The sequence below is a fragment of the Saimiri boliviensis genome, chromosome 13 (assembly GCF_048565385.1).
Source record: "Saimiri boliviensis isolate mSaiBol1 chromosome 13, mSaiBol1.pri, whole genome shotgun sequence".
NCBI classification, from domain to species: domain Eukaryota; kingdom Metazoa; phylum Chordata; class Mammalia; order Primates; family Cebidae; genus Saimiri; species Saimiri boliviensis.
The window spans coordinates 13,290,343-13,362,431 of NC_133461.1; positions in this window are offsets into that span (position 1 = coordinate 13,290,343).

Here is a 72,089-nt window from a genome sequence, read left to right on the forward strand (position 1 = left end):
CTGTGCACTGAATCTTGTCTTTTTTTTTTTTTTTGAGATAGGCTCTCACTCTTTCACCGAGGTTAGAGTACAGTGGATATTGGCAAGCCGCATGTAGAAGAATGAAACTGGATCTCCATCTCTCACCTTATATGAAAGTCAACACAAGATGGATCAAAACTTAAATCTAAGACCTGAAACAATAAAAGTTGTAGAAGATAACATTGGGAAAACACTTCTAGGCATTGGCTTAGGGAAAGAGTTTATGACCAAGGCTCCAAAAGCACATGTACAAATAAATTAATAAATAAATGGGACCTAATTAAATTTAAAAGCTTCCATGTAGCAAAAGAAACAATCAGATAGAATAAACAGATAACCCAAAAAGTGGTAGAAAATATTAATAAACTATGCATCTGACAAAGAATTAATATCCAGAATCTACGAAGAACTAAAACAAAGCAGCAAGAAAACAACATATAATCCCACCAAAAAGTGGGCAAAGGGTATGAATAGACAATTCTCAAAAGAAGATATACAAATGGCCAACAAACAAAAAAATTCTCCACATCACTAATTATTAGAGAAATGAACATTAAAACCACACCACAATGACATATCACCTTAATCCTGTAAACCACAGGTTTTAGATGGATACTGAAAATAGTAACAGATAGTATGTTGTCATTTTATTTAACAATTTATCTGGAATCACTTGGACTATCAAAGCAAAAAAAAAAAAAAAAGTCATAAAAAATTCAATCCAAAGATTGCATTTGCCACATTTTATCTGAAAAGAAAAAAAAAAAACAAATTTTTTGTTTGGAAAGAAATACATGTTAAGAATTTTCAATGGTTGACTTTTTTATTATTTTAACAGAAGTAGGTAAGTCTAAAAGTAATGAAAAGAGTAAAGTATTTTTTCTTTTAAAATCTCCAAAAATTCTAATTATATGTCACAAAAAATATTTAAATGACATAATATACTAGGCTTGGTATGGAGCAATAAAAATTTAAACAACATTTAAAATAACAGATATTTCTGAGTTTCCTGGACTGGACTTGCGTGAATAGAATTTCAGTATTCGACTTTTAATACATGAGTGGATAAACTATGCCTATTTATCTATGTGAAGTGAGTGAATAAGGCCAAGAAGGAAACAGCCTAACTGAGCATCCTCTGTCTACTGTGTCATCACTGAATCAAGTCAGAATATTCTCAAAGCCAAGGTCTTCTATCTCAGGCTTGATGTGCATGGCAATAACTCTTGAGGTAGAAGATCTTTGTTAGAAGGAGACTTGAATGTTTCTATTTTCTGTGAAAATAATTATATGGGTGAAGATATAATTCATCTTCTCAATCAGCAAGAGAAATAATATAACCAACCCACCCTTTGACCAGGAATCAGAGGCCTCACAGAGATTATTCCACATGCACTTTCCTACGGAACATTGACTCTCAAAAGGCAGTTCCTAGACTGGCAGATTAGTATCACCTGGGAGATTTTTAGAACTGCAAATTCTTAGATACTGATGCAGGACATGCAAGCTCCAAAATTGAGACTTAGCCCAGGAGGGTTCTTGGTTCACTCAGGAAAGAATTTGAGAGTGAGCCAGTGATATTAAATAGCAATTTCTTTGAAGCAGCAGTGCACAGTAGCAGCAGAGGCACTGCTCCTTGCAGAACATGCTACCCCATAGCAATGTGCCCCAGAGGTAGTTCTGCACTCATATGTGTACCTAATTTTAATTATATGCAAATTAAGGGACAGTTTATACAGAAATTTCCAGAATGATGGTGGCAACATTCAGGTTGTCAGATCATTGGTATGTAAAGGAGCGGTAAATTCAGGGTGTTGCCATGGCAATAGTAAACTGACATTGCACCCTAATCTCCTGTCTTATGGGGAGGTGTTTCCAAATCAGACCTGTTTTAGCTACTCCTCAATTTGGTCTAGTGTTCAATCCCCATGTCTGGAGTCTAGTCCTACTTCCTACCTCAGTACCCCTGTGACCTACAGCTAAATCAGATACTTTAGGGGGTGGAGCCCAGCCACCTGTGTTTTAATAAGTCCTCCAAGTGATTCTGATATACTTTAAATTTTGAGAATCACTATTACAGAGAAAATCATATTCCCAGTGGTTTAAGTGGTTATTAAATCAAAAAGGAAAACCTATTTTCATTGGCTTATCTTCTTTTCAGACTTAGTCAAAAAAAAAATAGAAGCTTATATGGTACTGACTACACTTCTTTTTCCATTTCTTATAGAGACATATATACAATTTTGATTTTCATTGTTTTAGAGCTTTAGTTTTTGTTTGTCAGTTTGTTTGTTTGTTTGTTTGTTGAGATGGACTCTTGCTCTGCTACCTAGGCTGGACTGCAATGGCATGATCTTGCCTCACTGCGACCTCCGCCTCCCAGGTTCAAACAATTCTCCTGCCTCAGCCTTCCGAGTAGCTGGAATTACAGGTGCATGCCACCACACCCAGCTAATTTTTGTATTCTTAGTAGAAACAGGGTTTTGCCATGTTGGTCAGGCTGGTTTCAAACTCCTGACCTTGTGATCACCTGCCTCAATCTCCCAAACTGCTGGGATTATAGGCATGAGCCACCACACTCGCCCAAGCTTTAGATTTTTTTTATAACAGACATTAGAGCAGTTTCAGAACCTCATCAAAATTGGCTATTTAAATACATTAAATTATACATTTATGTTTATTTTATAGTTTCACTGCTAACATATTCTACACTTTGAGAAAAGATTTCAAGAGTGATTCTAGATGCTGAGAAGGCTATCAAACAACTATAAGTGAAAACAGCCCCTGAGAGTTAACCAAGGAAACAAGTCTGGAAGGAGAAACATTCTAAGGAACTTTAAGGCAACTCTGACGGGAAGGGGTAAGATTTGCTTAAGAAGTAAAAGAAAAAGAAAAAAAAATCACAAAGAGAGAGAGACCAGCATAGCTGGTATAAGAGAAAGGCGAGAGTCCCCTTATACAAAGGCTTATAGAGTATTTGAAGTTTTATCTTATTCCTAAAATAGCGGAAACTGTAAAGAGTTTTAAACAGAGAGAGGGTTGAAAATATTACAGATATCTTTTCTAACGCATTTGGAAATGTCATTCAGACATGTATAATGTAGGTGAAGAATAAACTTCATAACACTAAATTCAATAATATTAAATATAAATGTAATCTTATGCCTTTGAAATATAAAATGAATCTACTTCCCAGTGTCCCTGGAACATGTAGAAAACATTGCTGCACACTATTACACCACAAAGAGCAAACCTTAAATAATCAACAACAAATATGCAAACAATTTGACAGCAGCAAAAATATTCCTATATAAATAACACTTTATTTAAAAGGCAAATCAAAATAGCAATATCAGCCTCTTCTCATTCTACTCCTTTCCATTGCTATAAGGGTCTTCAAAAAGAAGCATCTATTTTTCATCTGAGTTTCCTCATTTCTGACTCAGTGAACTCTGGTTTATTGCTCAAATTATTTAAGTTAATCTCTTTTTTGTTACTAACAGCCTATTGTAGAACAAATTAATTGGTTTCTAAATACTTACAGTCATTGTCCTTCTGCAGTATGAGATACTAATAACCATCCAAAAATCTCCACAATCTCTTTATCTTTAATTTGCAGAGTATTGTTTATCTGAGAATAGTTTCTTTTTTTTTTCTGATTATTTGCTACTTTATTTAATGTATCCTGCTGCTTCTTCAAGCTCAAAATTTTATTTCCCAGGTTTCAGGTCTCTCTTCTTTTAACCTTTTATTTATTAAAATAAATATTATCTGTTTGTCTAGATTCATTTGATTATAACTCTTCTGGCAATTTTATGACTAGGATTTGGAATATAGCTAAATCGTGATAGATTAACAAAGTAAAAAATATACAAATGATAGAGTGAAAAAATATATATTTATATTATATAGATGAAGTTTTATTTCAGAATAGAAAAGCAATTCATAAATCAGTAAGGAAAACATAGACAACTCAATAAAATTGATCAAAGTGTTTGACCAGGAATTTTATCATAACCAAAGAACAAAAACACATATGAAAATATGTTCAATTTTATTAGCCATTTGTGGAAATGCAACTAAAGCCCCACTGAAGAATGGAAAGGACAGATAAAATTAGGTATTGGTGAAGAGATTGAACAACTGAAACTCTAATATACTACTAATGTGAGTGTAAATTTGTACATTCTTTTTGAAACATTGGTAGGCAGTATATTCCAAAGGACAATATATACATAATTTGTGATAAGGAGTTCATTTATATTAAAAATGCATTCAAAATATATTCACGGTGCACAAGTATTTACCAAAGGAAGGTATACAAATGTTTAGCACAACGATATATGCAATCTCTCAAAACACAGGAAAATTAAGGTGTTCAGGAACAGCAGAATGAAAAAGAAGCTTGTGGTTCATTTATACAGTAAAATAAAAAGCCAACAAGAATGATCAACCTAGAATTACTGACAGAAATGTAAGAATTCAAGAACACAATGTCGATATCAAGAGGCCGGAAACATTCACGGCAACCTAGGTGAGACTGGAGACTATTATTCTAAGTACAGTAACTCAGGAATGGAAAACCAAACATCATACGTTCTCCCTCACAAGTGGGAAGTAAGCTATGAGGAGGCAAAATCATAAGAATGACGCAATTGACTTTGGGGATTCAGGGGAAAAGGGTGGGAAGGGGGTGAGGGATAAAAAACTGTAGCTGAGGACAGTGTACACCGCTTGGGTGACGGGTGCACCAAAATCTCACAAATCACTACTGAAGAACTTTCCCATGTAACCAAACACTACCTATTCCTCAATAACCTATGAAAAAAAAAAAAAAAATGAAGAGGCAAGACACGTGAGTTTGTATGATATGATATGATATGATATAATAGGATATATGATGATATTTGTATGATGGCATTCAAAACAAGCATAATTAATCGATTATATTAAAGGACTATTTTACTCCTTTGGGCAGAAGTTTAGATATTAATTAAACCCCAATTCTAACTATTTTTCCAACTCTGTTACCACATTTTGAAATTACAATTCAATAAATACATCCTGTGTTATCAAAAAGTCTTTTCTATTTTGATCTGCCTATTACTGATGACATAAATCCATGCTCATTCCCATTAAAGTAAAAGACAGATAAATTTGCTCATTTTCCTGGCACCTTCATCTGTGTCATTGCCAAATATAATTTGAATATAATATCCCTTTATTTCCTTCAAAAATTAATGTATCCCCTCTGTCTTACTTATTTTATAGACTAATACCAGATAGCACTTCCTATGATACTATCTAGATTACATAAATCCATGCTCACAAAGATGAAATGGATCACAACTTTTTTCAGTATCTAGACTTTAATGTTGTGAACTCATCACAGTAATGTTTCGATTTACCTTACCTGCCTGATTCATGATTCTCACAAATAGAGCCTGTAACTCATGGGAACTGGCCACTGGCACATGAATGTAAGCCAGCCAACTGTGTCATTCATTCTGCGTTATAGATTTCTCAGTTTTACTTCTGCAATCTAAATACTGCTCCTTACAACAAATACTTTCTGATTCTTTCTAATAGAAATATAATTGACATTTTTAATCACAATACTATTATGACTGTGTCTTAGTACCATAGTTTTCTATAATCTTTACTTTTATTTATTCTGTTAGAATAGTATTTCTCAAACTTTAGCATCTATCACAATGACCTGGAGGGTTTGTATTAAAACATATTGCTAGGCTCCACCATAAAGATTCTGATTAAATAGCTCTATGGTGATACTATGAAATTTTTGTCTCTAGCAATTTCATAAATGATGTTTTTGCTGCCGGGCGCCACACTTTGAGAACTACTATACTAGCATCCATCACAAAGACATAGGTCATGTCTTATTAGCATTTGTTTTTCCTAAATTTATAACTAATTTGCTTAAATTTAAATGCAAATTGTAGATAAGCGCATACATACATACCATGCAAAAATAACTTGAAGTATAAAATATTGTCCCTTATAAGTATAATAATTATCAAATTGAAATGAGATTGTAAAAGCTTTGGAATTTGTGAAATAAAATTAAAATAAAAACTTACTAACATAATATATTACTTCCATTAAAATCACATTCAATTCTATTTGTTATAGGATATGAAATAGTACACCCATATTAAGATTACCTAGAATGGAGTAGAGCTATAAGTAGTAACTTGAAAAAAGAAGGATCTTAATGAAAGTAGATGTGTGTTTACAAAAGCAGATTTTTACTCTATTTATTAGGTTCTAAGAAGAATAACTATCCAAATACAAAATATTTCTTATACATAATAAAATATTTTGTGCAAATAACAGAAAAACAAATCAGTATTGAGCATTCAAAAATCAAGATTAATATTGCATCTTAAAATAAATACGTATTTTGAGTGTTTTATTTTCAGTACTATGTTAAGCTATAGTTTGTAGTCTACTTATGTAATGAACATTCATATGTTTACATCATCAGTTTCAAAATAAAAGACAAGAAATTTCAACAGGTTCTAAAAAAAGTTGCCATAACAGAAATAAAATCATATAACAATAATATATGATAAAAAGTGAAGATCGTGGAAGGAGCTTTTTCAAATATAAATATAAAATACTTGATAATTCAGCAGTGAATCTAAACTACTTTTTAAAAATTTGTGCCAAAAGCCTATGAACATCAATTCTAATGGCAATATAAAGACAAAAAAAAAATAAAAATAAAAAAAAATAAAACTTTTAGAACTGTGTGTTTGGAAGGAGAGGCAAAAAGGTGGATTTGAAGACAAACATCACAGATCAACTTGAAAAGCCAACATAGGGTCTCAGGCATGGTGGCTCATGCCTGTAATATTAGTACTTCGGGAAGCTGAGTCAGGAGGATTGCCTGAGGCCAGGTGTTCAAGACCAGCCTGCAAAGCATAGCAAGACCCCATTTCTACAAAAAAATTTAAAAACAGCTGCGCCTAGTGGTCCCTGCTACTGCAGAGACTTGTGCTCAGGAATTCAAGGCTGCAGTAAGGTATGATCATACTACCACCCTCCAACCTGTGTGACAATTGTGACAGTCTCTACAAATTTTGAATACTTTGTTTAAAAAGCTAACATATATTGGAAACTCAATCAAAAACTATACCCAAATTTATCCTTAAATTAAACATATTTTTATTATTTATGAACTTTTTCTTGGGATCCTACTCTGTCAGGTGTCACATCAGACAAGGGAGAGATAATATTGATCAAAATCCACATGATTTTATTTTATACAATAGTGTCCCATTTTAACTGAACGATTTACACTGAGCTCTAAAGAATGGTTACAATCAATGTGCTCATTTCCAATAATTTCTTTGTCGGTAAATTGGAATTTCATTAAGCAGCTAAATAAGCTGGAAACCTTGGTCTTCTTCTATATATCTCAATTACTCCATTATATCAATATTTGATATTTAATCTGTGTGTGTTTTGTGTGTGTATGTGTAAACTGTAATCATTCTATATCTCTTCACCTTCATTTTTACATTTTTATAATTCTGTAACAATTTCTGTAATATTTGCCTGGTCTAATACAGTATCACCAATAAATCTTCATATATTCTGGCTTCCTTCCAATCTTATCTACAAATGTAGCAAGAGTATTATTTTTAAAATGAAAGTCTGACCCTCTCAATGACTCCTGTTGAATGTTTCCAAGTGCAAGTCTTTCTCTTTGCATAGCTTCCTATTGCTTTTAGAAAATGCTCTGTAATGTCATAAGACTTGAATGGTCTTCATTGTGTCCACCACACCAGGCATTTCATGTGCTTCTGTTGCCGGATTCTTTTAGATATAGCCGAAGGAACCTACTTGTTTGATTTCAGAACCCTTTGCTTTCCACGATATCATAAATCTTCTGTTCATATTCTATATGGAAATAAATATTTGAAAGATGCTTTTCCATACTTCTGGGCTTTAAGTTATTTTAAATGGCTGCCTGTAAAAATGAAGCCATTTAATTTTGCTCATATAATTTGTTTTAAAAAGACTTTATTTTTTATTTTGTTAAGTTTTTATTTCTAAGTATTATGAATACATAGTTGTACATATTGACAGAGTACATGTGTTAATCTGATATGAGAATAAATATGTGATGATCAAGCTAACTGGGTTATTCATCACCTGGAGCATTAACCATTTCTTGGTGATAAGAACATTTCAGTTCCACTCTGAGTTATTTTTGAAACGTACAATAAAAAAAGTAAATGATAGTCCCCATTGTGCTGCTGAACACTAGCTTTTATTCCTTCTATCTAACCATATTTTTGCACCCATTAACCTTCCCCTTGTGTCCTCTTCACCCCATTACCTTTCCTAGCCTCTTGTAGCTATCATTCTACACTCCATCTCCATGGGTTCCTTTTTTTTTTTTGCTCCAAAAATATGAACATGCAAAGTGTGTCCTTCTGTGTCTGGTTTCTTTCACTTAATGCAATATCCTCCAGTTCCATTTATATTGTTGCAAATGGCAAGATTTAATTCTTTTTTAATGGTGGAATAATATTTTATTGTGTATAGGTGCCACATTTTCTTTACCCATCTTGGCTATTGTGATTAGTGCTGCAATAAATATGGAAGTGAAGACATCTTTTCAATATACACATCCCCCTCCCTTTCTTTTTTTTTTTTTTTTTTTTTTGGATGTATACACAGCAGCAGGATTGCTGGATCATATGGTAGTTCAATTCTTACTTTTTGGTGGTATCTGCACACTATTCTCCCTAGTGTCTGTACTAATTTACATTCCCACCAATCCACTGAGGGCCTGAATAGAAGAATGCTGCAGAAAACGAGAATTCTCTTACTTTGCCTGCTTCAACTGGGACATCAGTCTTCTGCCCTTGCAATGGCACTATTGATTCTCAGGCCTTCAGACTTACACTAGTATTTATGGTATGAGTTTTCCTAGCTCCAAGGTCTTTAGACGTGAACTGGAACTATAGTATCAGTTTCTTGAGTCTCTAGTTTACAGAGAGCATGTCTTGAAACTTCTCAGCCTGCATAATCCCACAAAATAATTACCTGTTTAAATGGAAAGATAGATAGATAGACAGATAGATGATAGAGACATATAGATTTATCTCCTATTGGTTATGTTTCTCTGAAGAACCCTGATTAATATATACTCGCTTTTCTGATGGGTACAAAAAGAATTGTTGATTTTCAAATTGCTCAGCTTCTTTCTTGCTGTAAGTATGAGATATACTGATTTCCAGACTCTTTACATATCCAAACCGAAAGCAAGTCTTGCTTGCCATATTCAGTACCATAACTTCCTGACCATTATACAAAATTCATAAATATTTATAGAATGAGTCAATAAATAAATTAATGTATTAGAGGAGATAGAATGAAGTCTATGCTAAAAGCTAAATAATGAGATATACAAAATACTTTCAAGGAACTAAAAATATGTATAGTGAAAAAATAGCAGGGAGCAAGAAATAGGAGGATGGGAAAAATCTATTTCAAAATGATGACTATATCATGGAGGCATTGTCAGAGCTATAACTTAAAGTGCTTGGCAAGTTAAGTTAAAGGGCAAATACTTATTTTTTGAGCTGTGGGGACTCTTTAAAAGCCTGAGGTCTCAACATGATCTGAAATGGTATTTATTAAACATAGATTTAGTGGATTTTATTTGGAGAAATGATGATAGGAAACCCACTTGGGTGATTATGAACAATAGAAGATGATGATGGTATGAGGTAGGATATCATGACTTTCAAGGGAAGTACAATAATTCATGTGATACTTAAGAATCAGAATTAATAGAACTAAGGAATAGAAGAAAAGAGGGAAAGAAAAGTAATCTAAAAAATTAATAATGACTTCTCAGTTCATCAGTTGGACATTGGGTTAGAAGCTTAGAGATCATTGAAACTGGAAATATAGAATGTGTTTAAGTTGAGTTTTGGGGTGGTAGATAAAAATTTAGTTTTGTATATCTTACTTTTTTAGTTATTATGTTGGATATAAATGTATGGAGCTCAAAAAAGATACCTGGATGTAAAATTGAGGTTTGAAGTCATCATCAGATATTGACTACTTAGCTTTTCCACTTCAATGTTTTAATAGTCACCTTAATTATACTATAGCAAATACTGTGTAATGTTTTATGCCAAAAAAAGATATCTGGGCATTAGACTGAGGTTTGAAATTATCATTAGATGTTGAAGTAATGGAATAACGTAAGAATGAACCCTGACAAATGCTATATTTAAGACACTGAAAACAATGAAACAATTCATGAAAATAGAGCTCATGAGCTCTTCTACTTAACAAAAAGGGAGTTAAGGGGGAAACCAGGTGAGCACATAAAGAATCAAAATAATACAGAAAACAAGAAAAGGAAATAGGTTAAGAAAAAAATTACCTGTAGAAAATGCTACTTATTAAGAGACCTGTTAAGGTTAATTTGGATTCAACAGTGAGGAAGTAACTTAATAATTTTGCAAGGCTAATTTTAGTGTAAAAGCAAGTGTGCAGTGAATTGTCAATTATTTGTGCAATGATAAATGAAGCTAGTAACTATAAGAAGCAATGTATTAAGGAGGGAGCCTTATAAAGCAGAAAAGTAGACTTGGGTATGCTTAATGTGGATAAGAATGCCAATTAGAGATTGAAATACAGTTAAAGCTCTTATATAACTTCTAATTAATATATTCTTTAATGACTTCTGATTAGATATATACTGTAATCATACTTCAGCAGTAGTTGATTCATTTAGTCACTTTGTCCTCTTTAAAATGCTATTTTCAGTTGATAGTTGCAAGAAGGCATACATTGTTTTTTCCTCTTCTTTTGCCTCTTAGTCATTGCTGCTAATTTTCCCTAAGATTTCTGAATTTTTAATGTTAAGGTACATGAGGGACCAATCCTTCAATTTCCTTTTTCCTACTCATTCTCCTTGCTGTGTGCATTTTATCCAATGTTGTGTCTTTAGCTTCTATTCATATATTAATATTTCTTAAAATTTTCATTTAGACATTCTCTCTAAAATCTAAAATCACATGTAAAACTAAGTACTTAGCATCTCCACTTCAACGTTTTAATAGTCTCCTTAATTATACTATAGCAAATACTTTGTGATGCTTTATGCCAAATCTCTGCTTATGTCCTCAATAAATGACAACTACATCCTTTCAGTTTTTCATCCAAGACCTTTCAGTTATGACTGCCCTTTTCTTTTTCTCCCCATACAATAAATAGTATATACATCCAGAGAATCTTGCTGGCTCTCAGTCCAGAAGACTATGTGTTCAGAATCTGACTACTCGTAATCACCAACATTATCATCCTCTCCATTGTACAAGTCAACGTCAGACCACTTCCGGATTACTGAAGTAGATCGAAAAATGTAATCCAAGATATTCATGGAAGAATTCTTGTAATAGCAATGTCCATCACAGTTGAAGAAATAGTTAACTTGTGGAATATTCATAAATCGAAGTGGTCATGGTAATGAAAATTCTACCAGATGCTATCTGGACGAAGGTCATAAAATGGTGAGTAAAATAGAATAAAATAAAATAAACAAAAGATGCAATATAATTTTATTTTAAATTTCAAAATGTATAAAATTTAAAATAAATATTGCCCAGGAAGGCATAATGATGCAGTGAAAACATCCAGTTAGGACTTCTACTTCCTGTCATAATGTAGTGACTGCTACTGCACTCACCTTTCTACTGCAAAGAATTGTGTATAAAATTGGACAGATGAAGAGAACGCTTTCAGGAAATTCTTGAGAGACAGAAAACTCCTAAAAGAAGAGAAGGCACTGTATCATTTCAGTATTTTTCCTGGGAACAAATTTATGACTGTAGTATGGACAGCTGGAGCTAAAGCAGATATATAGATTTTAGGATCTGAGAATAAAGCTACTGAAGTGGCTTGAATCCTAGGGTCAAGGCACCACAGAAGAGACAGTTGTACATTGTGGGGATCCAGAAGTCTATGTCCAAGTTTCCCTATGTGTCTTTGTACCCAGACTTGACTGTATATATGTAGGGATGATCAGTGAGCATCTGTTATGATGATAAAAGGAAAACAGTAATAGTAGGGATATACCAATGCTCAGAGACATTGAAGTGCCAGCTCAACCAGGTTGGAGATATATCATTAATACCCAACACACAAAGCTGATTGGCAAAGAAAATGTATATCTTGAGTGTAAGGAGCAAACCTTAGAGGAAGGACTGGTCAATATTCGTATAAACTAAGGAGTGTAGTTTGGATATGTGTCCCCACCTAAATCTCATGTTGAATTGTAATCCCCAATGTTGAAGGTGGGGCCTTAATGAAGGCTGGTTGGATCACGTGAGTGGATTTCTCATGAATGGCTTGAACAACATCACATTGGTGCTATTCTCATAATAGTTCTCATTACATCTGGCTGTTTAAAAGTGAGTGGCACCTTCCCCCAACCTTGTTCCTCCTTTCACCGTGTTATATGTTTGCTCCCCCTTTGCCGTCCACATGATTGAAAGCTTCCTGAGGCCTCTTCAAATGCAGATACTTCCTGCTTCTTCTACAGCCTGCAGAACCCTGAGTCAATTACACCTCTTTTCTTTATAAATCACCCAGTCTCAGCTATTTCTTTATAGTGATGCAAGAATGGCCTAATACACTAGGCAACCAAAACCTAAATTTATAAAGGTTTAAACTTTGGAAGTTTAATAATATAGAGTTAAAAGAATTCTGGGCTTTCCGCAAATCAAACCTAATAAACCGTCAAACGAGGGCTAATCAAAATCAAGGTTCATGGCCAGTAATCAAACCACCCATGAAATAAATAAATAAATAAATAAAAACTCTTTGGAATAAATAAGGGAACCAAGAGCCCCTATATCGTCTAAAACATCTTAAATACAATTCAAAAATCACTAGCCATTTAAAAAATAGGAATGTACAAACAAAAAGAAAAATGGCAGTCAATATTATCTAATTGCAACATGGCACAGATATTAAACTTCGTATAAAAAGATGTTTAAAAATGAATATAAATATATTCAAGGACCTATAGGAAAATATGGTTTTTATGAGTGAAGAGAGAAATAACTAGAGGACCTAAAATCAAAACTAAAATATAATCAAATAAATATTCTAGAACTAAAACTAGAACAACACAAATAAAAATATTCCTAAAAGTGTTTATTTAACAAGATAAAACTTGCTAAATACAATACAGTATAAGTGAGTTTAAGATAAAACAACAGAAATAATTCAACCTAAAGGACAGAAAATAAATGTATTATATTAGTTGGGGTTCTCTAAAGGGACACAACTAAGAGGATATCTATATATCTATATTTATATATTTACAGCTATGATTTAATATATATTATATATTATATAAATAGGTAATATAATATATATTATTTGTATTATGTAAATAAATTATAATATAAATAAATTAGTGTTAACTCACACAATCACAAGGTTTCACAATAGGCCATCTGCAAACTGAGGAGCATGGAAGCCAGTCTGAGTCCCAAAGCTGAAGAACTTGGGAGTCCAATGTTTGGGGGCAGGAAGCTTCCAGCACAGGAGGAAACGTAGGCTGGGACGCTAAGCCAATTTAACTTTTTCAGGTTTTCTTGCCTGCTTTATATTCTAGCTCCTCTGGCAGCTGATTAGATAGTGTCCACCCAGATTAAGGGTGAGTCTGCTTCTCCCGGCCCACTGACTCAAATGTTAATCTCCTTTGGCAACACCCTCACAGACATGCCCAGGATCAATACTTTGCATCTTTCAACTCAATCATGTTGACAGTTTTAACCATCACATGTATTGACAAAAAGTTAACAGGTACTCAAGGTCATGTGGAATGATACAATGGTTTAAAAATTGCATATAACTGGATTTTCAAAATGAAAAGGGAGAATGAGACAGGAAACACTTTAATAAATGGTTGATTCCCAATTTTGATTATCACCACAGTATTTTTAGAAGGTAGGCAAGTTAATGCTGGTTTCAACATAAGAAGTGTAATTCTGAGGGCTCAACTCGGGATTCTAACCATTGTAAACTATTAGGAGAAGATTCTTCTGTCCATTCTACATGATATGTCATGAATTACGAATATTAGTGAGAACAGCCACTGTCAGCCTGAAGTGAATGCTGGGTTCTTGTCTCTATTCTTTTTAGGTGGTTGTTTCTCTGGCTTTGGATTGTTTGCTCATAAATATGCACTCATAATTACTCTGCTGAATAGACCAGGAGGACCTTCTGGAGAAGTCCAGAATACCCACTTTGTGCAGCTCCCTCCTGTCTGTACTCTGTCCTATGAACCCTCATTGCTTGGTCTTTATAAATTTCTTTCACCTTTTTAAGTCAGCAGTCTTTCATCCTTTGCTTTTGTTCCCTCTTTCTGCACTGCATCCCAGAAACTCTATCAAGGCTGTAAAATAATGCAATTATAGAACTTAGGTCATTTTGAGTTTTTCCTCCCATCATAAGGAATCAATATCACATGTTGCTTGATGCTCAGTATCTTGAAAAACGTTACTTCAAATATTTCACCCAGTTCTTTTGGTCGTGTTAGGGAGACTGAGAAATTCAGTCTTTGTTACTCCATATTGATCAAGAGCAGGAATCTAGGAAACTTTTATAATTTAAAAATGAATATTGCTGGGTACAGATAAACCATTAGAAAATTAAAGCCCATTAAACCACTGATAAATATGGAATATTAAAAATAAATATTCATTTAATCCTAAGTAGGAAAAAATAGAAGAGGCAAAGTAAAAAAAAAAATCACAGATAATAAATCAAAAATTATCTATAATTGCATTGAATGTAAATTGACTAAAGGATCCAATTAAATGTCACAAATTATTAAATTAGATTTAAAAAGTATAGTTATATGTAATGTTTGTATTTAACGATCTACTTTGAATAGAATATTGTGAGCATGCTGAAAATAAAAGAATAGGAAAAATTTTTAAGTAACAGAAGTACTTTTTTAGAAAGTTAAAACAATATTAAACACTGATCAAAATGACATTAACAAATATTATATTTAATAATTAAAGAAAATATGAATTAAAGTATACAGAAAACTTTCATATAGATAATCTATGAGCTGGACCACAAAACGATATTCAATGAATGTCAAAATACTGAAATTTGACAGAATATGTTTAAAAAATGGAAAAGTTAGTTGAAAAAAGATACATTACAAATACTGATTCAAGAATAAATACAAAATTTGAATAGTCTTATTTTTAAAGATACTTATTTCATCATAAAAAACATGTACCCAAAGAAATCTGCAGGGCTATATTGTTGAATTGATGGAGTCTATTAAACTATAAGATTTTAAAATACTGCTTGTCACGTATAAACTCAGAAAACCTAGAAGGATCATATAGCTATATTAGAAACTTAATTTATTTTTATATTTAATAACAGAAATAATTATGTACATACTTAAGGAATGAAACTTAGCAATGTGTACTTCCCTCTGTCTCTCTCTCTGACTCACTCTCTGTGTCTGTCACATAAACACACACAGACATGCACACACAATTGTGAATAAATTGTGACTTTGACTTATCAATTGGTCACTAGTTCTGTTGGCCTATTCCCATGCTTTTGAGTTTGTAGAGTCATCAAATAGGTCATTGTGTTGTGATAAAACACCAATTGTTCTTTATACTTTGAAATGATTATTTTGAGTGCCTGCAGAGTTTCACTTTTACTCCACAATACTGAATATGCAAGCAGAGAAAAAAAAATACACTAGATTATGCACATGCCATGATAAAAGATACATTCTATATTCACTATGGTTTTGAAATTACAATTAGTTTTCAATAGGCATTAAATAATAATGTGATGCAATAAAACCCTAATTATATACACAGCAGAATAATGAGGACTACTATCTGGGGAAAATAATCCATTCATTGATATTGTGCATTATTTGCTGATTCAGAAAAATAATGCTGCTTTATAAACATCTACTGAAAATGTTTGCCTTTTCTTTCATTACTAAATGCAACTGTATTTCACAAACTGAAGAATTAGTTGATAAAATAAAACATAATTAAATTAATTGGTATCTCAGAATAACATTAGAGAATGTAGATACAACTTAAAGTTGATATATGAGTATTTCTGTTCACGTATTTATTCATTATTTGAATTTTATTGAGCAAATATTTAAAACCTACTAAATTTTCTGTACTAAGCTAGGATAAAGTATGCAACATAAGTTATGGTTTATGATCTATGAATATTAAGTATAAAACATCACTTGTTTCAATAAGAAGACTTTTCCATTTAAACTTGTGTGTGCATTGGCAAAATGTAATTTATGATAATATATATGTTGAATCCCACAGGGTGTAAGTTCTTGTTTGGTTTTATTAATTATTGTGTATTTTTCTATACAAAGAATCAGCTATTAATACATTCCTTACAAAATTTACCTTTGTGACCAAGGCATTTTGCTGCCTTTTCTAAGGTTATACCTTCCTTTTTTAACATTCTAAAGCAGAATTTTTCTTCCTTTTTTAACATAAATGTTAAAATTTAACATTTTTAACACAGGCACAATAATCTAAGCAATTATGTGAATCTCTAAAGATGGAGCCCTCATGAACCACGTATCCTGGCATCCATGTTCATTCATCACACCTCTTATATTTATGCCTGTTCTTTAACTATTTCAACCAATATGACACCAAGAAGGTGATACTAAGTTTCTTCCAAGACTAGGAAACAACACACCTTGCAGCTTCCATCAGGATCTCTTAAAACATCTGCTCTGAAGAATATCAGCTATAATGTTAGAAATCTGACTACCCTGAGACTATCCCATTAGGCACAAATAGAACCAGAGAAAGAGAAAGAGATGCTTAGCAAGCTCTAAGCTTCTTTAACCATCCACTCGTGTTATAAGGTGTGTTAGTGAAGTAGCTATGCTGGACTTCTATCACAATTCAGCCTTCACATGCCTCCAGTTTCAGCTGCCACCTGATGGCAACAACATCAGAAATACAAGTAAGAATTGTTCTGCTGAAACCAATTAAACTTCAGAATCTTTACAGCACATCATTGTTGAAATAATACTTTTTAGACTACTTTTATGTAGCAATATATTAACAACATGTTAATATAGTTTGGCTCTGTGTCCCCACACAAATATCACCTCACCTTGTAGTGTAACAATCCCTACATGGCAAGGACAGAAACAGGTGGAGATAATAAAATCATGGGGGCAGTTTCCACCATGATTAGTGGTGGTTCTCATGAGATCTGATGGTTTCATAAGGGGTTGCCCCTTCACTCTGCACTCATTCTCTCCCCTGCCATCCTGTGAAGAGGTATCTTCTGCCATGATTGTAGTTTCCCGAGGCCTCCCCAGCCATGTGGAAATGTGAGCCATTTAAACCACTTCTTTTTGTAAACTAACCAGTTTCAGGCAGTTCTTTATAAGATCATGAGAATAGATTAATAAAGTAAATTTGTAACACAGAGAGTGGGGTGCTGTTATAAAGATACCCAAAAATGTGAAAGTGACTTTGGAACTGGGTAACAGGCAGAGAATGGAACAGTTTGGAGGGCTCAGAATAAAGTAGGAACATGTGGGAAAGTTTGAAACTTCCTAGAGACTTGTTGGATGGCTTTAATCAAAATGCTGCTGATGATATAAACAGTAATGTCCAGGCTGAAGTGGTCTCAGATGGTGATGAGTAACTTGTTGGGAAGTAAAGCAAAGGTGACTCTTGTTTTGCTTTAGCAAAGAGACTGGCAGCGTTTTGCCTCTGCCCTAGATATCTGTGGAATGTTGAACTTGAGAGAGGTAATTTAGGGTATCCGGCAGAAGAAATTTCTAAGCAGCAAAGCATTCAAGAGGAAGCAGAGCACAAAAGTTTGGAAAATTTGCAGCCTGAGGATGCAATAGAAAAGAAAACCCCATTTTCTCGGTTGAAATTCAAGCCTGTTGCAGAAATTTGCATAAGTAACCAGGAGCCAAATGTTAGTCACCAAGACAGTGGGGAAAATGTCTTCAGTTCATGTCAGAGAATTTTATAGCAGCCCTTCCTATCACAGGCCCAGAAGCTTAGGAGAAAAATGGTTTTGTGGGCGGGGCCCAGGGCCCTCCTTTTGTGTGCTGCGTAGGAATTTGGTGCCCTCTGTCCCAGATACTCCAACCACAGTTAAGGGGGCCCAGATACAGCTCAGGCTGTGGCTTCTGAGGATGTAAGCCCCAAGCCTTGGCAGCTTCCACATGGTGTTGAGCCTGCAGGTGCACAGAAGTCAAGAATTTAGGTTTGGGAACCTGCAGGTTGGAGCCCACACACTGAGTCCCCATTGAAGCACTGCCCACTGGAGCTGAGAGAAGGGGACCACTCTCTTCCAGACCTCAGAATGGTGGATCTACTGACAGATTGCACTAAGTGCCTGGAAAAGTCACAGACACCCAACGCAGTCCATGAAAGTAGCTGGCAGTGGGGCTGTACCCTGCAAAGCCATGGGGCGGGGCTGCCACTGTGGGAGCCCACCTGTTGTATCAGTGTGATTAGGATGTGAGACATGGAGTCAAAGGAGATTATTTGGGTCTTTAAGGTTTAATGGCTGCCTCACTGCATTTTGGACTTTAATGGCTGCCTCACTGCATGGGGCCTGTAGTCTTTTTGTTTTAGCCAATTTCTCCCATTTGGAATGGGTGCATTTACCTAATGCCTGTACCCCCATTGTATTTAGACTATAACTTGCTGCTGATTTTACAGGTTCATAGGCAGAAGAGACATTCCTAGTCTCATGTGAGACGTTGAATTTGGATTTTTGGATTATTGCTGGAATTAGTTAAGAATTTGGAGGATTGTTGGAAGCATATGGTTGTTTTGAAATATGAGGATATGAGATTTGGAAGGGGCCAAGGATGAAATGGTGTGGTTTGCCTCTGTGTCTCCACCCAAATCTCAACTTGAATTTTAATAATCCCCATGTGTCAAGGGCAGGACCAGGTGGAGAAAACTGAATCATGAGGGTGGTTTCCACCAAGCTGTTCTCGTGATAGTGAGTGAGGTTATCATGGGATCTGATGGTTTTATAAGGGGCTTCCTGGCCAGGTATGGTGGCTCACACCATAATCCCAGCACTTTGGGAGGCCAAGGTGGGCAGATCATGAGGTCAGGAGATTGAGACCATCCAGGCTAACACAGTGAAACCCCATCTCTACTAAAAATACAAAAAAGTAGCCAGACACAGTGGTGTGTGCCTATAATCCTAGCTAGTCAGGAGGCTGAGGTGGGAAAATCACTTGTACCTGGGAGGTAGAGGTTGCAGTGAGCCAAGATCGTGCCACTGCACTCCAGTCTGGGCAACAGAACAAGACTCTGTCTCAAAAAAATAATAATAATAATAAAAATAAAGGGCTTCCCCCTTCACTGGACACTCATTATCTCTCCTGTCACCCTGTAAAGAGGTACATTTCACCATGATTGTAAGTTTCCTGGGCCTCCCTACTCATACAGAACTGTGAGTCAATTAAATGTATTTTCTTCATAAACTATCCAGTCTCAGGCAGTTCTTTATAGAAACATGAGAACAGACTAATAAATTAGTTAACAATGATAAAGATTCAAAGTACATTTCAAATAATATCAAATGATAAAACCACATGTAATTAATAGAAACATAAACACTTTGGACTTCATTATAATTTTCAGTTCCTCTTTGTACAATTTCTTTTCCATTGTCAGAATATTAAAATAATACATAATTAAAAATAATTTCAACGTTTTATTACTTTCTTTTCAGACTTTAGAATTAACAAGCAAAAGATCAAAATATGATTTATACCATCCTAGTTTTACAACAAGAGGCAGTAAGTTTTTTATTATTTGTTTTTTAATTTTTATTTTTGGTAGGTATACACTATTGTGTAAACTCTGATCAACTAGAATCCCTGATTTTTCTACTACAATAGTTACAGAAGCTGTCTCTAGATTCAGATTGTAAAGAGTGCCATGAAAAATGATCATTTGCTATCATTGGGGACAGGCTGTAATATCACATGGACCATTTGTTTTTCTATCCAAAAACTCTGAAATAGCTTTTTTAAAAAAATAAATTACCCAGCAATCCCATTATTGGATATATATCCAAAAGATTATAAGTCGTTCTATTATAAAGACACAAACACATGTATGTTCATTGTGGCACTGTTTACAATAGCAAAGACCAGGAACCAACACAAATGCCCATCCATGATAGACTGGACAAGGAAAATGTGGCACACATACAGCATGGAATATTATGCAGCCATAAAAAATGATGAGTTTGTGTCCTTTGTAGGGACATGGATGAATCTGGAAACTATCATTCTTAGCAAACTGACACAAGAACAGAAAATCAAACAATGCATGTTCTCAATCATAGGTGGTTGTTGCACAGTGAGAACACATGGACACAGGGAGGGAAGCATCACACACTGAGGTCTGTTGGAGGGGGCTAGGGGAGGGACAGCGAGGGGTGGGGAGTTTGGGGAGGGATAACATCGGGAGAAAAGCCAGATATAGGTGATGGGGGGATGGAGGCAGCAAACCACCTTGCCATGTATGTACCTATGCAACAATCCCACACGATCTGCACATGTACCCCAGAACCTAAAGTACAATTAAAAAAAAAATTCTATCATTATTCACTTTTCCAAGCATGTAAGTAGATGTTACCATTGCAGGAATGAGTTAGGACCATCTTCGGTCTTTCTACACACAGCAAACTTTAAGAAGAATAGTTATAACTGGCCCATCAGATAGGATGCCTTCTCCTACTAGCAACCATAAATATATAGTTGAGAGGAAATAAATTGATCCCTCCACTTAAGGCATTTCAAGGAAAGTGTAAGAGAATGCCAAGATACATAAATACCCGTTGAAGAGTTTTACTGGAGTACAAAGGAAAAATATGGCCCAAGTTGAAGCAACATTCCCTTTGTAGTCATTACTACAACTTTCCTTCCCTATTTTTTATTTGGCTCTCAAAGTGGTTGTCTTCATACTATATGTTTTCTCCTTCTTATCTTTTATTTCTTTTTACTGTTTAAATAAAGTTGCTCCTCCTCATTCCATATGGCCTAAATAAGGCTATTTAACGATGTCCACTTGGAAATCAACCAAGGAGGATACAAAAGTGCAGGAATAAAATAACTAGGCACTTAGTTATTTCACAGATGTCACTTAGAAGTCTAGGGGACTAGGTTTATAACAGGCTTAAGATATATAAGAGAGTGATAAAAGGCTGGCTAGAATATCATATTGCTATCAGGACAAATATGCTTCAAAAATATGTGTTATGAAATATAACACCATCCAATGAGATCAAGTAAAATGTTAGCTCACACTAGATGAGTCATTGGTAATATATTTTGTGTTCTTCTTTTCTTTTGATTAATAATATCACAGTAAATAAAAATTTTGATAGCCAACTTGTTCTGAATATGACAAAAATGGGATGTTACATAATATTTTTATTTATGACAGTAAGAACATAATTACCGTCAAATTCGAAAAATGCCGATTCAATGTAATCTTTGTAGTATTCTGCTCTAATTCTAAAAATTATAAAAGACTGAATTATTTGCTATTGAAAAGGCAATCAATCGTTCATTAGATTATTTTAAGTAACCCTCATTTGAATGATTTAATGTTACCCTTTTCTGCCAATTTACTCATGTTAGAAGGTAGCAGTCAGCCAGATCATGAGCTTTTACTCTAACTCCATAGGGTCAAAATTATAATTTCAATCTTCCAACTTTAAAACAGTAGGTTAAAATATTACATTAAATGGAATGTTTAAAATGTTTAAATGCAAAAATTGAGGTCAAAGACCTCCATTTTTTCTTATTAAAAGAATTCCTCTATCTTCTCCGGTTGAACCAGAATGACCCTTCATTACAGAGATTAACCTATTAGCATAGAAACAGACTCAATTCAGCTGATTAAATTTTCCCCAGATTAAACCTGGAAAAGGGAGAAAGCCATAATAAATATGTATAGTCACCAGTTTAAGTGTTAATCTTCCTTCATATGAAAAGAAACATAAAACATGTATGGTTTGCTACTAAGAATTATTTTTTATTCAGACGAACTTATTACATATTGTGTAATTAAGGCACATATCAGCAAGCAGTGGACACTTCAACTTTGGGACTGGTAACTACACTACACCTCCTATGAACAGTTCTTACGGCACCTTCGTTTCAGTTCTATTCATCTTTTGGCCTTGGATACTTCTGCAGATTTCAGTTGTTCTCTTGCCATTTGAGTTAATTTTATTTTTCTCTTGAGAAAATAATTTGACAATATTTAATATGTTTAAATATACATTTACTATATGATACTGCAATTATATTTCTAGCTATTCACCCAAGAAAAGTGAATATTTACAAATATCTGTTTGCATATTTTACAGCACCTTTGTACACAATTACCCAAAACTGGAAAGAGATCAAGTGTCCTTCACCTAGTGGATAGAAAAGCAAACTGTAGTACAACCACATAATACTATTTAGATATATAACTGAACTGTTGGTTTCTACAAAACATCAGTATATTTCAGCCATATTTTGCCAGGTTCTTTCAAGTCACATTCAAATGCTACATACTGTATGACTCCATTTATGTAGCTTTCTGGGAAAAGCAAGTGTATAGGCATAGAGAACAGGTCGCCGTTGGTTTGTCAGCAGTGAGGCTGACTCTTAAAGGGACAATGTAAGTACAGTTTTTATGGTGAGGTAAGTGTTCCATGTCTTGACTATGATGGTAGATACATGACTTTATGCATTGTTAAACTTCATAGAAATGTACAACAAAAAATTTTATCACATGTAAATTTAAAAATTAATATTAAGCATACTTAAAAATAAAATGTATACATCTCAATAAGTTTTTTTTTTTCAAGTAGAGGTCATATGGATTTATAAACTGTAATGTATATTCACCATAAAGTAAATAGATAAAGAGCCCAATTTATTAGTAATGAGTTTTATCCTATATACATAATCTATTTCAAGGTAGACTATTTCTTTCGAAATGGGCCAAGTGCTGATGTCCCAGAAGTCAGACTAGGATGAGATGCTGTTTAATTTTTACTATTTATCTTTATTAATTTCATCCTGAATGTGAACACAAGGTGTTTCAATTCAGACAGATTATCATTATTCACAAAAAGCAAATAATGATGGTTTAGTTTCCCATATATTTCTTAGTTTACTGCTCTTCCTGGAGTGATGTGATGAAAGCCAGGTCATGTCTCATAAAATCATAGTCTGTATCTTAGGTAAGGAAATAGATTTATCTGCTTATGCATGTGAAAGAGACTGAGTTGCTTTTCCTTCCCCCCATCCCCTTAAAGGAGGAATACAAACCTTTGTTCCTTGGATAGAAAGGCACTTGGGTTCTCACCCTAGTCTTTGGAATGTAAATGCATGTCTCCAGGGACCAGACAAGCCCCTATGTCAGTGTCTTTGGCTGTTATGACCTAGACATGTATCCAAAGTTGCAAGCTTCATTTTCCCTTGAAATGGAAACACATACTTACAGAGTCAGGTAAATCTCTTAGAAATTCTTATAAAGTTTTTTCACTGACTATAAAGCTGTAAATTAACTTCCCTAAGGCTTTGATGCTAGCCCAAGATTCCAAGTTTTCAGCAAAATTTATTCAGAAAGCTGCAACTTGAAGAAACACAAAAATAGTTTATTTATATCCCACAGGTAATCTACCTAAGGTGACAAGTAGAGAAATGAATAGGAAAGAAATTTAGAGGAAAGTTTAAAAAATGCTCTGTATCAGGTATGGTGACACCTCATTTTGGTATCATTGTGTATTTTTTTTAATGGCTTATGGCATTAAGATTTTTGTGGGCTTGTTTTACCTTTTCTTTGGTAAACTATTTATTCAAAATGGTCACCTATTTTTGCTGGGTTGCTTGTTTTTTTTTTTTCTTTTTTTAACTTTAGGTTCTGGGGTACATGTGCAGGTCATGCAGGGTTGTTGCATAGGTGCATATGTAACAAGGTGGTTTGCTGCTTCCATTCCCCTTTGACTATATCCAGCATTTCTCCCCATGGTATCCCTCCACACCCCATGCTTGTTTTCTTATTGATTAAAAAATTTATGTACTCGAGAATCAAGTTTTTTATTAGACTTGTAAGTTGCAAATATCTTCTACAAGTCATTTGCTTATCTTTTAATTTTATTAACAATTTATTTTTGAAAGAAGGTGTCTAAATATTTATTGATATGTGTCTGGAATCTCTGTTCTGTTTCATTGACCTATATATCTAATCTTTCGTCAATATCACAGTGACTTGATAACTCTAGCTGTATAGTGAACCTTGAAATTGGTGTTGCCTGTCCTCCAGCTTATTTTGCAATTTATTTTAGCTTTTCTACTTCCTTATCTTTTCCATTTAAATTTGTGCAACTTGTTTGTTTTTTAAAAATTATAAATCCAGGAGATATTTGGACTGAAATTTAAAACTAACCATGATTGAGATTTCTATCCATGGACATAAATTATCATTCCGATTATTTAAACCTTTAATTTATTTTATCGTTCTTTTATAGTTTTAGGTATGTAATTTGTGCATTTATGTTGCAGAAGGACACTTATTAGATGGTACTTTTTAAACTTCAAATTCTGATTATTAATTGCTGGAAACAGTAATACAACTATTTTTGTATATGGATCAGTGTTTGGAGAACTATCAAAGCCAACTCATTTCTGGAGCATTACTTAGATTCTTTGTATTTTCTAATTAGACAATGATATCATCTGTGAAAAAAGACTTTTTTTTTTTCTTTCCAAACTGTTATATTTCTTTCTCTTTAGTTTTATACTGGATATACATTTCAATATAATGTTGAACAGGAATGGGAAGAGAAGCATCCTTGCCTTGTTCTGAATTTAAGGAAGACAGCATTCAGTCTTTAATATTAAGTAAGACACCATCTGCAGAGTTTTATCTAATCTGTAGAATTTATCTGTAGGTGCCTTTTATCTAATAGAAGATGTTTCCTTTACTTCTTCGTTGTGGATAATTTCTAATCGGTCATAAATATTAGATTTTGTCAATATCTTTTCTGTATAAATTTAGATGATTGTATAATTTTTTATTCTATTAATATATTGAATTACAATGACTGATTTTGAAACATCAAAATAGACTTGCATTCCTAGGATAATCATCACTAAATACAATCTACTACAATTGATGGATCTACATTAGCATATTATTATCACTGAAAGACCATAGTGTACATTAGAATTCACTCTTAGTGCTATAGACTGAATGTTTGTATACTGGTATCCCCAAGGAATTTCTATCTTAGTACGGTCTAACACCAATAAGAATGATATGTGGAGATGGAACATTTGAGAGATAATTATATCACAAGAGTAGAACCCTTATAATGGGATTAGTGTCCTTATTAACAGAGACAAAAGACAGTCTGCTTCTACTCTCTCTCTCACCACCATGTGAGGACATAGCAAAAAAGCCATTTACAAACTAAAAAGAGAGCCCTCAGTAAGGACCCAACCATGCTGGCACAACAATCACATTCTTCTAGACTGAAGAACTGTAAGAAATACATTTCTGCTGTTTAAGCCACCCAGTCTATGGTAGTTTTGTTGTGGCAGTTTGAAATGACTGAGTCAGTTATTGTAGGTTCTATGGACTGAACTCATATATAATGACATGTATCAATCATTATAGTGTCATGCCAACTAGGTTCATTGCCCTCAAGATCCTCTGGGCTCTGGTTATTCATGTCTCCCTCCTCACAAACCTCTGATTTTTTAAAATATCTCCCATAATTTTATATTTTCCCAAATGTAATGTAGTGGGACTTAGACAGTATTTGGGTTTTCAGATTGGCTTCTTTCTTAGTAACACACATTTAAGTTTCCTTCATGACTTTTGCCACTTGATAGCTTATTTCTTTTTAGGCCTGAAAAATATTCCATTGTCTGAATAAACCACAGTTTATTTATTCATTCACCCATGGAACAACATTTTGATTGCTTCCAAGTTTAGGCAATTATGAATAAAGCTGCTATAAACATCCAAGTATAGGTTTTTGTGTAAATATAAATTTTCAACTCCTGGGCAAATACCAAGGAGCATGATTGCAGAATTGTATAGTAAGAGTACGTTTAGTTTTGTAAGAAACTGTCCAAATGACTGTACAGTTTTGCATTTTGACCAGCAATGCATGAGAGTTTCTGTTTCTCTGTATCCTTGTCAACATCTGATATCGTCAGTGTTCTAAGTTTTGGCCATGCTAATAGGTGTGGAGCAATATCTGCTGTTTTAATTTTTAATTTATTGTTACTATTATTTACTATTATTATTATTTAATACCAAGTCTCACTCTGTTGCCCAGGCTGGAGTGCAGTGGTGTAATCTCAGCTTACTGCAGCCTCTGCCTTTCAGGTTCTAAGGGATTCTCCTGCCTCAGCCTCCAGAGTAGCTGGGATTATAGGGGCACAACACAACATCCAGATATATTTGTATTTTTAGCAGAGATGGGGTTCACCGTGTTGGCCAGGCTGGTCTCAAACTCCTGACTTCAGGCAATCCATCTTCCTCAACCTCCCAAATTGCTGGGATCACAGGAGTGATCTGCTGTTTTAATTTTCATTTTCCTTGATAACAAATGATATGCATCATCTTTCATATATCTACTTGCCATCTGTAGATCTTGGTGAGTTACCTTTTTAGGTATTTTTTCTAATTTTTAACTAGGCTGTTTTTCTTCTGATTGTGAAATTTTGTGTTATTTATATATTTTTGAAAAGTCTTTTATTAGATATGTCTTTTGCAAATATTTCCTCCATCTCTAACTTGTGTTGCATTCTCCTGACATTATCTTTTGAACAGCATATACATGTATATGTAATTTTAATGAAGTCTAGTTTATCAATTCTTTCTTTTTTGGATCATGCCTTTGTTGCCACATGTAAAAAGTCATTGCCAAACCAAAGAAGGTCTACGTGTTCTCTTATGTGTTCTCTTATGTTATCTTTTAACTGTTTTATAGTTTTATGTTTTACATTTAGGTCTGTGATCCATTTTGGATTAATTTTCATGAAGGGTGTAAGACTCTGTTTAGATTTTTTTTATGAGGATGTATAATTGTTCCAGAATCATTTGATGAAAAGGCTCTTTAAAAAAAAAAAAAAAAAAAGTATATTGCTTTTGCTCTTTGTCAAAGAGCAGTTGATTATATTTATGTTGGCCTGTTTCTAGGCTCTATATTCTGTTCCATTTATCTATTTATCTTTTCTTTTTTCTCTTAACACACAGTCTTGATTACTATAGACTTAACAGAGAAAAAATACAAAACTTTAATGAAAGAATCAATACCAAACTAGATAAATAGTTATTCTATATTCATAAATGGGAAGATGTAATATTGTCATGATCTCTGTTCTTTCTGCTGGATTCATAAATTCAATGCAGGCCCAATAAAAATCCCAGTAAGCTATTTTGTAAATATTGACAAACTAACTCACCAGCAGATATATGGTGACGCCAAAAGTCCAAAACAGCCAAGACAATATCCAAGAAAAAGAACAAAGTTGAGGGACTGACATTACCCAATTTTAAGAATTATGATAAAACTCTTACATTGGAGTTTTGTACCTCAGATAATTTCTTATTGCTCATTAACATCCGTTTCTTTCAGACTGAAGAATTTCCTTTAGCAGTTCTTGTAGGACACCTCTGGTATTGATGAAATTCTTCAGCTTTTGTTTATTTGGAAGGGTCTTTATTTCTCCTTTATTCTTTAAGGATATACTAACAGGATATAATATTCTGGGATAAAAGTTTTTCCCCCCTTCAGCATTTTAAATATGGCATGCAACTCTCTTATAGCCTATAATGTTTCAAGTGAAAAGTCTTCTGCCAGCTGTACTGGAGCTTCATTTTATGTTATTTGATTCTTTTTCTCTTTCTGCTTTTAGAATTCTTTCTCTATCTTTGACCTTTGGGAGGGTTATTATTAAATACCTTAACGTAGTCTTCTCTGGGTTAAATCTGCTTTATGCTCTATAACCTTCTTCTAGGTAAATGTGGACATGTTTCTTTAGGTTTGGGAGTTCTCCAATATTATTCCTTTTCATAAACTTTCTATCTCTATATCTTTCTCTACCTCCGCGTTAGGGTCAATAACTCTTAGGTTTCCGTTTTGAGACTTTTCTGATCTTGAATGCATGCTTTATTCTTTTTTGTTATTTTCTCCTCTGTATATTTTCAAATATCCTGTCTTCAAGCTCACTAATTAATCTGCTTAATCAATTCTGCTATTAAGAAACTAACTCTGATTCATTCTTCAGTATATCAATTGCATTTTTCAACTTCAGAATTTCTGTTTGATTCTTCTTAGTTATTTCAATTTCTTATGTGATAGAATTCTGAATTCATACTCTTGTGTTATCTTAAATTTCTTTGATTTTCCTCAAAACAGCTACTTAGAATACTCTATCTGAAAGGTCTTGTATTACTATTTCTCCAGGATTCGTTTCTAGTTCCTTATTTTGTTCATTTGGTGAGATTATCTTTTGCGGATGGTCTGGGTTCTTGTAGATGCTCATCATTGTTTGCGCATTGAAGAGTCAGGTATTTCTTGCAGTCTTTGAATTCTGGTCTTCTTGTGTCCATTCTACTAGGGGAGACTTCCCAGGCATCAAAGAAACTTGGTTCCCAAGCCCAATAACTCTGTGGTTTTGGTAGAGTTTTAGAGGTACCACCTTGGTGATCTTGGATAAGATCTGAAGAATTCCCTGGATTACCAAGCAGAGATGCTAGTTATTTTCCCAAACAAAAAAGAGAGAGAATCTAAAATAGAATTTTGCATTATTATTGATGTCTGGAAAGCTAAGCACACACAGAGGGACAGACTCCATCTTGGAGTAGTTCGTTTTCTGGACCTGAAGGTTTGATGATTCATGTACCCACTAGAGCCGCACCACCAGGATCTGTGCTGGGTCAGACCTGAAGACAGTAAAGCACTGGTTCTCATCCAAGGCCCACTATAACTACTATCCGATTACCACCTCTGTTCACTCAAAGCCCTAGTGCTCTACAATCAGCATGTCACAAAGATAGCTACATGTGTGTTCTTCCCTTTAGGGCGGCAAGTTCTCCCAGGCCACAAGAGCCAGCAAATGATGTCAAAAACCTCAGAAATTTACCTGATATTCTATTCTACAGTGGCTAAACTGGCACTTAATCCACAGTACAAAGGTCTTCCTGCTCTCGTCTCCTCTTTCTACAAGCAGAAGAGCCTCTCTGTGTGACTACCACCACTTCCTTGGAGCTTCTGCAAGGCCAACACCAATGTTTATTTAAAGCCCAAGAGATGTTCAGTAGGCTTGTAGTGAATGCTGCCAGGTCTGCAACTTACCTTTCAGGGCAGTGGGCTCCCCACTGGCCCAGGGCAGATCCAGAAATGCTGGTTAGGAGCCTAGACCTCAACGTGGGGACCATAGAGCTGCTTGTCAAGCTACCTCACTGGCTGAGCTGGTACCTAAGGTGCAAGACAGTGTCCCCTTTACTCTTCCTTCTGGTTTTATCAAACAGGAGTCTTTCACCATGGCCACCACAGCTCAGAATGTGCGGCATCACACCTGAAGCCAGCAAATCTTAGAGTCCAAAGTCCATGTCATATACTCCCTGGTATCACTGCTGGTTATTCAGGACCTAATGGTTCTTTAGTCAGCAGGAGGTGAATCCTGCCAGGACTGGGTTCTTCCCTGTAAGGCATCAGGTTTCCTTTTGGCACAGCATGTGTCTAGAAATGTCATCCAGGAGGTAGGACCTAGAATGAGGACCTCATGACTCTGCCTGGTCCCCTGTTCTACTGCGGCTGAGCTGGTATCTAAGATGCAAGACAAAGTCGCCTTTACTCTTTGCTCTCCTCAAGCAGAAGAATCGGGCTACTTTTGTTACTGTGAGTTGCACTTCCTGGGGTTGTTGAAGAGACGGTGCAAGCACGCCCTTAGCCACCCCAGCTGGTGTCCCTGCAGCTCATGTGCCACCCTATGTGTTCTGCCTCTGAGCCAAGCCTAACACTAGAATTTCCCTAGCAATTATAGTCATTGTGTTCAAGACTTCCTTTCAAGTTTACCTAGGAGCCCAAAGCACTTTGGCCTGTGGTGGTGAGACTTGCTGAGAAACTCAAGTTCCAGCAACTGGGATATACAGTTCTGTCCTGGCTGGGTCTGGTCCAAATGCTCCCTCCATGAGTGGGTGTTGGCTGAGCCCAGCATGGCTTTGTCCTCTTTCATATCAGGGAAGAACTGAGTAAAGTGCTCTTTTGCTGGGGACAGGTAACACTGGCCATTCAAGATAATATTTCCTACCCTCTTCAGTGATATAAAATTAAAACCAGGCACTATGATAGCTCACCTGATTCGGGTTCTTGTGATGATGCTTTTCTGTGTACAGATAGTTGTTTTAAAATTTGATGCTTCAGCAGGAGGGATGAACAGTGTAGGCTTCTATTGCACCATCTTCCTCTACCTCCTGGAAAAATTGGTTGCTATTTTTAAATATTTTTCCCATTTTCTCACTTAGAATTTAATTTTGTAAGACTACTTGATTTTGTCCTAAATGTATTAAAGACTGTTTCCTTGTTTTTTTCTCATTATTTTTATTCTTTTTATTTTACCTTGAGTAAACTGAAAACATTTTTTATTGCTCTATTGTCAAATTTAGTTACGTTTCACCAGTTCAGTGATTATGTTGTTAAACACAAATCTAATTTAATTTCAAGAATTTCCATTTCATTCTTTTTTGTAATTTTTATATCTCTTCTAGAATTATTCATCATACCTTGCATACTGTTTGGTTTTTCTACAAGATCCTCTAACATATTAATCATAGTTATATAGTTATATATATATATATATATATATATATATATTCCTTATCTGATTTTTTTCTAACAAGTTGCTTATATCTGAACCTGGTTCTTTTGATTGCCTTGTCTCTTAACCACATGCTACTGAGGTTTTCTCTCAATTTTCTATTATAATTTTTTTTATGAAAACAGAACATCTTGGTAGGACAGTACAGATTGAAGTTAATAGATTCTATGCCAGGAAAGCGGCATGCCTTTTCATCTACCAGAACTTTGGAGTGAGTCATTAGGTTAAATAGTTACATCTTTCCCTGTGCTTGAGAGTTGATTTCACTGTGGTTACCTTTAGTGCTACACAGGTATATTAGTTCCTTCTCACGGTGCTGATAAAGACAGAGCCGAGACTGGATAATTATAAAGGAAAAGAGTTTTTATGAACGCATGGTTCCACATGGCTGGGGAGGCCTAACAATCATGGCAAAAGGCAAAAGGTAAAACTTATACAGTGGGAGACAAGAGAGAATGAGAGAGCCAAGCAAAAGAAGTAACCCCTTATAAGACCATCAGATCTCCTGAGACTTCTTCACTACCTCGAGAACAGTATGTGGGAAACTGAACCCGCGATTCAATTATTTCCCACCAGGTCCCTCTGACAACAAGTGGGAATTATGGGAACTACAATTAAAGATGAGATATGGGTGGGAACACAGTCCAATTATATCAACAGGCTTCATACTGCATTTAATGTTACTTTGTGTTTAATTTAAGGACTATTAAGCCAGAGAGTTTTTCTCAATGTATACTCTACCCTCAGCTTTATATTTTCCCTTTTTCCCAGGCCTCAGAGCAGTCTGTCTTCATGCTCTCCACCCTTCCTATAACTTGCTCCTTGATACATTCCAGCCTGGAGGTGAGGAACAGGTTCTAGGTTGTTGTAATTAAGTCTCATTCATAGATAGTCATTGTGATCCTGGATCTTTAGGGTGAGGTCTTCTCTGTGCTTGCACTGAGTCCTGGCTGTATGATTTGCCCAGCTTGTATTCTTGCCCTCCCCCATATGCAGAGGGTTTTAATTTACTGTTCCTCTTCCAGAAATGAAAGGTGTTTTTACTGGTTTGTGAAGGGTGACAGTGTTTGCTGCCTGTTCTGCATGTTCTGCAGTAATGTCAGGTTTTTTTCTCCACAGGACAGCTGGGGTGAAGGGGGAGAATCGGGTGGAGGGGATTACACATGGAGCAGCTTTTCCATTTCTCACCGTGGCTTCTGTTCTTCTAGCACAGCCGTGTACTATTAAAAAAAAAAAAAAAAAAATTTCTCAGAGTTCTTGTCAATGACTTTTGTGAGCATCTGGTGATAATTTGTGGAGAAAAGCCTGAAGGAGTATTCATTTCCCTAACGCCTTCTATCCCTAGAGTTTCTCTATTCTCTGACTAGTAAACACGTATCCTTTTAAAAATCCATTTTAAAATGTCGAATAATTTTTTGACACCCATTTGGCCCCGTCTGACCCTCCTAAGGAAGCAAGGCTTCATGCCCAGTCTCTCTGTGGAGGCAGTTGTCTTTCCTTAAATTTTAAAAGCAAGAGTTAAAAATATTCACTAAATGAGAATGCAATGTTATTATAAAGCTGCCATTCATTGTACAGTTACATAGCTAAGCTAAGCAAATATGATAAGGAATATGTCACTGTCCCCAGTTTCAAAGACTTGCAGTGTCTGCATGGAGACAATCAGAGAAACAGAGACATTAAATACAAGGTATTACTTACCATAATCACATGCAAATAGCTATCCAGGGATATGTGGAAAAAGGGAATATCCTATTATTAGATGTTTAATTCCATTGCATTGAACTCTAGCCTAATATTGGAGTCGAGTCTAATATTAGTTATCAGTTTAATCTATGACAAGGGTTATGCTCAAAAAGATTATTTTAAAAATCCATGTTAATTTTTTTATAAGGTGACTTGAGATGACTCCTTTTCCCCTCCTCTTCCTGTACAGCCATAGGCTCTTTTCCAAAGACGAGTGTACAGACTACCAGAGACATAAGTGAAAAACACAGAGAAAATAGCATTTCAGAAGCTGAGTAAGAATATTTTGAGGAAAATAATGTCCACTGTTATAATAACTGTTTGGACAGCTTGGTTCTATGGCCATATTTTATGTCTGTGGTTTAAAGATAGAAAGTTCTCCCTATTTTCCACCCTTCTATAAATTCAGAATTCCAAACTATCATTCTGAAGTTTTCCAGAGTAAGCTATTTTTTGACATAAAATGCAGCATGCTCACAAGTTGATTAGTTTAATTATGAACGTATAATGCTGCTCAGTGATTTCTACATGCTGATTATCTGTATTTGCTAACCAACATATTCTCTATCATTCACAAAAGTTCTGAATGACAGATTTTTTAAATGGTAGTTGTCTGCAAAACCTTTACAGATCAAGATATTTACATTAGACAAATACATATATAACATAAATATTCAATCTTCATGAATCTTCTTGTAGGATAAAAGCTAAAACAAAACAAAACAAAACTATAACCCTTAAAAGATAGTGAGACAGAGCAGTCTTTGAAGACCTCATAAGTACAAATCACATGCCTATTGCTCATCATTTTCTCCTCCCAAAGAAATACAATGTGGATAATGTTTTTCTTTTTAAAATTTATTTCTGAATTTATTGTGAAAGAAGAGAAAAAAATCTCAGAAAATACACAATTATTTAAAATGTATCTATGTATTGAAAGAATATAAGCAAGGAGTTGCTTACAAAAAGGAGAAAGAAAACTTAAAAAAAAAAAAAAAAAGAAGCAAAACCCTGGAAATAAAAATAAAATAATCATTCAGCAGCTAATTGTGAAATTTGGAAAATATCAATAAGACAACTTTAAAAATAATATCCTATAATTTTCATAATTTTGTAAAAACAATTTTTAATTTATGTAATTTTTTGTCTTAGAAAATTCAGGCTATCATGGAGTAGAAACATTACCTGTAACATCCGTGCAGAGAAAATGACAATTAATATTTGACATATGTCTTCTGTCTTCTTTTCAGGTATGTTTCTATATATGTAAGTATGTTATATACACTCATGTATAACATACATTTATTTCTAATCATTTTACTCTTGCATGTAGTACTTTATAATATTTTATTAGTATTATGCTGTTTTTATATGTGTATATGTGCATACTGTTTGTATCTAATTAACATGTTACTTATTATTGCATCTACCATTTTGCATCCACTTTTACTTAGCTTTATGCCAGTAGCATTTTCCAACTCTTCATAGAATCCTAAATGTTACTTTTCTTTTCTTTTTTTTTTTTTTTTTTTTTTTTTTTTTTTGTGACAGAGTTTCGCTCCTGTTACCCAGGCTGGAGTGCAATGGCGCGATCTCGGCTCACCGCAACCTCCGCCTCCTGGGTTCAGACAATTCTCCTGCCTCAGCCTCCTGAGTAGCTGGGATTACAGGCACGTGCCACCATGCCCAGCTAATTTTTTGTATTTTTAGTAGAGACGGGGTTTCACCATGTTGACTAGGATGGTCTCGAACTCTCGACCTCATGATCCACCCACCTCGGCCTCCCAAAGTGCTGGGATTACAGGCTTGAGCCACCGCGCCCAGCCCTTAAATGTTACTTTTTGAATGAATGTTTAACATTGCCTTGTATGGATATACTAATTCTATATAAGCATTTTCAACTGATGTACATTTACTTCATTTCCAAGTTGCATAATATTTAAGGTGTTGTCATAAGAAAAGAAGTACTTAATTTTCTGTGGGTGTATCTAGTTAGTTCACAGAATGATTATTATAAATTACTATATAAAAGTTAATATGTTGCCAGATACAGTGGCTCACTCCTGTAATCCCAGCACTTTGGGAAGCCAAGGCAGGTGGATCAGTTGAGGTCGGGAGTTCAAGACCAGCCTGACCAACAGGAAGAAACCCTGTCTATACTAAAAATACCAAATTAGCTGGATGTGGTGGCACATGCCTGTATCCCAGCTACTCAGGAGGTCAAGGCAGGAGAATCACTGAACCCTGGAGGCAGAGGTTACGGTGAGCCAAAATCATCACACCGTTGCACTCCAGCCTGGGTGACAAGAGCAAAATTTTGTCAAAAAAATAAGAAGAAGAAGAAAGAAAGAAAGAAAAAAAATGAATATGTATCAGGTTCTTGATACATATTTTTCCCAAAACATAATAGCAATTTTTACTCTCATTTCTAAAAATTTGAAAATTAGCATCTAAATTTTATTTAGTGAAACTTTGCCAGTTTACTTGGCAATCAGACAATACTTTGCACAAAAAATGTATTTCAATTATCTCAACCTAATTGTCTGTCTCTACCTCTCCTATCAGTCAGTGACCACAAAGTTCATGTAGACATGTGGCAAGGAGATAAATTATAATGGTATTGTAACACATCAAAACAATCGATACCAAGTATCTAAGTTATCCTATAGTTATAGGTTAAGATTAAAAAAATTAAGAATCAATTTATTTTATATGGTTTAATTATAGAAAAATATTGTAACGAGCTCTGGTGAACAAATATTAGGCAGTAAAACCTTAAAGATAGAAATTCTGTTTTGAATTGGTTAAATGAGGTAACTAAAAAATTCTATTAAAATATAATATTTAAGCAGCCAAAAGAAAGAAAAAAGTTAAAAATGAACAGTGACAAAGATAGTTTGGCTGCTCTAATATAAAATAAAAATTAGGCTGATACATTCAGGCATTCTGTACACCAATACTTGCTGAGGATCAGACCATCTAATAGAACAACTAGGTACCAGGGTCTGTGTAAGACTTAGGGTAATGGTAAATGTACATATAAGCTTCATAGTCCCATGTCACAACCTAATGGGGGACAGAGATAACAGACCAAAAATATGTAACAATTATATAATAACAATGGTGATATCTAGTATAAAGAACAAGTAAAAATAAGTGCAGTGTGTTTATAAATGCATAACAGAAAAATTTGATCTTGGCATGAGATGTTAGGAAAGTAAAATTTATGCTGAACTCTGAAAGATGCTTAAGAGTTAGGGACAAAGGAAGGCAGGAACTTCTCAAGGACCAGAGACAGTCTATTTAAGAATTTGAAGCAGAAAGGCCCTTGGTGTGTTTGGAAAACTAAAGTGCAGTACTCAATGTAGTGACTTAGAATACAAGAGATAAAATTGTAGCTTAAGAGCAAAAATTTCAATCATAGAAGTCCTTAAAGGCCATGTTGAGAAATTAAGAGTTGATCTTTAATAAAAAGGGAGGCTGTTCAACAATGTACTTAAAAATATTAAGAAAAAAATCTATGGAATCTGATGGAAATATCACAAGAAGAATGCAGAACTGTAAACAATATATTTTAAAAGTCTGAACTCCATATAGTGTATATGAGTTTTAAATTTACTTCACTCAGTAACAATCCTAAGTACATTACTCGAAATAAAGAGTGTTTGTATCATTTAAAAGAAATACTATATATTTAAAAATGGCTAGGGAAAGGCAGACTCTCCTTTAGATACAGGCACCAATAATCTACATCACTCAGACACATTTTTAAAATTAAATTTATGCATCAGTGACATTCCAAATTTTTTTACATTATTTTCAAGACTCTAATTATTAACCTAAACATTAAACCTTAACAAATATCTACATGACTCTTACAAATTTCTGATGTATTTCATGTATACATGTATTATGATATATTTCATCTATACAAAAGGGTATAACTACTGCATGACAAGTAGGACTTCTGCCTCCAGTTAGATTGTAGACGCTGACGACAAAACGCTCTAACAATTAACAAAATCAGATAAATGAAAATGTTCATTTTTTTTTTTTTTTTTTTTTTAGGTGTCAGACAGTTTGGGTTACAATGGAACTTGAAAGATCTGCAGCATAAAGGACAAGACTAGGTGACAATAAGATGGGGTGGGGGATCTACTTTTCTCCCTGAGGATCCCTAAAGGAGACTTAGCAGTGCCAGAATTGGAGCACCTGTCATGGGCAGAGGACCCAGATGAGTAATTAAAACCAGGAAGGCATGGAGATCAGTTATCATGTTTCCATTTATTCACTCTGCTCCCCCAATCTTAGACTTTATAATATTCCTTATTTCAGAGAAAATCTCAACTATTATCTATTCACATGTTGGCTTTCCTTCTAATTTTCCATGTTATCTTCTGATTCTCCAATTAGATCATTAGCTATTTTTTTCTTTTAACACATTTTCACTAAAACTCTTCCATATTTTCTTTTTCTTATTTTCCTAGTGGCAAGCTAAATGTCTGTTGATTGACTTCTTAGTCCATGTCCATGTGATCCAAAACTCTAGGTCATACAAAAAACAGTGTCTTCACTGAATAAGCATTAGTGGAATTATATGGAATTTAAAGAAGTTTTAATGAAACTGTTAGAAAAAGAGAGTGTTTTCGACAATCCAGAAGCAAGCAACTTTTTCCACAATTACTGGGCACTGTTTGATTGGAAAACTGTTAATCACTTTAGGAAATTTATACAGTTACCCCTTATAAATGTCATCACAAATGGTTTAAAGACTACGTTCTTAAAGAAAACAAAGACACTCCAAAATTGCTAAGAAATAGGTTGGTCTGCATTTAGGTACTTATGTCAATATCAACTTTTCATCTAGTGTACTATACCAAACTCTTAGTTATTTGACGAAGAATTTTTTTGACAAATGATGATCAAGTGATATTACATGGTTCTTTTTGTTAATATTACCCGGGAGTTTTACTAATTCAGAAACTTTTCACACAATTCAATTATATAAAATATCAGATAGAAATTTGGATAAAATTTACATTAATAAACAACAAAACAAAACAATGTTACATATTGCGTATTCACTTTCAAAATGATAATTAGAACATCACTATTTGTGTAGATCACAGACTTCTTAAATTTCACAAGGGTTAATTTTATGCTTGTAAGACTTTATTTAAATGCTTTTCCACATGCAGTAGCTCATACTGGCAATCCCAGCACTTTGGGAAGTGGAGGTGGGAGGATTGCTTGAGCCCAAGAGGTTGAGGCTGCCGTGAGCCATAGTCACACTACTGCACTCCAGCCTGGGCAACAGAGCAAGACCCTGACTCAAACCAAAAAATAATGTTTGATATAATAGTACTAATTATTCACAATATAGAACAGATTAAAATCAAAATATAAAAATGTATTATCAATTGAGCATCAATCCCAGTAAAAATGAAAGACCTTAAAATTTTCCTGCAAATTAATCTGAATTTGTTATTTTGTTTATAAACACTAAGGAACCTAAAACATACTAATATTATATACATATATATATATATATATATATATGTCAATGATAAATAAGAACTAAAATAGCTATTCAAAATATTAAAAGACCCAAGATAGAATAAATTAATTTTTATAAGATACTGTTGAGAATTTTCCAGTCATTTATTCAAGAATTCTTTAATCACTTTGGTTAATTCAGATGCCAACAGCAATATAATACATTTTTGTTTTAGGGTCAGAGAAGCATGGATTAAAATATATTTTTAAAAAATTTACCTTATTTTTTACCCCATAATGTAATTTAATTTCTCTGAGTCTCAGTTTCTTATTTATTCATAAGAATGAATAAATGAAAGGAAAGGGCCAAATGTGAATCTTCTGTGCATATGTAGATATCAAGTACATTCATTTTTATGGAGTACCTAATACTGGATTCAACCTGTAGTGAACACTAAGAAATATTTTCATTTGAATCAATAAATATTTTATCATGGTTCACAAAGTTATTCACATATTTTTAAAAAATCTCAGAAGTTCTAAACGTACCAAGAATTAAACCTAAGTCAGTTGGCAGAACCTGTCTCAAAACACAGGTGGCAGAGGAGTAATTAACATCAACAACTTGTGTTTCTCCAGATTGTAAAGCTGAAGGATTACTTCCATGTACATTGGTATGAAAAGAACTTGGTTTACAATGGTGAAATAAAGGAAAGCAAACTATGGCTCAGAAGATAAGGATAGTCTCTTTAATAAATGGTGTTGAGAAAATTGGATATCCACATGCAAAATAATTAAATGAGACTCTTATCTATCTTACACTATATACAAAAATCAACTTTTTATGGATTAAGAACCTAAATGTAAACCTGAAACCACAAAACTCTTAGAAGAAAACATGAATGAGAAGCTCCTTGATGTCAGCCTTGGCAATGACTTTTTTTGTATGACACACCATACCTAAAGCTTAGGCAACAAAAGCAAAAATAAGCAAGTAGGATAAAGTTAAACTAAATATCTCTGCACAACAAAGAAAACAATTCAAAAAAGGCAGCCTAAGGATTGACGGAAAACATTTCTGAATCAAATACTTCATTAACCAAGGGACTAAATAAAAAAAATACATAAGGAACTCACACAACTCAATAACAAAATACAAAACAAACAACCTAACATTTAAAAATGGGCAAAGATCTGAATAGAAATATTTCCAAAGCAGTTAACAGTTATGTTTTTAAATTGCTCAACTTTATCAATCATCAGAAAAATGCAAATTGAAACCACCATGAAATATCACGTCACATCTATTAGAATGGCTGTTGTCAAAAAGGCAAGAGATAACATGTATTCAGTGAGGGTGCTGAGAAAAGGGACCCCTTGTATGCTGTGGATAGAAATGTAAATTACATCATTGTAAAAAACTGTATGGAATATCCTCACACAATCAAAAATAGAACCACCATATGACCCAGCAACCCCTCTGCTGGATATACACCCAAAGGAAAAGAAATCAGCACTCTTGCAGAGATCTCTGTAATCCCATGCTCATTCTAACATTATTCACAATAGCCAAGATACAGAACTAACCTACATGTTCACTGATGAATGATGGAATAAAGAAATTGTGATACATATATACAATGAAACATAATTCAACTTTATGAAAGAAAAAATACTGCCATTTGTGACAACATAGATGAAACTGATAGACATTATGCCAAGTGAAACAGGCCAGATATAGAATGAAAAATACTGCATGATCTCACTTGTATTTGGAATCTAAAAATAAGCTGAATACATAGAGAATAAAATAGATAGAGCTGTGGAATAACCAGAAGCAGGTTGGAAAAGGAAATGAGAAGCAGTTCAACATGTGTAAGTTTGCAGTTAGATGGAATGAATAAGTTGAGCGACCCAACATACTGCATGAGGACAACAAGTTAACAAAATTTTAAAGCATAATGAAAATTTGCTGAGAGGAGACCTTGGGTCCCATTGCCACAAAAGAGAACGTAATGTTAACTATGGAAGGTGAGGAATTTGCTGACTAATTTACTTGACTAATTATTTCACTCTGTATATGAATACCAAAACATTATTCTATGTACCTCAAACATATATAATAAAAGTAAATAAATAATAAAAATGTAGTAAATCCAAATTTAAATGTACCATGCATATGAAATACACAATGCACCTTGAAGATTTAGCACAAAAAAGAATACAAAGTAACTCACTGCATTTTTAATACAAATTTGATGTAAATACAATAATATTTCAAATATATTCAGTTAAATACAATGTCTCTCTCTCTCTAATTTTTCCATTTCAAGGAAGTTACATAAATGGAACCATACAGTATATGATGTTTTGGGGATTGAAGTTTTTTCACTCAGCATAATATCATTGAGATACATCCAAGATTCGCTATCATCAGTTTATTCCTTTTTATTGCTGAGTCTATTACATCTACTGTAAGATATTTGGGATGTTTCAAGTTTCAGCACTTATAAATAAAGCTGCATATGAACTATCAAAGAAAGAATAATAAAATGCAAAAACCATCCAGTTTAAAATTTAAATGATAAAACGTCTAGGCCAACAACAGTGCTCAGTACTTAGGTTAATAAATGTGGTAATCTTGGTCTAGAGTTCTTTCTAATTCTGGCTCAGTCCTACTCTCTGTAAGTTCCATGGCAGACTTTGTGAGAAAGGGGCCAGTCTATGGTACACTGTATTTTTCTCTCTCTTTTTTTTTTTTTTTGACCTTTTTGTTATTCAAACGGCACAACCCTATACTTTCTACTTAATTTTGTTTCATGAATCTTCAACGTCTCATGCTTTGCCCCAAATTTAAATCTCTCTAGTGGCTTTTAGGAAACTCTTATTTTCCGTTTCCTTTTACTTCAAATTGGAATAGAATGGTTCCTGGAGGAATAGGTGAATTAATCAGCAAATGGTCAGCAGGTGAATGTTAAACAGACTCAGAAATAATAAAAGGTATAAACTAGTGATAAGCGCTACATAGTCCCTAGGGGACACTCTGGACCAATGTCTTATCTTCAGTTTAGTGTTTGAAGAATAAATGTTTTAACTTTCTATTCTAGGTTATATATTTTGTCTACTTTTTTTAAAAAGTGACTAAATTTTATAAAATTCTATCAATATTATGTAACAATTTTATTTTTAAAAGTCTAATAACTAGATAAAATACAATATTTGAAAAAATGTATGTACTATGAAGACTGTTATAGAAAGTCACAAATATTTAGTGAATTGAATATTGAAAATCCTGCATGAAACACATAATGATGCAAAAGAATAGATTATTACTTGATTTCTACTGGAACTGTATTTAGACTCAACATGATTAATAAAAATGCTAAATGTATGTCAACAGAATTTCATAAACATATAATAAATGTCATAAAGAGCATTTCTAAAAGTATTTTTTAAAGTAGCTAGATTATTACTTGAGTCTGTATATTTAAAACACATAATGTTAAATAGAAACTTCTCCTATCAAAAAAACATAAGAGGCCAATTCATTTTTATCAATGGCTTTCCCTGAAGATGATCTGGCTTTCCTATAAGGAAAGCATGAGACAGGGATGCAGATGAATGTGATTTATTGAACTGTGGAAAGTTGCGTTTAAAAAATATCCCCAATGGTGTGTCCAGTCTCATACGTTCTTCTCACATCTCCTCTCAAGAGTTAAAGTCAGCTTTTCTTTCCCTTGAGCCTGGGTGGGCTTGTTACTGCCCCAAACAAGAGAATGTAGCAGTGGTGATGCTATGTGATTTCTGAGGCTGTAACACGAGAACAATAGAACTTCTGCTGAAACACTTCTGCTTAAGCACATTTCTCAGGCTGTTTTGGAAATCAGTAAGAAGTCTTTCTACCCTGAAGTTACCGTTCTGGAGGAATCATGTGGAGGGATTATGGAAAGTGACAGAGCCCAAGGAACATGTCAGTTCCAGTTTGTAGTGTCAGTATGAACTGGTCGTCAAATGATTTCAGCCAAACAAATCTCAAATGCATAAAGCAGATAAAAGCTGTGCCTACCAACCTCTGCCCAGATTTCAATGTGTGAGAAAAATCAGTGTCACTCTTTTAAAGCCACTCAGTTTGAGGGCTGTTTTAATGCAATATGGAAACAAGAAGCCGAAAGGAAGTAAGAGAACTGGAAATGGTTGAACAAGAATGTACTCTCAGGATTTTGCCAGTCTCCAAGCTGATCCAATGGAGTGATGACTAAAGCATAAATTGCACTGCAAAGTTTTCACAAATTGAGGTAAAGAAGCTAGCCTTTGTATTCCCATAAGAGTTAGTCATTAGCTGCAGGGTACCAGATATGAGAGATCTCTCCAATGAGGCAGCTTCAGTTGGTAAAGGGAAATACTTTGTATAGAGTTTTTGTGAGTTGTTAGTAACCCATATCCATAGTGGCTAGGGGACCTGGGTGAGTCATCAAAAGCATCCATTACCCTCAAGAGAACAAAATTGAGATAATGAAAATGAATCTAAGTAATCGCTGTTTGAGAGCTACCTCTGAAATGAAATATCAACATGTGGCATCATGCCATAGCTAAGAGAGTATAGGGTTACAAGACCAACAGTTGAAATTTGGCTCTACAATGGAACTTGAGTAATTCACAGAAGCTTTTCTTTCTTCATTCATTAAATATCTATTAAGCATCAAAATCTACTCAAGAATTTCTGTCTGAGATCCAACTGATATATTCACATACTTTTTTGGCATAGCTACTTGAGAAGATTTATTTTCAAACTGAACATGCCCAAAAACACAGAATTTAAGATCTTCAACAAAAGCCCAATCCTTCCCGATTGTTCTTTATTCCCAATTATACAAGTCCAATGTAAGAGATACTCTTGATTTCCTTTATCCCTTTGCCCTCTGTTTCACCAAGTCTTGCCTTAGCTATCTCTCAAAATCATTCTCCTCTTTATTCCTTTACCACTAACAACCTAAATCCCAACTGTGATCTCTCATCTGAAATACTGCAATAGCTTCTTAAATTGTTTCCTAGTTTTCCACATAAGATGCCTTCACATCTGATCATATCTCCTTTCTTTTTCTTTTTTACTTTTGAGACAGTGTTTCACCCTGTCAGGCTGTAGTGCAATGGTGCAATCATAGTTCACTGAAGCCTCAATCCCTGGGCTCAAGTGATACTCCTGCTTTATCCTTCTGAGTAGTTGGAACTGCAGGTGCATGCCATCAGGTCTAGCTAATTTTAAAAAATATTTTTGGTAGGGATAAGATATCTCTACACTGCCCACACTAGTGATCATATTTCTTCTCCCCCTCCCCTGCCTCTCCCCCTCCCCCTTTCCCCCTCCCCCACCTTCTCCTCCTCCCTCTCCTTCTCCTTCTCCTTCTCCTCCTTCTCCTTCTCCTTCCGCTTCCTCTTCTTCTTTTTCAACAGATTTTGCTCTGTTGCCCAGGCTGGAGTGCAGTGGCATGATCTCGGCTCACTGTAATTTCCAGCCCCCAGGTTCAAGCAACTCTCCTCCTTAAGCTTCCTGAGTAGCTGGAACTACAGGTGCATGTCACCATACCTGGCTTATTTTTGTATTTTTAGTAGAGATGGGGTTTCCCTCATTGGCCAAGCTAGTCTTGAACTATTGACCTCAAGTGGTCTGCTCACTGCAGCCTCCCAAAGTGCTGGGATTACAGGCATGAGCCATTGCATCTCCAATTGGTGATCATATTTCCAGCATGCTCAAAACCATAAAAATATGCCCTCAAAATCTTCTTTGCATGAACATAATCTTTGGTACGGTCCAAAATGGACACATGTGTCTCACATCTGTGTCAGATCCTGCCTTCCTTCTGTGAGCCTGCCATACATATTTCTTGCATTTTCTCCAAAATTGAAGTTTTTGTCTGGAATTTTATTTGCAAATTTATGTCCTATTAATCCTTCAGATATTGAATTGGTAGCTAATATTCTGTCTTTTCCCTCAACATAGACTAGGTTAAATTTCAATATTCTATTTTGGCACTATATATCACTCATTTGTATTTCTTAACAAAGTTGCAACTTTAATCATCGATTTATGTGTTTGACCAATCTTTTTGCCAACAGGCTGACAAAAAATAAAAAAGAACAGAAACCAAGTTTGCTTTTGTTCCCTAATGTATCATCAGAATTTAGCACTATTTTTGGGAGATGGTAAACATCCAATAAATATTTTTCAAATGAATCAATCAATGAAAATAAGATAACATTTTATGATTTCAAAAAGTTGAATCTACAGTTAATATTAGTCTTCTTTTGTAAAATCAGGACCACTTACTTTCTGTAAATAATCATTTTATGTTCGGTAAATCCTATTAGCTATACATGCACTTATTCCTTTTTCATGTGCAAATTAAGAAAATGAGATACAAATGCTTTCCAATGTGGGTTTATTCTCTTTCACATATATACTTAGTTTATCACCCTGAATTCTAGCAACATTACACATTGATATTTGAAAGTGCTTAGTGATGTCAGAAATAATTATCAAGTAATCTGTAAAAGCATGTAATTACTTTGTGCTGACATGGCACTTATAATGTAATTGCTTGTGGGGGATGAATACTTGAGCACACATAAAAAATGAAATTACATCATGCTGGCCAAAAAAAAAAAAAAAGACACAAAGGCTATTTATTCCATAACAAAACCGATAACGTTATAAGAGGAAAAAAAGAAGAGTGATATACATAAGACGATGAAAAGAAATGAAAGAACAGCCTGTGTGTGTGATTTTAAAACTTATCAAAATGGGACTACTATATTCGACTAGTGGTATCTCTCCCTATCTTTCTCTCTAATAAAATAGGGGTATTCAAGATGAAAGTGGAAACATAATCTTCCTAATTTCTATTAAAATATGTATAAATATAACATACACCCTTTTTTCACACAACATATTTTGAAATACCAAAATGTTGTAAAATTAAAAAGTCAAACAGATAACTGCATAATCTGGTAACCTTTTAAATAGCCTAAAAGAATTTGGCCTGTTTTAAGTCTCAGTTCAAGTAAGCAACTATAAATGGCTCATTAACATGAGTAATCCAGGAATGACACTGCCCATTCATCAGAGAATGTTTGATTAGGCAGCAGGGTGTTAGTGTAAAAACTCATCTTTTCTAATTTTGAAAGGCAGTGGGTGTATCTCATTTCTTCATATTAAATGTCTATGATGCTTGTTTAGGTTAGGAAGCATTAATGTTTCCTCAACAAATGAAAATAGATGGCAAGCCAGCGTCTTTTAAAAAATAAATCTATTTGAATTTTAAGGAAGCATATTGCCCCCCTTGCTTAAATACATTTCTCTGTCTAATTTGTCAATGCTTAAATCTTAAATCAGTCATTAATCCAATATGATTTTGACCTAAAGGTAATAAACACAATTGAATTTCATTTTGCTAAACTAGATGATAGAAGGTAAAGAACTTTCTCTTCTTTGATGTTAATCTGGATTTCAGTAATGATTATAATTGTTCCCATATATCACACACTTCCTGTAAATTGGCACTTTGCAGCCCAAGAGAGAACATATTTTAGAGGCTCAATCCTGGCTATAGAGCTACATTCAAAATAATGTGGCAGAAAAAATCTTGTGACAGCAAGTTATGCCCATATCCCAGTGCATTAAATATTATAAAATATAAAACTTAAACATTAAATGAAACCATCTATTAGTTGAAGTTCTTCAGAGAAATAGGATGAATTCTGTGTATGTGTGTGGGGTGTGTGGGTGTGTATGTATGTGAATGTATGCTGGAAAGTTAAAAATCTTTAAGATGGGCCAGCAGGCTGGAGTTCCAGGGAAGAGTTAATGCTTCAGGTTGCATTTGAAGGCAATGCTGGAGATAGAATCTCTTTTTCAAAGAATCTCATTCTGTTTTCTCTTAAGGCTTTCAACCAATTGGATGAAGTCCATGAACCTCATGTAGAGTAAACTGCTTTACTCAGATGTTTGCTTTAAATGTTAATTACTCCCAGCACTTTGGGAGGCCGAGGTGGGTGGATCACGAGGTCAAGAGATCGAGACCATCCTGGTCAACATGGTGAAACCCTGTCTCTACTAAAAATCTAAAAAATCAGCTGAGCATGGTGGCGCGTGCCTGTAATCCCAGCTACTCAGGAGGCTGAGGCAGGAGAATTGCCTGAACCCAGGAGGCGGAGGTTGCGGTGAGCCGGGATAGCGCCATTGCACTCCAGCCTGGGTAACAAGAGCGAAACTCTGTCTCAAAAAAAAAAAAAAAAAAAAAAGAAAGAAAAAGAAAAAAAAATGTTAATTTGCAATCTTTAATGAAATACTAGCAAACAGATTGCAACAGCACATCAAAACCATCAAATAGGCTTCATCCCAGGGATGTAAGGCTGGTTCAACATACCTAAGTCTATAAATGTAATCCACCACATAAACAGAACCAAAGACAAAAACCACATGATTATCTCAATAGATGCAGAGGAGGCCTTTGACAAAATTCAACAGCTTTTATGCTAAAAACCTCAATAAACTAGGTATTAATAGAATGTATCTCAAAATAACAAAAGCTATTTAAGACAAACCCACGGCCAATATCATACTGAATGGGCAAAAACTCAAAGCATTCCCTTTGAAATCTGGCACTGGACAAAGACGTCCTCTCTCACTTCTCCTATTCAATATAGAACTGGAAGTTCTAGCCAGAGCAATCAGTCGAGAAAAAGAAATAAAGGGTATTCAATTAGGAAAGGAGGAAGTCAAATTTTCTCTACTTGCCAATGACACGATTGTATATTTAGAAGATCTTATTGTCTCAGCCCAAAATCTCCTTAAACTAATAAGCAACTGCAGCAAAGTCTCAGGTTACGAAATCAATGTGCAGAAATCACAAGCATTCCTATACACCAATAACAGACATAAAGAGAGCCAAATCAAGAACAAACCGTCATTCTCAATTGCTACAAAGAGAATAAAATACCTAGGAATACAGCTAACAAGTAAAAGACCTCTTCAAAGAAAACTACAAATCACTGCTCAAGGAAACAAGAGAGGACACAAACAGATGGAAAAGCATTCCATTCTCCTAGTTAGAAAGAATCAGTATTGTGAAAATGGTCATACTGCCAAAAGTAATTTATAGATTCAATGCTGTCCCCGTCAAGCTACCTATGACACTCTTTACAAAACTGGAAAAAACATCTTAAACTGTATATGGAAACAAAAGAGAGCCCACATAGCCAAGACAATTCTAAACAGAAAGATGCTCGCAGCATTGTGTTACCTGACTTCAAACTATACTACAAGGCTACAGTAATCAAAACAGCATGGTACTGGTACCAAAACAGAGATATAGATCATTGGAACAGAACAGAAGCCTCAGAGGCAATGCCACACATCTACAACCATCTGATCATTGACAAATATGACAAAAACAAGCAAGAGTGAAAGGATTCCCTGTTTAACAAATGGTGTTGGGAAAACTGGCTAGCCATGTGCAAAAAGCAGAAACTGGACCACTTCCTGACACCTTACATTAAAATTAACTCCAGATGGATTAAAGACTTAAATATATGACCTAACACCATAAAAACCCTAGGAGAAAACCTAGGCAAAACCATTCAGGACAAAGGCATAGGCAAGGATTTCATGACTAAAACACCAAAGCATTGGCTACAAAAGCCAAAATAGACAAATGGGATCTAATATAACTCCAGAGCTTCTGTACAGCAAGAGAAACAATCATTAGAGTGAACCAGCAACCAAAACAATGGGAAAAATTTTTTGCTATCTACCCATCTGACAAAGGGCTAAAATCAAGAATCAAAAAGAACTAAAACAGATTTACAAGGAAAAAAACAAACAAACCCATTCAAAGGTGGACAAAAAATATGAACAGACACTTTTAAAAGGAAGACATTTATAAGGCCAACAAACATGAAAAAAAATGCTCATCAGCACTGGTCATTAGAGAAATGCAATTCAAAACCACATTGAGATACCACTTCATGCCAGTTAGAACAGCAATCATTAAAAAATCTGGATACAGCAGATGCTGGAGAGGATGTGGAGAAATAGGAACACTTTTACCTTGTTGTTGGGAGTGTAAATTAGTTCAACCATTGTGGAAGACAGTGTGGCCATTCCTCAAGGACCTAGAAATAGAAATTCCATTTGACCTAGCAATCTCATTACTGGGTATATATCCAAAAGATTACAAATCGTTCTACTATAAGGACACATGCACATGAATGTTTATTGCAGCACTGTTCACAATAGAGAAGACCTGGAACCAACCCAAATGTCCATCAATGATAGACTGGACAGGGAAAATGTGGCACATATACACCATGGAATATTATGCAGCCATCAAAAATGATGAGTTCCTGTCCTTTGTAGGGACATGGATGAACCTGGAAACTATTATTCTCAGCAAAATGACACAAGAACAGAAAACCAACCACTGCATGTTCTCACTCATAGGTGGATGTCGAACAATGAGAACACATGGACACAGGGAGGGGAGCATCATACACTGGGGTCTGTCAGAGGGAAATAGGGGAGGGACAGTAGGGGGTGGGGAGTTGGGGAGAGATAGTATGGGGAGAAATGCCAGCTATAAGTCACTGGGGAATGGAGGCAGCAAACCACATTGCCATGTATCTACCTATGCAAAAATCCTGCATGATCTGCACATGTACCCCAGAACCTAAAGTGCAATTTATATATATATATATATATATATATATATATATATATATATATTTATATATATATTTATATATATATATATATATTTATATATATATTTATATATATTTTATATATATTTTATATATATTAATAATAATAATAAAAGGTTAATTTACAGGGGAAAAAATTAACAGAAATAGCTTGAGTGGTGTTTGACTTTATGTGTGGGTAACATGACCTAGCCAACTTGACACATAAACCATCACAAGCTGTTTTCTTTAATTTTTCAGAAAAAGAAAAACAATATGTAAATTACATGGGCATTCACCACAGCCTAGAGAGAGAGGTGTGGCCCTAAACCAATAGGTCATCTATCAATGAAATGAATCCATTGCTAGTCAATATCCCTATTACAAATCCTTGACAAGTAAATATATGGAATACAAAATTAGACAAATATAAGACAATTTCTTAGTCAAATAACTTTCATGCTAGAGATGTCCACCACGGATTAAAAAATTTTGTTTATAAAGTTTTTTAATGAGTCATGGGTAGGGGGTAAACTATAAAAAAGTGAGTAATAATAATAATATTAAAAATACCTATGTATGCAAACATTTAGCACCTGTTACTTATACCTTATGCTTTAAGATTTTAAAATTCTAAATATATGTAGAATGGCTGAAATCATTTTTGAACTCACTCTTTTCTAGAATTCCTATGCCAGAATGATCACCATCATCTTGGCCTGAATTACTTGAAGTTCTTTTATAATCAGTTATATTTATTCTTAAATAATATCTTGTTTTGATTTATGCAGGTTACATTCTCTCATTAGAACTTTATCCATACTTATATAACTGAAGAGGCTTGGAATCATATAAAATGATGTATAAGAAAGATACATATTAGTCTCACAATCTAAAAACATAGGCTAGTTTTCATAATTACTGTTAAATAATTTTTTTACCTTACGTTGAGTTCATAGACTACATTGTTACCACCTGTGCAGAAATACTACACTGAGTCATTGATAAGTATTGTAAATAGAAAATAAATGTAAATATTTCATGGTTCCTGAATAAAAATGGGAATAGTCATTGATCATCATGATAAAATTATGAAACAAATAAATTATAGACAGAAAGTAGACTCAGACCCCAACAAAAATTAATATAATTTTTTGAATTTTATTTTCAATCACAGGCATTCAAGCTAGAAACTAGGAGAAAATAAAAGGACTGGCCTGACCTGGTGGCTCATGCCTGTAATCCCAACACTTTTGGAGGCGGAGGCAGGTGGATCACTTGAGGTTAGGAATTCAAGACAAGCCTGGCCAACATAGAGAAACCTCGTCTCTATTAAACATAAAGAAACTAACTGGGTGTGGTGATGTACACCTGTAATCCCAGCTACTCAGGTGAGTGAGGAAAGAGAGTTGCTTGAATCTGGGAGGCACAGGTTGCAGCAAACCAAGATTATGCCACTGCACTCCAGCCTGGGTGACAGAGTGAGATTCCATCTCAATGATAAATAAATAAATAGGGAAATAATAATGGCTAGTATAAAATTGAGAAATTTAAATCAAAATAGGACAGGTAAAAACAAAATAAAATAAAATAATTGTAAAATAATTGTAATTGTGTTCACATATTAAAAAATGTTTAAAGCACTAACATTGATTTCAGTGTAATTATTGAATAAAAGCTAGGCCTAAAAAAATAGGAATTTTCTCTTTTTTTCTCATAGTATTATTACAATAACTCTGTCTTACCAGATCAATTGATTTTTATATAAAAATTATAATCCTCAAACTCACATAAAACCTAGATATTTTTTCAACTAACATAATTGCGTATACTTATCATACAATTTCCAATAATAAAGCATCTTCTGAAGATGATGTGGGCTCATCTGCTGAAGAGGAGTATATGGTGTAATAGCATAGTTCATGGTGTGTGATGCTATGGTATCGTATGGAGGGAGACAACATACATTATATCAGACATGGTTTAAACTTCCATGTTGCTATTTCCTTATTGTTATATATTTGGGCAAATTTCCTAGTCTCTCTGTGCCTTAATTTCCTCATCTGTAATATGGGAGTAAAAATAATACCTGGTAAATGTGAGAATAAAAGTAGTTAATACATATGGAAACCTTAGAGTAGTGCCTGACAAAAAGTAGATTCTATAAAGTATAAGCTATGAATATTTTAAGAAGTAGTGTTACTAATATTTTTGGTATGTTTTCCACAATTAAGCACACATTTTTCATCGCAGCACTGAAGTACTTCCCCAATGTAGTCCAGTCTAATCTTTTAGAAATATTATATATATATATGTGTATATATATATATATATATATATTTAACTGTAAGCCATTGTTTGTGGCTTTTTATATTAATACACTTTTATATTACTGCCAAATTTTTAAATTGGAGTTTAGAATTTGAAATCTCTACAGGAATTTGCTACCTAGGCTTAAAATATTTCTAAATTGTCACATTGTTATCAGAATCACCTTGAGATTTTGAAAACATGGTTAGTAACACTGACTGATTTCGTGAAGTCACTAGATTATTTTGGGGAAAATCTTGAATATGACAGGGACACATGTGCTTTGCTGCTGGGCTGAACTCACACAATGGACAGGCTTAGCTCCCACACCTCCCACCTCATGAAACATAAATGACAGACACAAGCATGTAGGAAAAACCCAACCCTTCCATTTACCCTGACACCTCCATTTACAGAGACAAGTTTTGCTCATTCAGGCTGGACCCCATTCTGCCTGGTAGAGCAGGTCTGTAAAAATAACTGTGCAAGCTTAAAGTGTGCAAAATTATCTTAGAAATCAAAGGAAAACATACAGCTGATTGTTCAGGGACCATTAACCATTTTGACAAAACATTAAAATTATTCATATTGTCAGTTACGAATGCATGGGAAAATTAAAAAAAAATGTTTAAAGTTTATTTCAAAAACTAAAATTTAATATATTAGAAACATTGACAACTAGAATATTGTATTATTTGTAAACTCTTCTATCAAGACTAAGTGAAAAGTTCTTGCTTCCTTCTTAACATATCAGTTATATTAAGGAGAGAATTATCTCTAAAACATTCAAATAGTTGTACTGTTCTATTTTGTCTCTATTTTAGCTTGTTACTCTTTAAAGGGTTACACTACAGATTGTGACATATCCCCTTGTTTATTAAAGTTTAATATACTGTCGTTTTATTAGCATTTTTTCAGAAAAATACAAGATTTTAGAGCACTTTAACTCTATTTATATCCCTCTTTGGAATAAAAACAAGTCAGACAACTTTTCATATTTAACGTCCAGCATTCGAATATTACCCAGCTTACCAGGAAATAAGACTGCATTACTGAAAACAGAGCCAAAAACAGGCCATGTAACATAGCCATAGTAGGTTCAAATATCAGAATTATCAGGCATAGATCTTAAAGTGTATATGACTTATATACCTGAAATCAGATGATATGATAAAGAAATACACTAGACTCTATGGTATGAAGATATCAAATGGAAATTCTAAACCTGAATAATGCAATAAATTAGACTTGGAGCTCAAAAGATGGATCTAAGCTTTTTTAAATAGAAGAACAAATGCATAAATCGGAAGATCAGTGTCATACTAGGTTTATTAAAGCAATACAAGTTTACATTACCATTTAAAAATCAATTACTATAATTTGCCATATTAACAGAATAAAGGAAAAACTATGCATTTCAATAAATTAAAAAATTCAATATCCAGCTATTTATTTTTAAATTAAAACATAGTAAATTAAGATAGAAAAAAGCATGTTCAATCTGATGAAAAATGTATGTGAGAAGCAAAATTACAACATGGTAATTTAGTTGTGCTTTGCTTCCAACTCTATCTGGCAAAGCTGTATGGGTTAGCACCCAAATCTGCTCTTTTTTTTTTTCCCTGAATTTATAATAAAAGCTTAATTAATATCGATAGCATTTGCTGCAATCCCGAATGCTCCATCTGGTGGCTACTTGATAGAAAATTGTGAGAATAAAAGCACACAATTTAGCTTATCTATGAAGTCCTATGTTGATCCTCAGTTTGCAAAACCTCCTGTCTTTCTTATAAATTTGTTCTGAACTAAGGGGTAGGTGTAAAATATTTGAATTCAATCATCAACCTAAATGAAAACAAAGTATCTATGAAGTTGAGAACGATCTTTTTTTGGAGATTTTCCTATGGATTTATTGCTTGTACAATAGCCCACCTTATCTGTGGGGAATAGGTTTTAAGACCCCCAGTCAATGCCTAAAACTGCAGATAGTACTAATCTTATATATGCTGTGATATTTTCCTGTACATATACACCTATGATAAAGTTTAATTTGTAAATTAGGCATGGGAAGAGATTAAAAACTACTAATAAAATATAACAATATAACTATATACTGTAATAAAAGTTATGTGAATGTTATCTTTTACTCTCTCAAAATGTCTTTACTGTTCTATTGTGCCATCCATGTTGTCACAAATGAGACAATTTTTCTCTTTTTAAGGCTGCATAGTATTCCACTGTGGATTTATGCCATATTTTCTTTATCTATTCATCTATTGATGGATACTTAGGTTGCTTCCATATCTTGGATATTGTGAATAACGGTAAAATAAACATGAGAGTCCAGCTCTCTCTTTAAAAACTAAAAATGGAATTACCATATGATCCAGCAATGCCACCTAGGGTATATATCCGAAGGAACTAAAATTGGTATGATAAAGAAATGTCTGCACTTCCATGTTCATTTCATCATTATTCGCTATAGCCAACATATGAAAAGATGATTTTCTTAAGGAAGACATAAATATGAAATTTAAAATGTGAAACAATGCTTTATTTGAGTATATGCAAATGTAAAAACTGTGTAAACTAAGAAATAAAAACAAAATTATAAATACAATCTATTTATTGGACAAAGCATCAATAGTGATGAATATTTAAAGAATGCCTACAAATCAATGAGAAAAATGCAAACAACTAAATAAGAAACGGCAAAAACAATGTAAACAATTCACAGACACACACAAAGTGAATGGGATAATAGTTCCCCATTAATCAGAATAAATCAAATGGACACAATACAATCTCATTTCTTTCCCATCACCCTGGTTAAAATTCCAAAGTCTGACAATAATATATAATGAAGATATGGAGAAATGGGCACTCTCAAACACCAAAGGTGAACGAGTAGAATGGAATAGCCACCTTGGAAAGCAATTGTTGCTATAAAGCATAATTGAAAATACATATATACTGGTAACTGAAAAATTATGTTTCTCTTTGGAAAAATTGCATAATCTTCTTCCTTAGTTTTCTAATTTCAAAACAAATAATACTGGCATCTATTATAGGGGCAAAATGAGTAAATGCAAAGCATTCAAAGTGTGGTACTATTATTTTTATTATTATCATTTGTATAAACTAGGAGACACTTTACCACACAGGCTTATGGAGACATTTGCAAGTAATATTGCAGCACTGTTTGCAAAACAAGTGAGTGTAATCTAATTACTCATCAATAGCATGATGAAACAAAATGTGTTACAGTCTCATGCTTAAACATTCTTAGAATTTTTAATAATTTATTTTAAAATTAAGTAATATTTACCTGATAATGTCACTGAGGCTTAAACAGTATGAATTTTTTTGTGATATTTATTGTCTTTACTCATAATAGGAAGAGAAATCCATGCTCAATATGATACTGTGAACCATAATACCCTGAGAAGTAAGGAGATTGATTTTATTCAGGCTACTACAATGGAGAGAGCACCCTTGGTCCTCAGATCAGAGCATCTCAGTTGAGTGGTTCCATGTTAGATATTTGTAGAGACAGAGGATAAGCTACAGACTGGATGAATTACAGTTAGGATTGTTCTGCAAGTATGGCAAGTCTCCATTTAGCTGGACAGGAAATATTTTATTTGCGTTTCACTAGTTTTAGGAGACCAACAATCCTAGACTTAGCTAATAATCAATCATTGGACACACAAAAAAAATGTTGGCTAGAGGCAAAGTGAGTTCAGATAAAGGGGAAAGGTCTATGTCAGCCCTTGTTAACTATACACTGAAAATCTTTTAAAGTAGGCAAATAATACCACAAAGTGTATACAAACACATACAATCACATGTGAATAAATTCACTTATTTATGTGAACTTACAAATGCAAGGCTGAATATCTGACATGAAATTTATGATAGACAATGCCTCTAGGGAAAGAGAAAATGGAAAGTGTCTTGCATTAGATATCAAAGTAAACTTCAGCTTTAACTCTAATATATATTTAAAAATAAAACAGGAAGTAGTTATGAGAAAATCATAACACTTTTTCCTGATCAGTGAGACAATATATGTCCCAAGAGAATTATCATTTCCTTTAATGTTTTTTATGATTTTATGAAATTATAAAAATGATAAAGCAAAATAAGTGAAAAAGAAAGAAAGAAAAATAGAAGTAAAGGGAAAAAAAGAACAGAAGAGATGAGAAAGGGAAAGGAAAAGGGTTAGCTCCAGAGTGTGGAAATTGGGGACGTGTTACACAGAAAAACTGGAGTAGTTCTGCTTTGATGTCATGGAGGACATTTAAGTCTTTTGTGGAAGTAAAAGTGACAGAAAACAGGTTGGAGTGCATCAAGGGATGAGTAGAGTGTGAGAAAATGGAGAAAAGCAAGAAATATTTGAGGAAAGAAAAGGCAGAAAGAGAAAGGGAATTAAAAATGTGTAAGGATGCAAGGAATAGCATCTTGTTTTGTTTGGCTTTTGTATTATTTTCATGATGAGGAACAATAACGCAGCCTTTCTCAATCTTGGCTGCATATTAGAACCACCTGCTGATTAAAAAAATTGCTAGTGCTCTGTCTTAGTCTGTTCAGGCTACTATAAGAAAATATCACAGACTGGGAAGCTTAAACCACAGATATTTGTTTCTCACAGCTTTGGAGCTGGGAAGTTCAAGATCAAGGTGTCGGCCAATTCAGGTTCCTGGTGAGAGCTTGCTTCCTGGCTGCAGATGGCTGTTAAAGAAGATTGTAAAAACCTGCAGAGTGGAGACTTACAGGCAAGGGGTAGGGTGGGGTCAGTGGATGGAAACTTATTAAGAGGAAGCATCAGGGATGCTGTTATTATTTTTTAGAGAAAGAGTTATTAAGAATAAAAGAAAGGCAAGGTACAGTGGCTCACACCAGTAATCAGTGCTTTGGGAGATTAAGGAGGAACAATTACTAGAAGCCAGGAGTTTGAGACCAAACCCAGGCAACATAGCTAGCCACAGTCTTAAAAAAAAAAAGAGAAAAAAAAATCAAAACAATTAGCTTAGTGTGGTGGTGTGTGCCTATAGTCCAACTTACTAGGAAGATGTGATGGTTAATGCTGAATATCAACTTGATTGGATTGAAGGATAAATACACTGATCCTGGGTGTGTCTCTGAGGGTATTGCCAAAAGATTAACATTAGAGTCATTGGGCTGGGGAAGACAGATCCACCCTCAATGTAGTGCCCACAATGTAATCAGCTGCCAGAAAATTTAAAGCAGGAAGAAAAATGTGAAAGAGAGAAATATATATATATATATTCTCCTATTAGTTCTGTCCCTCCAAGAGAACCCTGACTAATACAGGAGGCTGAGGTGGGAGGATCACTTGAGCCCAGGAGTTTGAGGAGAAAAACAGAAAAAGAACAAAAAGATTTTTTTAACTCTATTTTCTGTTAATATCACTTTTACTTTCTTCATGGAGATCCAAGTTTCTGATCCATATAGCATTTTTCTTCTGTCTCAATTGTTTTTTTTTTCAGCTTTATTGAATAACTGACAAATAAGAATCTTCTTTTGACATTTCTTGCAGATCAGGTCTGCTGGTAATGAAATCACCCAGTCTTTGTTTTTGAGAATGTTTCATTGCTCTTTAACTTTTCAAAGAGTATTTTTCTGAATACAGAATTCCAGGTTGATTTTTTTTCTTTCAATACTTTATGAATATTTTGTTCTCTTCTTGCTTGAAGAATTCCTGACCAGAAATCTCTTGTGATTCTGATCATTGTTTCAGTATAGATAAGGTGGTGTCCCACATCACCTCCCCCACCCTCCAGCTTCTTTCAAGATTTTCTCTTAGGCTTTATGCAGTTTGAATCTGATATTTCTATGTAGAGACTTTTTTTGTGTTTATCTTGCTTCATGCTCTCTAAACTTCCTGATCTATGATTTGGTGTCTGTCATTAATTTCGGCATACTTTCAATCACAGTGACTTCAAATGCGTTCTTCTGCTCCATCCTTTCTTCTCTTTCCAGTATTACAACTGTAAGTATGTTACGCTTTTGAAATTGTCTCACAGTTCCTGAATATTCTGTTCCTTTTTTGTTATTTTCATTCTTTTTTTTTTTCCTCTTTGCATTTCTGTTTTGGAAGTTTCTATAAACATTTCTTAAGGCTCACTGATTATTTAGTTGACTGTGTGGCTTTTTCTGATAAACCAATCAAAGGCATTTTTTTATTTTGGTTACACTGTGTTTGATTTCTAGCATTTCCCTTAGATTCTTTCTTAGAGTTTCCTTCTCTGTGCTTTTATTGCTTATCTGTTCTTATGTGTTTTCTGCTTTTTCTGTTAGAGTCCTTAATATATTAATCACAGTTATTTTATATTCCATGTCTGGTAATTCCAAAATCTGTGCTTGCTTTGTCTCTTAAAACTATTAACTTTTGTATTATTGCATACCTTTTATGTTAAAAGGCAGACATGATGCATCCATCAGATGATAGTAACTGGGATAAATTTGGTTTCAGAGTTTTACATTAATCTCGTTAGTTTGGCTATGTTTAACATGTGCTGTAGCTCTGGGTGTTGGATGGCTCAATTTTTTAGTGTGTTGTTTTAGCCTCCCTTATTGCCTTTGGCTTTTACTAAAAACTTCTTATGTACAATTTACAACTTTTTCAGCTATCATCCACTGTTATACTGGAGTCCTGTTTGTATAAGACCTGATTGTGGAGTCCCGTTTGTAAGGTGCAGGATTGGTGAAGAGTCCTATAAAATTATGACTGAACCTCAGTCGTTAAGTTGGTCAGAATTCTTCGGTTGTGACCTTCACAAACGTGAAGGTGTTAATCAGAGGAAATGCCCTCTCCTACATGTAATAAGTATTTCATGCAAAGTGTTTTATCTTGGAGAGCATGCCTTTGTAGTGGAGAAGGGAGGGAATATTTTACAATGGTTACACTTTTTCCTCTTCACCATGAGAAGCTGGTGGGTGTCCTTGAGGTAAAACCTAAAAAAAGAAAAGTGGAGGTCTCCTTGAGACTTAAAGACTGTGGGCCCTAGGAATTTCTCATTCTCATGCTAGTCCACACTCAGCCTCCAGCAAGTTTTCAAAATGGCCATTTAAGTGTTCCCAGCATTTTATGACTCATTGGATTCTGCTTCAGGTAAATTGATCTTGGCTGTGATTCTCTAGATTTGCCTTCTTTCCAGATTTAGAGTAGATGGCGGTTATTATCCTATGTCTTCAGTTTTCAGATATATCAAAGATAAATCATTGAACCTTAGCATTTTTTTTTTCTTCTGTCGTTTTCTTGTTTGAAGGACATGAGTGAAGACTTTAGCTCTTACAGGTTGGATCTGTTGATAAATTCTTGATATCTCAATGAGATAGACAAATCTAGTTTTATTGGAAGTAAAAACCACCCCCTACTTGTGAGAATTGAGGGAAATGATCAAGATGATTTATTTTAATTTGGCAAGACATCTGAAACTCCAACTGTCACATGAAATGTTCTTGACAAAAAATTGCCTCCAAGGTAGTCCGTGTTAAAAGTCTCAGTGATTACAGAACTCATACATCAGTTCTCTATGAAAACTAGAAAGTCATAGGTTCAGTACCTGGATCTGGATAAATTGTCTGTTCCTCCATTCTTTAAAATTTGTAAAAGTCCAGTTTTTAATGCTGATTATTTAATAGACAATGCTAAACATAGCCAATGCAAAGTGTTCTCAAGTTAATGTATAAATGTTTATTGGATTCTTATTTCTTGTCAGGTTCATGTTTCACTTATGTATCTATCCTCTCTTAGGGACACATTTCCTAAAGGAACTTATATTGTTTTTACTGATTTAGAAAATTAAAGTTATATTCAGCAAGAATAAAATATATCATTCTTGAATTGCTAAATGGTTTGTGCTATTGATACACATGAGAAACTGTTATTAGAAAATTAGATCACATGTTAGCATATCTGAAAAAAGTATTTATATGAAGATGTCGGGGAAATGGGCAAGGAAATAAAAACAATTATATATTAGTCAAGTCAACAAGCTAAATGCTGATTATTATATATAGCCAATGTTAAGCAAAGCCACCAGGCATGGTGCCAGGTATTTATCACAAAAATTCGAGTGTCATTTTATATCAAAACCCATCATTGCTATGACAGATGGTAGAATTAGTGAACTACAGGACTAATAATATTTGATTGAAGGAAGATGAAGGAAAGGGAAGAAATACACAGAGGCGGACATGGATTATGTGTCCTGTTCTCAGTGGGGTCAGAGTGGCCTGGGGTCAGAGGCTGGCAATAGAAGAGGTGTCACTGAAAGTGGAGGAAGTGTATTACAAAGAGAAAAAATAATAAACTTGGAGTTTTGCTAAGATTTGAGTCTGACACAGTTATCTTATTCTGATTCTAGTGCAATACCTTAGAATCATCTCAGCACTTTTATACATTAAATTTTTCTCGCTTGCTGCCTGAGACAGTTGCCTTCCTATTTAGTCTGAAAGTTCTTTAGCTTGTTTACTTGACTAATATATAATTTTTATTATTCCCTCGCCCACTTGCCCAACATCTTCATATAAATACTTCTTTCAGATACACTAAATGTGACCTCATTTTCTGATAACTATTTCTCATGTGTATCAATAGCCCAAACTGTTTAGCAATTCGAGAATGATATATTTTATTCTTGCTGAATATAACTTTAATTTTCTATGGTGATCAATAAAAACAGTATAGATTCCTTTAGGAAATGTGTCCCTGAGAGAGGATAGATACATAAGTGAAACATGAACCTGACAAGAAATGAGAATCCAATAAACATTTACACATTAACTTGAGAGCACTTTGCAGCTTGCCACATTTCTCTAAATTAGGATTTGATATAGTGAGGCTTTATGAGAGATTTCTCCTGTAAGAGCGTTATTAAAGTTATTCACACTACATCTGAAGTCTCAGATTATTGAGAATCATCATCTCTCTGTCAAAGCGAGTATTAACTAATTGGTAACAGGGGAATAGAAGGTGTGAAAAAAATACACACGTTCTTAGAGGTAATTTATTTTTGAAAGCAGTTGTTGACAGTTTGACATTACATTTAGTTAACATTTCTAGGGGCTTTTAAAATTATTCTCTCCGTCAGGCAGAACACAGTTTCTATGATTTTACAAGACTTATGAACAGACATTCCTTTTTTGGTTTTCTTTCCATGCATTTGAATTAAAATGCAAACCTCTGTGGCTGTCTTTGCCAGATGCTATACCAACATTTTTAACAGCTGCAAAGTCCTCTACATTCAGATTTAACATTTTCACCTTTCAAAATGACAATTATTTTCAATATTTCAAATTTCTCTTTGGCGAGTAAGGAAGATCCCAGAGTAGAGCTAAAAATCTGTTCTAAATAAATTCTGGAAAGAAAAGAAGCTTAAGCAGTTGGCAGTAAACACCATCAATAAAGACTGTATTTCTTGCTATAGAAAACAGTCTGCCTTCTCCAAACATCTCACATTTTATTATAATTTCAATCATTTCTCTGCTGGATGATTGTGACCTTTTCAGATAATACAAACTTTGCAACTGAATTCTGAATTTTAGATTTACAATCCACTGGAATTAGGCTTCACTGGGATACTTTAGATGTTGTTTAAAAGTGTGTAATACTTTTACCTAGGCTGGGCATGTGGCTCAGCCTATAATCCCAACACTTTTGGTTGGATTGCTTGCACTCAGGAGATCAGGGCCAGCTTGAGCAACATAGGAAAACCCCATCTCTACCAAAAATACAAAAAAAATGGCCAGGTGTGCTGGTGCACACTTGTGGTCCCAGCTACTCAGGGACTGAGGTTGGAGGATCACTTGAGCCTGGGAAGTGGAGGTTGTAGTGAGCCAATGTTGTGCCACTGTACTCCAGCCTGGGTTACAGATTGAAACCCAATGTCAAAAAACAAAACAACAAAAACAACCAAAATGTTTACCTACCTGCTCCCATGACTGCAACTACCCTGACAACTTGGTCTTTAACACTGGAAATGACTTAAAAATGGCAATTTTTTTTTTTTCATAATTAGATATAACATTGAAATCAAGTGCAGTGGCTCACACCTTTAATCACAGCACTTTGGCAGGTCAAGGCAGGCAGATTACTTGAGGCCAGGAGTTTGAGACTAGCTTGGCCAACATGGTGAAACTCCATCTATAATAAAAGTACAAAAATTAGCCAGGCATAGTGGTGCTTGGGTGTAATCCCAGCTACTCAGGAGGCTGAGGCACAAGAATCACTTGAACCTGTGAGGTGGAGGTTGCAGTGAGCTGAGATCGCTCCACTGCATTCATGCCTGGGCAGCAGAGCAAGACTCTATCTCAACAACAACGACAAAAAGAAATTGATTCATTATTTTCTTTATGCAAATAATTTGTAAGAAAGAGGAACCTGAAAGACTAAAAGAATATTAGTATTGTGAAAATGTACAAATAGACATCAGAGAGAAAAAAATGGAGCTGAATTTAATGATGTAATATAGATCATCAAAAGAGAATTAGACATATTTTGTCACCACATTGTAAAGTATGATCCCACATCATCTGTTTGATCAATATACTGTATTTCATTGCACATATGAGTTTAGAGCAATCTAGCACATGAACAGGTGTATGAATAAAAGAGATACAGTTACATATTGTCCCTTAAATATGACAGAAAAGCAAGTTTGAAAATGACATGTTCACCTTTAAAATGATAGTTATTTATACATACAAAACCACAAAATTTAATCAAGATGCAGATTTATTTATGATATGACTATGATAGTAGATTCAGATTTTTTCCAATTAAATAATTAAAAGAAATAAGAGAAAGAACAATATATATTTATTTTTCCTAACCATAGCCACATCCTTTGCTTAGTTTTATGACATTGAATTTTTCCAAGTGGTCAAGTCACAACTTTTTTGTATCGGAACATAAAAATCACTTAGCCATCAATAATCCTTAGTATTGGGAACTAAGTAGGTTTTCTAACCCGTGTATGGAGCTGAACTCTTAAAAAACCTTATTCTGGTACTCAGGAGGGGCCAGAAGAACAGCTGCCTCAGGAGCTATAGCTTGTCTTTATGACATTTCATGGCCAAGAAATTCTCTAATCTTGAAATTCAACAAGAGTCCCAGACCATCAGCACCTATAGGAAAATAAACAAAATTTCTCTCTGGAGGAAGAGAATATTATCCTAAGACTCATGTTACTTGTATCTGTTTTTCTTAAATAAAATGTCTGATATACAAAGATAAAGGAAAACAGTGGGAGTCATAACAAATGACCAAACTCAAACGAACAAACAAAAAATCAGGCATTAAAACCAGGCTTAAAAGCTTAATCAGTTAACCAGAAACTTTAAAATGAATGTAGTAGATTTGTAGAAAAATTAAAATTCTAGAATAAAAAATTACAGTAACAAAATCAAGAGGTCTCAATAGATGAGTTTAGTAGCAGAATAAAAACAGCTAAAGAGAGAATTAACAAATTTGAAGACAAGTCAGAAGAAACTATAGAAAGTGATAGGCAGAGAGACAAAAGATGAAGAGAGAAAAGACGGTATGAAAAAACCGACATATGTTTAAATGATTCACATGAAAAGAACAGTAAAAGTGAAGCAGAAATATTCAAGTCTTAATTTTTGCAAATTAAAGACACCAATCCTCACATGGAAGAACCCAAAATATTTTCAAGAAGGAATAATAAAAATAAATTTACACCTTATAAAACTTCAGAAAGACAAATACAAAGAAAAAATTCTTGCATAAAGCCTTCCAAAACAGATGATCTTTAAAATATTGAGAGTATGAAACTAATCTCTAGAGCAACTGTGGAATTCTAAACACAGGTTACCCTGTGCTTCCTGGCAAAATCACGCAGTCTTAGCGTAAAGCATTAAAAGTTTACTTCTTGCTCACAACTCTATTCAGTGGGATTAGATGGATCTCCTCCATCTTGTATGCATGGCATCAGGACAGTGGACAGGGAAGAAAGGGCAGAAGGATTCCACAAAATGATTTTGAGAACTACGACCCAGAGTATCTTACTTCATTTCTCTTATCTCACATTGGCTGCAACCCCACCATATGGTCCATACCTAATTACAAGAGAGTCTGGAAAATGTGGAGAAGAGCATTATTCGGTGAAAACCATTACCTGACAAAAATACACTTTTGCTAGCATCGCACAAAGCAAATACAGTTAACTTTTTGAAAGGAGACAGTACAATGTGATTCCAGTCATTAAATTCAGCTCAAAGTCCAAGATGTATAAATAATGTTCAGTTTGGGTTTTAGAAAATAAAAAAACAGGCCGGGCGCAGTGGCTCAAGCCTGTAATCCCAGCACTTTGGGAGGCCGAGGCGGGTGGATCACGAGGTCGAGAGATCGAGACCAACCTGGTCAACATGGTGAAACCCCATCTCTACTAAAAATACAAAAAAAAAAAAAAAAAAAAAAAAAAAAATTAGCTGGGCATGGTGGTGCGTGCCTATAATCCCAGCTACTCAGGAGGCTGAGGCAGGAGAATTGCCTGAACCCAGGAGGCGGAGGTTGCGGTGAGCCGAGATCGCGCCATTGCACTCCAGCCTGGGCAACAAGAGCGAGACTCCGTCTCAAAAAAAAAAAAAAAAAAAAAAAAAAAAAAAAAAAAAAAGAAACAAAAAACAACTAAATGTAACAGTGGTCATTTTCCCACAACATCATTGTAATCCTGCAGGTAATACACTGAAATGTTTTCCTGTTATGGTAGTGGGTATAGGGTTCATCTGGTAGTAATTTTGCCCTATTCTTACCTGTATCTTTTTCTTTTCTATAGCATCTACTTCTGTGTTCTGCAAATTACTTCTCATCTCTCATGAATTTGTACATGTAAAGTGAACACTTCGGAGCATGTCCTTTTGAGGAAACTGTATACATCTTTCTTGACCCAATGGAAGGATGGATTCCTAAAGGATGTGTAAAATTAAATTTTCAGAGGCTTTTTAAAAAATCTAGGCTTGTGGTTTCTTTGGCAATATAACTTTCTCAAAATCTACCTCGCATTTTAATTTTATTTGATTATTTGGTTTCATGTGCCAGTAACAATATCCAATAATACTCCAAGTTGTTTTCTTCAATCATATTTATAAAATATGCTTTTTAAAAAACTTTATTAACTTTATTTCTTTTCTCTCTGTGTCCCACCCTTTTCCTTTAATTCAGACTACTCCAAAATTATCATTCTGGTCTTTGTTTGAGTTAGTTTATCCAACTGGGTAATTTAATTGTTTGTAAAATTATAATTATGTTATAATATTTTCCCCTAGTGACTACATTCAACTGAATAGTTTTGGTCAGTTTCTGTCTTACAAAGCCTTTCTAATATTATTTTTATTTGTAGTGTGTTTTATACTACCGTTTACTTTTTGGCTTGTAATCTTATCCATAATTTCTTAAACTGTAAGTTTAATTGAATATTTTGTTAGAGCATAACATGAATTACCAGATACTCTGGTGACCAGATTTTCTAGTCTCTTGTATAAATAGAGAATAGATGATACATCTCCTCCCTGAGCAACCTATGATTAGCATCTTATTTCTTGTTTGTGCAAGGTCACGGAGTAAATCTGAGTAGGATGTGCATACTTTTCCATAATCCAGTAACTTTATCTGCAGAATATGTACCTAAGTTTTCAGGAAAAATAGGTTTCCAATGTGATACTCTGTACATATGCAATTTCAGTATTAAAACACTCAAAATGAAGGGTCAAAGAGATATTAAGCATCACTTAATTTACAATCTAGTAGCTAGATTACCAAATTCCAAACCTTTCCATTTCTCAAACTGTTCATTTATTTTGATTCGATGCCAAAAAAAAAAAAAGAAAGAAAAAAGAAAAAAAAGAAAGTCTTCTGAGTCCTTTTACATTTTAACCAAAGCTTACCTGATTAGCAGTAGAAATTCAGTTATACAATATAAGATGAACCTACCCGACTTCTTCCTCAAGCAGAAAAGTTGTTATTTCCATGGTTCTCAATGTGAAAATTGAGTCTCACCCCTAGGCACATAATGAGCAATCAATAAATTCTAGTTACTTCTTTTTAAAGACAAGAAAGACACATTGGTTATTTAAAGCCAATGTATTAAGCTAAGCCATCTGTACAGTTTTATTGTTCCCTGCGGTAACAGAACTATCAGGGATTGCTAAAGAGATGGTTGTTTAAATATAAACATTGAAGGCCAATGCATCTGAATGTTTGAATGTGTTTGCATGTAAACTGATTAATACATATTTAATTTATGCTTAATAGCAAATTAAGACTGCCATCAAGATAGACTTCACTGAACTTGAAAATCAAGACAAAATCTGTAATACTTATTTTCAGAAACCAACTTCTATTTTAAACATATTTAAATGGATATTTATGCATTTAAAATGTGAAGGTTTTTTGTGTAAGTGAAAGTCAAAATAAAGTTCACTGAGAACCACTTAAATACTTATTTAAAAACCTGTTAAAGTTACTAATGCATTTTCCATCATCTCAATATATCAGCAACTGAAAGAATAATGTTATTTATAAATATTAATAAACATTTTCTCCTTTAACAGCAAAGGTATATGCATTTTTATATATAAGATGTTTAATATTTACTTATTAATTATCTAATAAGCAATTATATAGAATTTAACTTCCAAGAACATCTCTGAAAGCTCTAGTCTTGGTGTTTACCTTTTTAATGAAACTGTTTATTTATCTGAGAAGAAAATTATTATTTACCAAAAAATAACTTTTTGTACTCTGTTAAAGAAGAATGAACAAAATCAATACAATTTGATAGCTGAATTTTAAACAGGTGATATAGCCTTTACACATACATAGAACTATGTGAAAATGCCCAAATTCTAGGTAATAAGAGCAGTGTGGATGTTCGACTTGAATATATTATGTTATAAATTTTCTAGAATATGACTGAGAGTTATTTTCATAATGATTATAATATACAATAAAATCTCAAATTTATGTAGCTATTTCACCACTGAATTAACTTGTCATATAGAATCATGGTTATAACCATTGTGCCAGAGACTTCCCATGTATTTAGTGAATTGACACCAAAACATCATGGAAATAGTCAAAAAAAAAAAAAAAAAAAAAAAAAAAAAAGCAGAAAAAAACACTAGAAATAATTAGTCCAAACCCTTTATTTTCAAAGATAAAAGTGAAATCTCATTATATACATGCCATTCCAAAACCTCCCAGTGACAGATCCGAGACAGGTCTGACTCTTAACAGTACTACATGGTAAGGGGCTTGAACCAAACACATTTCTTCTGGCTCTACTCCCAAAACTACCTAGTTATAACACAGGAATAGGTGTTATTGGAATATGTAATAATAATTCTGTATGAGGATGAGCTGAAAATAATTATCACCATGTGTTGACCAACAAAAAGTCAAGATACATGAATGTAAGAGGTATTAAATTCCTAAAAGCATGACTCAGTTACCCATTGTTTCTAATTAAAAAGTCCCACGTTGATATTATTGACCTTTCAAGCAATAATTTTCTGAGATATTAGATGAGTAAATAGAAAAGCTATTTACATTATTCAATGAGTGAAACCTCTGTCAACAAGAGTTATATTATGAAGCACAGCACATTTCAGTGACTCATTTAGACCTCTAGTTCTGTTAGAGATTTACTCCATTACGCTGAAAACTAAACATTATTGACTATAGCTCTAAAATAAAATGTAAGGATAAGCATTCTATTCAGAATCTGCTCTAAATAAATAATTTTATGATCTTCGTTTAAAAACATATTTAAGCTATGGATATGTATATGAATTAGAGTAATTTAAATGAAAAGGAAAAAAATGAATTTTTTTTTTATAAACTGCAAAAGAATGCTTTATCTTAACTAAGAGACTCACTCCCAAGAACATTCAACATATGAGAATTTAAGACAAGGTATTATCTATAAATGACCATATTTTCTTTGCTAGAAAGGAATTACCTACACATAAGTAAATCATCAATCATATAACTTAAACACTAAGGATGTAACATACAACAAATCAAACAGAAGCTGTAATGCAATGCAAGCTATTATAGCAGGCTAATGGGATTTTTTTAAACATATAGTTATAGCACATGGGTTTGTTATTACAATATAATCTAGAATTGCACTTAGATTGTTTTAAAAGTTTAACAAAAGAATAGACTAACTGATTTTACTCCATTTGAGATTTTTTAAAGGAATCAACAAAAATAATAAATAATGCTTATAGAGTCCTCACTCTGTATCAGGTTTTATGCTCACTATATTAAGAAGGGCTCTGTATTTAGTTCTAATCTCAGTCACTTGAGGTGATGGGTACTCTTATGCCAAATCTAGAGTTGAGGTAAGTGAAATATATCAAATTTACCCATAAGTACAGTCAGTAAGATGAAAGCTAGAGACTCAATCTAGGACCTCAAAACTCCAAGGTCCAAACAATTGGTCATTATTGCAGACAGGTGGTGGCATGAAGGAAGAAGAAACCATCTACCTCTTGGAGTAGCATCAGCCCCAGGGAAGATTTTAAGAATGCTAAGATGTACAGTTCTTGGAATTATGGGCACAGAATGGACTCAATGCATTATTTAATAATTCACATATTTAAAGAGCACCTAGGATGTGGCAGGCACTGCCCCAGACTCTGGATATAGGAGTGAGAAAAATACCCATGTAGAATTTAACATTCTAGCCAAAGAGACAGGTACTAGACAAACAAAAACATAAACACATATTAAAATATACACTACAATACAAAGAGTAAGTCATGAATTAAAAAAAAAATCTAAGTGAGATGTTAGTCTCAGTGTTCTCTTAAAGAAGTTGATCAGAAGAGGTATCTCTGAGGAGATAATACTGAAGCAAAGGAATCAATGAAGCAAATGAGGGAGAAAACATTGAGACTATCCAGAGAAAAAGTGTTCTAGGCAGGCGAACAAGTAATAAAGCCCTGAGGTTAAAGTGTACCTGGAAGAACAGAGGCCACTGTGATAGGAAAGAAATAAACCAGAAAAAGGGTAGTAAGAAATGAGATGAGAAAGGCAATCAGGAGTCAGATCATGTGTGAGGCTGAGTCCATGAAAAGGACTTCAAATTTTATTTTGCATGGTGTGATTAACCACTGCAAGGTAGAGACATAAAAGCTACATAATTTGATGTATATTTTAAGAGAACCAATCTGAAAGCTGTATGAAGAAAAAAGCAGTAAATACCCATGACTTGCAATGAAGGTGTTTGTTATGGGATATCACAGTAGGCCAGTCAAAATGCATGTATTAGTATTGCACCATTTCTATATGTAGCACTAGACTAGACACTGGAGATTATGGGAGTGAGAAGTAGTCAGATTCAATGTTGCTTTTGATCACAGATTTAATTTTATTTGCTGCTGGACTATATATGTGGTGTGACCAAAAAAGGATCAAGAAATATTTCATAATATGGCTTAAAAATATGTCTTCTAAAATTCCTGGAGGATAAGTTGTGAGAAATAGTCAAGTAATCAGTGTGTGTGCATGTTAACTTTGAGACGCCAGTTTTCCATGTGAAGACGTTGTGTAAAGAGTCGAATATAAGATTGCAGGGTTTAAGAAGAATTTAGGGATGAAGATGTATCTTTGCACTATTCAGTGAGTTGATATATAATCAAGGAGAGTAGATTTCAAATAAACCCGTGGTGTACGTAGAGAGGTGTTTTGAGAACTAAGTCTAGAGGCCCCTCAAGTCTTTAGTTTGGGGAAGAGATGGAGGATTGAGTTAAGGAGGTGAGAAAGGGTGGCAAATTAAGAAAGTAGAATGTGAGGATCTGAACATGAAGTGAAGGAAGTGTTTCAAGAAGGGAGAGATCAACTCTCTCAAATGCTGTGGAAGGAACAAGTAAAATGTGGACTAATAATTTGCCACTGACTTTGATAAAATAGAATAACTGTTGGTTACCAGAGTGACTGAATTATTAGACTTCATAGTCCCACCAGACACTAAAAAGTAGAAAAATACAAAAAATCCCTAACATGACTTGCTTCAGGGAGAGGTGAAAAATTAGAAGTAGCTGTATCCAACCAGCATAATGTCTGAATGTTTTCTGTACAAGAATAACAAAATCCTAGTTAGGCTACTGTAAGAAGCCTCTTGCTTCAGGGTCAGAAGATCAGAATAAGTTGCAAAATGTAATGGTGGTAAAGAGAATATTGCATTTGTGAAAAAAAGCTGGGACTCTGAATTAAAGAACTGGGTTCAATGTTTAGTTGCTTCACTTAGTAATTGTATCATACTTCCCAAGTTGCTTAACTTTCCCGTTTCTTTTTCTTCAATAATAAAGTATTTTAAAAGTTCCTAGCACGTAAGCTTGCCTTAAGAACATAGTAAATGGTAGGTTCATTATTACTGTTATTATTATTGTGACAATGGCAAAGAAGAGACCCCACATCAAGCTTCCCACACACCAATCATTAACCTTTCCTGTGCCAATCAATTTTCTGCCCTGAAACAACAATAACTTTTCTAAATTTAAATGTAATTAAGAGGAATTTTTAAAACAGAGAAACCTATCTGTATGATACTATAATGTTGGATACAAGTCATTATATATTTATTCAAACCCATAGAAGGAACAACACCAGAGTGAAAGCTAACATAAACTATGGTCTTTGTGTGATCATTCTGTGTCAGTATAGATCCATAGATTGTACCAAATGTACCATCCTGGTGGGGGATATTGACAATGGGGAAGGCTGTGCATATGTGAGGCAGGAAGCATATATGAACTCTACTTTCTGCTCACTATTTCTGTCACCCTAAAACTGCTTTAACAATAAAGTCTATTAAATTTTAAAAACAAACACATGCTTGCACATCTACATATTTTATAAGAATCAGAGGCCATGTATTTTACAAGGATCATTGGCCAGGGTGCAGTGGGAAGAGGATATAATTGGAAAATCGAAGTTATTTGTACCTTGACTTTTACTTAGAATGGCCTTATTTTTGTGAATATTCTGCAATGCATAGGAAATTAAAAAGACAAATCACTTATAAAATGATGAGTTGCATTTTCCATATATATATATATATATATATATATATATATATATATATTTGAAATAAAAAATATTATTAGTAAACCCCTAATTTATTTTTATTTTTATTTTTTGGCTAAGAACTTGTCTTCTCTCAAGTGGAAGTAGCCCTGGGAAATACAGCATTTGAGTGTAGTAGCAGTGGGGTCATAAAATCTGTGTGAGAATGCTTGGAGTCATGTCCTACCTGTGTGACCTTGGACAAGGTATACAACTTTTTAAAATTGACAATATGATTATATCTGTATCATGTGCATCATGATGTTTTGAAGTGTATATATACATTGTGGAATAATCAAATCTAGCTTTTCTCCAAGCTGCCCCTAGATGCTGAAGAAAGGACCCAGAGTATTATTAAGTAACTTCCTACTTTATAAAGTAACTTCCTACTTTAATTATCCAAGTGGTACCTTAATATCCTGAAATAGCTAATTCAGCTGGCTAAACTCACCAGAATCAGGGAATGTTTTAAACACTATGAGACTCTAGTATAGTATTACATTGACTGAAAATTATGAAAATAAGCTTTAATGGTCCACTTCAACAAGAAATATCACAGTTCCATTTTTATATAAGAATAATCATTAACATCCATTATAAATGGTATCCTGGCAATATAAACTTTTAAAAATTCAAACTGTTCTTTGTAACTAGATCTTGGCTATTTTAAATATGCTTCTCAAATAATTGAGGCTCCTGGCCTTGCAATTCAATAATGTCCAGATAATACAGCTAATGTATTTAAATGTATAAAAATGTATCTCATGGCTTTCTGCAGATCATTTTTTTATTTCATGAATGTAAATGGTCTCATTAGCCAAGATTGCCATGGGCGTAAAGCATCAACCAGATCTAAAGGTACATTTTAAATGCTTTCATAATTCTTGGGCACGTTTTGAGCATTTTAATGTTTTCTTTTTACTGTCATTCATGAAATTAACAAAAGAAAAGAAAATCACAATAATAGAAGGAATGAGGTAAAACTCAGAAATTAATGCCGGAATGAATACGTGGATCCTCTATTTCCTAACTAGAGACACTGTTTTAAATTATCCGAAAATATTTTAGAGGGGACTAAAGAGACTGGAGTTTTGAAGTAACATCTCTAAGGGAACTCTTGAATAAAAGAGAAAATTTAAAAAAGCCTAAGGGAATTATGAATGTTAAAATGACAGAATTTTACTACCCACTCCCCATCTGCCGTAATCTTTTGTCATAACTTGTAATAAACAGCTATGTTTCTAATTGAGATTCTAATGAATGCTAAGAGAGCCTGAGTGCATTTTTGGAATTTAAAAGGGGTTGGGCAGGAGGGGGTTGGGTGTCATACAATAAGGTTTCTGAAAAATCTAAACAGTTTAATTACTTAGTGGTTAATTTGTAAACAAGATTATTAGCCCCTCAGTTTTCACAGTTGACATTTAAAACATATAAAGCCATGGAATTCAAACAATGGAATGAGATCCCACGTTCAACCTAGTGTTAAATATATACATAAAACTTAGCTCCTCTCTGTACCTACTGAATCCATTTTAATGAGTGCGAGGACCAGGCAACTCTCACTTTTGACAGAGTAGGAGCACTGGCCTGCCTTTTGCCTTATCACCGGCTATATCATCTACTATG